Here is a 72,089-nt window from a genome sequence, read left to right on the forward strand (position 1 = left end):
GTGAAATACCTGAATTTTAATTGACAGACTTATCTTTAGTATATAAAATTACTTTAAAAATTGACTGTATTGATACCAGTTTTGTGAAACATCTGCTGCAAACCTTTTGAAAGAATGTATTAATATGCACATTCATTACCAAATAAAAATATCTTCAAATCTGTAGTTAGTTTAATCTTAAACTATTATTATATATAGAAGGATGACTTGAACAGTTCATGGAAGATGAAGTTATAATGTTTATTTTGTTGCACATATGTTTGAAATCTTACAGAAAATCTTCAAAAGTTTCTGGAAATGTATATTATGAACAAATGAATTGATCTCATGTCTTTTGCAAGAAAATATATTTATGATTCCAGGTTTTGAGGTGCTTCCTTTTTTAAAAATTTTTTTTTATTTTTATTGCAAAGTCTGATACACAGAGAGGAGGAAAGTCAGAGAGGAAGATCTTCCATCCGATGATTCACTCCCAAAATGACCGCAACAGCCAGTGCTGCTCTGAAGCCTGGAGCCAGGAACCTCCTCCAGGTCTCCCACATGAGTGCAGGGTCCCAAGGCTTTGGGCTGTCCTAGACTGTTTTCCCAGGCCACAAGGGTTGAAGGGTCCCAAGACTTTGGGCCATTCTCAACTGCTTTTCCAGGCCACTAGCAGGGAGCTGGATAGGAAGTGGGGCTGCAGGGATTAGAACCAGCATCCATGTGGGATCCAGGTGCGTTCAAGGTGAGGACTTTTGCTGCTAGGCCATGGCACTGGGCCCATCTCAGTTAAAATTTGTTTATCATTATTTTATCATTTTCATTTTAAATCTTGCTTTCCAAAAGAAATTAGCGAATGGGTGTAAGTCTACACTGCTCAAATAAATTTTAAATCATGGTATGCTTGTGCATTTTTGTTAAGGTTGAAGGTGATTTTCTTCTTTGATTTGTTTTCTTCTATTTCAATAATCTTAAAATTTTGCTTGAGGACATGTATGAGAATAGAGACTATGTTCTCCACCAAAAAACAGCAGATACTGGTAGAAAATGTAATACTCAAAGTATGTCTCTTTTTTCTTGTATTTTATTAATTTCAGTTGTCAAAAGAGGCCAAGTGGTTATCATCTTTGCAGAAGAAAGGCTTTAAAATGAATGGTTTCCTTCAGTATCACTTCTGACAAATCTCTACCTTGTATTATAGAGATGCCTATGAGTGAGTGTGTGTGTGTGTGTGTGTGTGTGTGTGTGTGTGTGTGTATCGGTGAAATACATGTCTCACAGCTTATTTTGCAAGTGACTACTGCTGTTTCTTCTAAACCATTCACACACAATCTTCCTCAACTCTGAATTGGACTTGTAAATACTTCTCCAATTTGTACCTGTCTCTTTCAATGATTATCTCTGTTCATAATATGCCTGGTCCACAATCAAAGGTGGCAGTACAAATAGAGAAATATCCAGCCCAAAATTGAATCACCTATGCATTGAAAAGCCTTGTATATACTCCAACGTAGTCACTGATAATGAGGTATTTCAGTAAAAAATTTTAAAAATTTATATGCTTTTTAAAAAGTATATTTACTGGATGGGCAGAGCAAAATTTGCATAGTGGAAGCATGAGAAATAATTGAAATATAAAGTTGAATTGAAGCTTGAGCTGAATTTAAGTGTTTAATTTTATTTCAAAGCATATGAACAATAAACCGAATAAGAAGACTCCAGAGGTCTAAACAGTCAAAAAAAAGTTTGTGGAAAAGATGTATGTTAATATTGCTCTGCTCCAGAATACATTTTTTAACAGATTTATTTTATTTTATTTTTATTTGAAAGGCAAAGTTACACAAAGAGAAACAAATACAGAAAGAGGGAGAAAGAGATACAGAGAAAGGAGAGAGAGAGATACAGAAAGAGAAGGGGGAGACAGAGAGAAAGAGAGAACTTGAATCTACCACTTCACCTTCCAGATGCCTGTAACAGCCGGTGTTGTGCTGATGTACAGCCAGAAACCAGGAGTTTCTTCAGCGTCTCCCATGTGAGTGCAGGGGCCCAAGGACTCCATCCTCTGTCGCTTTTCCAGACCATAAGCAGGGATTGGAATTGGAGCAGCCGGGACACAAACCAGTACCCGTGAAAAATTAGCCTCTACTGCCGTTGTTCTGACCCCTGGAATTTACTTTTTAATATTTTAATACTATATAATCTTCACAACATTTGTGAAAACGCATGTTATGAAAAAAACAAATCATTGATTTTATGTTTCAGTACAAGAATAAGCTTATTCCCTAATTTTATTTTCCAAGAACTTATTGAAGTTCTTTATATTATCTATTTTCTGTATATTCTTATAGCTAGCAAGGACCACTGGAGCCATCCAAAAGGGCAGCCATGGCAAGGGTTAAAGATGAAACGGAAATTTCTAGGTGTTTTGTATGACTCTCGCTTCACTTGGATGTGATATTAAATCCTTTCAGTCTCATCAAATTGAAAGACCATCTCTAAGAAAGGCGTAGAAGAGATTCCAAATCAACAATGCTAAACCTCTGCGAAGAAGTACTACCACAAAAATCTCAGAAGCATTGCCCTGTGTCTACATCAAGCCACAGAGTGGACACTGATTTGTGCAAATGCTAGAATTATGAAGGAAAAGATTCAATCTAAATGTATAATAATGTGGTCAAATAAAGAATAAGTGTTTTAATTATTTTTCTTGCTGTACTTTATAAGAAATATTAAATATAAGTGTAAGTTGCTTCTCATATGTTAAAAATTACATTTTTAAGAATTATGATTTTATTTTTAAAGAAGCATAAATTGCATTTTGTATAATCACTTTATGTTACCAAGAGGTTAGACCATATGTTAAGAACAAACAGTAGGGGTGGGTGGTTTGTTTCACTTGGAGCTCTGCTCCACGTGTGATGTATGTTCTTGCTAAGGCACCTGGGGAAGTAGCTGAAGAATCACAGATGTCGGACAGCAAGAGAAGGTTCCTGGCTCCTGGCTCCTGGCTCCTGGCTCCTGGCTCCTGGCTCCTGGCTGCTGGCTCCCCGCTTTTACCTGGCAGACTGCTTCAGCCACTCAGAGAGTCACTAAGCAGATGGGGACTCTCTCCTTTCTCTCACTCTGCCTTTTAAATACATATCTGCATATGTACCCCTGTGTTTCTTAAAATGGCAACATGTTACTGACAAGAAACCTTGATTTCCATGTTTCCCTGAAAAACCAAAACAATGTCACATAGAGAAATGAGTGTCACATGTAGACGTGAAGTAGGGCTGGATTCAAACGTTGCAAAAAATACAACTCTAATTATTTTTACATAAATGTTTTCTGCTTATGTATACATTATCAATGATTTGAAACATTTTGAAATATATGTTTTTTTGTGTTACATATATCCAATTCTATGAACAAAATGGTGCTTTCCACCACACCTTCCCCCTTTCCTCATTGCCACCCTCCCTCTTCATTTTTCACCACTTTTCTTTTAATTTTATAATAACATGCTCTCAAGTTTCTTTATAATCACAGGATGAAATCTGTACTAAATAAAGAATTCAACAAGCAGCAAGTGAATGCATTTGTGTAATATACTTTTATATATTTGTACACATTAATATATGCCTACATTAGTTTTTTTAAGATTTTATTTATTTATTTAGTTAGTTAGTTAGTTAGTTAGTTATATTGTAAAGTAAGATATACTGAGAGGAGGAGCGACAGAGAGAAAGATCTTCCATCCATTGATTCATTCCGCAAGCAGTTGCAACAGCTGGAGCTGAGCCAATCTGATGTCAAGAGCCAGGAGCCTTCTTCAGGTCTCCCTTGCAGGTGCAGGATCCCAAGGTTTGGGACATCCTCAACTGCTTTCCCAGGCCACCTGCAGGGAGCTAGATGGGAAATGGGACCACTGGGATTAGAACCTGCACCTGTATGGGATCCTAGCACATGTAAGGCGAGGACGTTAGCCTCTAGGCTACTGTGCTGGGCCCACCCTAGCTTGTTTATACACTTTAACATATGTATACATGTGTCAGTTGTATACACATAACAAATACATGTGAAGGTACTTTAAAATCTCATAAAAACATTAAGTGATACATCTATTTTAGTGCAAACCATGTTTTGTAGATGTGTGTTTTTTCCCGATGCAAATTTTCTGTGAATCTTTGCAAATATACCCATGTATATGCATACACAGGCACAGTCACAATTCTAACGATTGTATCAACTGTATTGCAAATAAAAGCTCTTACCACAAGAACATTTGTAATTGTTATTGTTTTTTCCTACTATGTGATTGTTACGTACATACCAGTGCCGCTGCCAGAGGCCGCAGCTTTACTCACTATACACAGCACCATGCTTTTGGTTATGTTCATAATATTTCCTATTATGTAATTATGATGATAAAAAATGATCGGTGCTCGCTTGCTTATTGTATGTATATGGAATGCAGAGACAGGGACAGAGTGGGAGAGGGAGAGTTAGCACTGGTGAATTTTCTAGTGGTTCTGTTACAAGTATCTGCAATGGGATGGGCTGAGACAGGATGAAAAGTCCAGGAGTCGGGTCTACTGCATAGGTGGCGGGGAAGACAGTTGAGGCATCACTAACTCCTCCCAGGATATGCTGGAGTCAGGGGCTGTACCCAAATGATAAATAGCAAATCTGTGCTCTCGGATACAGGGCGAGGTTAGTTTAAGCAGTGCCTTAGCTATTTTTTCAGTCCGTCTTCTGATGTTTGTTTTCCATTTACTGCTTATCATTCTGCCTCCTCTTCCTGCTAATAATAACAGCAATAACTAATGTTATTTTACACTATTTAGTGTGATAGATATCATGCAAAACCTGAACTTTTAGATCTTCAACCACCAGGCTATAGATAGAGAAGCTAATTAATGTTAAACCTTAGTGGTGAAAATAAAATAAGATATTGACTCCACACTTAATCAGTGCACACAATTACTTTGCCTATAACTCTCCTGTGAAGTATAGTGTAAAACCTCCCTAAGCATTTGTCTTCTCAATGATGTCACCTTGGGATGGAAAAGATATTCCTCACTGGCTTATTTCCCTTTTAAAATCACTCCCAGGAGAAGCTGCTTAAATTTATTGGTTCAATTATGCCATCTTTCCTTATTTAGAGAGACATAATTTTTCAGAATATCGAAGAGACAAGTAATATTTTCATTTTGTCCTGATTAACTCGATAACTCTTCTCCCATTAGAAATATATTAGTGCATCTATCTTGGGAGTAATCACACACACATTTGCTTCATCTTCAGCATATTCTTAATTATTGTTTTATTTGGGCTTAAAATTATTTCTTAAATAACTGTGCTTGCATCTTTTGCAAGTTGCTCTACCCTTACTTTATGGAAAGGAAAATTATAAATGTATGCACTTAGAGATAACCATTTACTTGATACTGTTATTTATCAGCATACCTCCAAAAGCATTTAGTGGTATGATTTAATGCCTCATGCACTTAGTGTAAGCACAGTGCTTCTCGTGTCTGTTGGAGGAAGTTTCAGGTAGTTACATTTAAAAGGAGGACACCAGTTTTTCCAGTCCTAGGTGAAACTCCAGACTCAGGTAATTCCATGAGAGTACTTGAGTCTATGGTTGAAATCTTTTGTATCAGATTTACAAATTTCCTCTGTTATTTTGACCTTAATATATATATATATTCACTGGTGATTTTGAATTTCATTCAGGAGGATGATGTTTTATTTAGCAGAAGGATTACAAAATTCCTAACACTAAACCATGCATAGCCCTACTTGTTAGGATAAGCATAGTCAGTCTTCACAAATGTCTTTATTTACACAGAAACTTACCCAAGGGCCATGTACTCAGACAAGTGACATGTTCTCCATCAGTTGTTTTCTTTGTTATGTATTTAACCATGATCATCAGCCCAGAGATTGGGGATATGTTCAGAACCATAGTAGCACTGCAGTTTAAAACGATGAGCCAGTTCTGTGAGAAACAACCTCAAGGTTGATTCTTACAGTTGATCCTAAATACCCACAACTGACCTAACACAAGGGAAAACTCAGGTTTATTCCACTTGGGTCAAGTTTGTCGTAACTGTTAACATCCTTTCAGGGATGATTAACCTTTCCCTTTTTTAGTCACTTGAAACCTATGTTATTTAAAATGTGACTACCCATTATTTCAAGTGAAATGTGCTGGGTTAATGACATAAATATACAGCATCATATTTCTGTTTCTTAAAACTAGCCCAGGTTCTTAAGGTTCACAAAATAATAATTCTTTTCAACACACGTTTTTATTTGATAGGCAGAAAGAGAAAAAGAAAGGGAGATAAAGACGATTGCTATCTGCTGGATCAATATCCAAATGACTGGATAGGCCAGGGTAAAAACAGAAGCTAGATAATCCATCCAGGCCTCGTATGTGTGTGGTAGGAACACAAATACTGGAGCTATTATCTGCCACATTTCTGACATGTCAGGAGGAAGCTGTTTGGGATTCTGTGGAATAAGAACTTGATTCTAGATATTCCCAACTGGAATGCAGTGTCCCATGCAGCAGGTTAAGCACTGTGCCTTACCATCTGCCTCAAGTATCATTATTTTTATTATTACTGACTCTTCTTCAGGTGGACTAGCATATTTGTGATTTTCACATTTTTAGAGATAAATATGCATTTATTAATATCTTATAAGTCAATACTTCCTTTTAAGTTTAATGCTGCCTGTCTTTTTGCATATGGTCTTATTATTTTCAAGCTAATGGTGATCAGCATGGTGGTACAGCAGGCTAATCCTCTGCCCAGTGGCACTAGCAATCCATATGAGCACCAGTTGGTGTCCTGGCTGTTCCACTTATGGCTTGGAAAACAGCATGCAATGGTCCAAGTCCTTGAGACCCTGGACCCACATGGAAGACCTGCAGTCTTGAATCAGCTCAACTCTAGCCATGGAGGCCATTTGGGGAACGAATCAGCAGATGACAACCTTCCCTCTCTATCGCTCTTTCTCTTCTTATAAAGAATACAAGTACAAATAAATAAATCTTTAAGCAATGGTAGGTGTAATTAACCTTAAATGTCTGCATTCCCTAAAGACACAAGTCTGTGATTTCCTCTGGTTACCATTACAACAACTGTTCCTCTTAAAACCTACGACATACGAAGCAGTACCACTGCTTTAAGTGGAAGGTTTTCATAACAGTTTTGTGTGGAAGTAGATGTTTAAAAAAAAAAGCCTATTTCAGCATTGAGATCTAGATGTAAAACATTCAGGGAATTACTTATTTGACTAAACAAATGCTTACATAGTTCAGATTTTGAAGTAACTAGTGTCCCACATTTGAGATGATGAGATGAGGCTTCCATGGGTGATGTAACTAGGCTGACTCAAAGAAGAGACTCAATTTCCAACTCAGAGACTCTCAAGCTGACCTCGGTCTTTCTTACAAAGTGAACTAGTTCTTGACTCTTTTTATATCTGTCAAGATGCATGGGCTTGGTGCTGTGGAAATGTAAAATGTATGGCTTTAAAAACCATGGTAATATTGATTAAATATTTAGAAAACAACATATTCATACAATTTCTGGGTTTTAGCAACTGTATCTCTTTCCAAAGGGCTCAAAACCACCTAACAACCAACTTTTATTGCCTTCAAATAAAATAATATCTCCTATTGATATCCTATAGAAAACCCATTGTGCTAATGTCTTCTGACTCCTGGTTCGGTCATGTAAAGCTCCTTTTCAACTCCTCCCTAGATGCATTGCCAATGGTTCTCTGGAAGCTGCCAGCCTCCTTCCGTTCTGCATACCATGGGCTGCATTCTCATAGTTGCTGCAACAATGGAAAGGGAGTGTAAGGCTACAAATGAAGGGAAATTTTCCTTTTTCAATAGAAATGGGTACCAGAAAAGTCTGTGTTGCATAGCTGTTCTCTCCAGTATCTGACTGAGAACAATCAGCATGAAAAGTTGGAAGCAGAGCAGTGTACCTGGTGAGCCTTAGAATAAGATCGCTGCAATACAAAGGCCAAATGTTCCACAATAGAGTGATTATCAATTTCACACAATATGCAAGTTTCAATGAGCTAACATGTATTATTATTTTTCAGAATCCACCAAGGGACTGGGAAACTGATTTGAGATTCATTTATGTTCAGTAAATACAAAGAAGACTCTTTTTTTCTGTCACTCTTGCCATTTCCAAAGAATAAAAGAATGTGGCAGAGATTAACGGTCATGATTAACTCCCTTGTAGGCTGTGGTTTCATGCCCCAGCGGTTATTCTGTCATTATTCTGCATGATATGCCACCAAAGCCACATATGCTTTCTGCCACCAGAGCCACAGGAGATCAAAAGGTCAAGCTACTTTGCAGCCTAACACTCCCTCACTCTGGCATGTGTGCTCATAGAAAGCACCATGGCCATTACATAATTAAAGTGTTAACATGGTATAATGGGTGAAGTCTTGTGTGAGGATTAGCAGACTGGAATCATGAACTGAAACCATCAGGTCTGTTTGAAACGTGATATGCATCTATATGAAAAATGCAAGGGACAACCAGCTTGGGATAATTTAGTAAGAAGTTATATTAAAATCAGCTGTTGCCCCCAGCCCACATACCCTGCCATCTCATTTTAGCTCATTCTGTTTTGTGAATTGTGAATTTTTAATGTCTGTCCATTTCTATTTGTTTCTTCTGTACTGGGAGAAAGAGATATTTTATCAATGTGTCTACACATCTCTCTGTTGGTAAACAGACTCCTAATTGTAAGAGTTTACAGGTCGGAAGAAGATGAATGTGTGTTTTCTACTATTAAAATGGACCTCGGGTTAAGTTCTCAAAACACAAAAAGAATAAAGAATATTTACTCTGCACTGTTTGGAAACACCTGGTGCAGACACACAGTGACGGAATCAGTGATGCATGCGCATCGTGCTTCCTTCTGCAAGGGTGAAGTGGAGTTCATTTTGCAAGAGAAAAGTCAAGGTGAACTCGCTGAGAAGGCTCAGATTCTGAATGTTTGAAGGAAATTGTACAGTAAATTTTTTAAATCATTGAAAATGGCTTATATCTGGCTGCAAATATAATCTAAAAGGCTTTTCCATGAAACTTTAATTCATTTTGGCAGAAGTAAAATAGTGGGAATCACTTTCAATACCATTAGCTGATCTTGGAAATGGAACCACTGTAGAATTGATTAAAGAGATGCCAAGCAGCCATGCACTGTAGAGTGGAACATTTTAAGCCATGAAATGCACCGCATTATAACATTTTAAAATTTATTGTTTCTGGTAGCCATTTAGTAGAGTGTGGATGTACCTATGATTACATATAGGTAAGTACCAACAGGCATATATACATGCACTAAAGACACAGTTGAAGACACCTTTTTAAAAAAAGGTTTATTTCATTTTTTATTTGAATGGTAGAGTTACAGTGAGAAAGGGAGACACACAAAGAGATCTATCTTCCAACCCATTTCACTCCCCAAATTGCCCCAGTGGCCAGCCCTGAGCTGATCCCAACCCAAGAGATGGGAGTCTCTTCCCAGACTCCATACTGACAATCCCTGATGAAGCATACACTGCTTCTGCAGCGAAAGTAATTGGGAGGCCTCTGGGGGTCTCCGGGATTGGGATATAACCTCCTCCTATCCAGAAGACTTCGGCAATCCTCAGCTGCTTGTCTATACGTAAAGACTTGGATGGGAGGTAGAGCATCCAGGACATAAACAGCAGCTCATATGGGATGCTGGTGCCATTCTCAGAAGGTTAGCCTATTGCCCCAATAGCGTTGGCCCCAAGCTGAAGACATTTACCAGGGCTAGATTAGTAGTCAACAGAATACATTACTGTTTGAAAACTAACCACACTAGTTACTACGGGGTCACTTCTGATGTCTCATGAAGTGATCTAATAATGTAGCAGCTAAATGATCATCAGGGTCACCTGCCAGGCATGCAGAAAGCCATAAAATCTATGAGGTAGCTCTTTTCACATTTGTATTGATAAATAAGACTAACACATAAGATTTAAGATATGAATATTTTTTGCTGTTAATTTCTTTTTAATCAAGACATGGCTTTTGATAATAGGCATATATTAGAATCTTGAAGAGGATTTACTGATTTACATTTTATGATTATATTATAAATATTCTTAAAACTTTGGAAGTAGTCTTCATATGCAAGTGGGGATGAAAATCAGTTTGAGGTTGTGACAATGATACAGAAAATCCACCTTGATATGATCAATTTTTGGCTTTATTCTTCAAATTCGGAAGGCTATCTGTGATAATTCTTCCGTGTTTCATTGCTCAGGAAAATGTGCAAATGAGTACTTCATTATATATTCTGTTAAGGTTATTGTTATCTGTCAGTTCAGAATTCGTCACTCATACAACTACATCCATTTTTCATGCTCTTTGGGTAGCTACCTTAAAATTCAAAAGGTTAGTCCATAAGAGGATTACAGCTGTCCTGTCAAAGACATCATTTCAAGCTCTCTTGATAGCAAAAACTGTTCCAAAACTGGTTTAAAGAACAGATATTGTTGAGGTGAGTAACATTACCTTCATTCAAGTTCTCTTTCATATCCTCACCATGGGCATTCTCACCATCACTGTCTGTTTTAATCCAGGCAAGGTGACTGCCTTTCAGGTTGGAAGCCACTGTCATTCATATGCCTTCACTTCCGTGTAGTCCAGCCTGCTCACCACTGCTTTGATTTTACTATTTAATAAAATCAGGTTTATATGTCAATCGCTTATTACATTATAGAACATGCATTCTGAAAATTTTATGAAAAAATATATATTACAGTTTGAGATGCTTAAATACATAATTGAGACAATAATGTGTGCCCATTCCTTGCCTTATGTAAGTTATGCAATTTTCAGATGTAGAAATGGATGTATTTTTTGCTTGTCACTAACAGTGGCTGGTTTCTTTTGTTTGAGGGAGCCATGAATGCAATTCAGGCAAAGGAAAATGGGGTCAGCAAAGCAAGTTTATCAAACTGTGTACCAAGGGGGGGAGAATTGGCCAGTTGGGAAAATTCTTTCTTCCCAGTTTTGGGCTTTTCCTTCTGGAGTGGGAGGAACATGACCTTGGGATGGTGCCATGCCCATTTCTGTCATTTGTGATAGGTTTGGGGAGCTGCATGCTTTGGGACTCTACCCGTGTGGACTCTGCCTAGATTTTACCTTGTAACCCCCCTCTGAATGAAACAGCAGCCTTTATTGAGTGAATGAAAGGCTGAATATTGTCCTTTGATTGGTAACATGAACTTGAGACCTCTTGATTGTGCTATTAGTAGTTAAAAGAATGATGGAGCATGGAAACCCCTTTGCCTGTTTTCTTATAGCGGTGCCGTGCTGTCAAATCCCACTTTTATGAGTGAAGACTGTTTCACTATTACTTTTACTCTTGGGACTCCTCTAAATTCCCAGATCCCTTAGCAATTCCTACTAATCTAAAGGTGTGGCAGAAAAAAAAAAAAAAGCCAGTTGCCTGTAAGGATATGGATCATTTTGTAGGTTTGCTGTTTTATTCCTCCAATTTTTGTGCTAGTTTCTAATGTCAGGAGCATGCTATTTTAATTAAAATGACCTTGTAGTGTGCTTTGCAGTCAGATGTTGTTCATTCTCTTGCTTTATTTTCTTTACACAGAATTATCTTGGCAATGTGGTACTTTTCTTGTGCCATGTCAATTTTAGAATGGATTTGTCTTGTTACTGTGAAGCAAGTCATTGTCATTTTGATAAGGATTACACGGAATTAGTGGATTTCTTTGACTAGCACAACCGTTAGAGTGGTATTCCTGTCCTTAAACATGGAATGCCTTTGTATTTTTGTGTACCCTACAATGTTTTCATCATTTTCTTCTTTTAAGATGTGCTTATTTGAGGAGTTACATCTGGTTCTCTCCCCACAGGGGAACTTTGTGGTTTTCTCCCTAAATGATCACAAAATCTGGGTCACCCTGAAGAAAGACTGACCAGATTCCTTCCTGTTCTTACCCAGGGGGCAGCAGTCCAGGAGCTTGGACCATCTTCCCTGGTCTCCTCTGGAGCATTAGCAGGGAGCTGCATGGGCACAGCTAGGACTCCTTCTGGCACTCCCACGTGGGATGCTGGCATTTCAAAGAGCAGCTTCAGCAGTTAAGGCAGCACAGCGGCAGCCCCTCACCAGTGTTCTGTATCCTTGTAGCAAGCTTTGGGTTCTTTGATGCAAATTTATCCCCGTGCCTTTTTCTTTGTAAGTCTTGTAACAGATCTTGCATCCTTGATTTTCTGTTACGTAAGTACATTATAAGTGTATAAACTGCTACTGTATTTGTTTTACTCATTGTTTTCCATGTTAATATATTAATATAATCAAGTCACTGATAAATGTTATGTGTATGATAGTCTTTCCTTCTTTTCCACTCCTTCATTTCTTTCTATTTGTAATGTTTTTAAGCAGCATATGTTTAATTTGCATCACAGAGGTTGAGTGTTTCACCGAATAAAGAGCCGAGCAGACAAACTAAAAGATTCAAGTTCAGTACAGTTTAACGTGCCCGTCTTACCTGGGACTGTGTTTCATATGTTGATTTTGTATTCTATAAATTTTCTGAATTTATGTATCAATTCTGACAGTCTTTTTTTTTTCAAAATACTTAGGTTTTTTCTAATTTTTAAAATCATGTTACCTGCAAGCATGAATATCTTTAACCCTGCCATGGCCCATTGGATGCCTTGTTGCTTGCTTCATTGCATAGGCTCTTCTGATACTAAATTGAACAAGGGTAGCAAAAGTCAAAATCCCTATTTATTCTAGACCTTTGAATAATCTTATCCAACGTTCTTCTTATTTGGAGTTCTGGTCTTTATTTTGTTGATTTGATTTAGTGTATTGATTTATTTGTTTATGTCAGGCTATCTCCTTACCCCTGAGTCCTAAATCATACTATATGATGTCATTGATATGCTGTTGTTGTGTTCCATCTGCTGTTATTCATTTTTAAATCTGCATTCTGCAAGGATATTGGTCTGTAGTTTTCTTTCTGTGTGTTTCTTTGGATTTCCTATCTAAGCAATAGTATTTACCCATAAAAAGAATGAAATTAAATACTTTACATAAAAATTTAATGAACACCTTGCCCCCCACACATACACACACACACACAGAGAGAGAGAGAGAGAGAGAGAGAGAGAGAAAATGTGAGAGAGAGAGAGAGAGAAACCAAAGAGAAATTTTCTATCTGCTTGTTTGTCCAATGTTTGGAATATCTTGGTTTTGTTCAGATCTAAGCCAAGACAGTAGAGTAGAAATCCCTTGGCTTCTCCTATATTCGTAGAAGCAGCCAAGGTTTTGGTCTGTCTTCTCCCTTCCCAAGCACATTACCAGCAAGCTGCATTGGAAGTGGAATAGAAAGGACTCAACCCAGGGCATAGATGGGGGATGAAATGCCAATGTGACAAGGAGCAGAGCAACCCACTGCACCACAAATCCACCACCTTGTATAGCCTTTGAACTTCTCACAAGACCATGCATGTGTGATTCTGTATAAACAGATGTGTACACATACACAGGTAGCATTTGAAATGAATTTATTTTCACCCATATTAACAATTAACCTCAAAGAAGCATGCTGCTTTTTAATATTAGGGAAAAGCCCAAGTACATTACTCATAAAGAACTGAGCGTACATTAGAGATAAATAAAGAAGGAGCAATGCTTTACAAGTTTAGAGAACTCTGGTCTGCATGATTCGAAATCAGTTAAGTAAACTCGAACTAGTTTTAAAAGAAAATAAGTTAGAAATTTGAGTGTATAAATTAATACACAGTAAAAATAGCAGCTTTTTCACCTATGTGTGTTTCAAGTGCTTTTGGATCTGAGAGAACATATTTTAATCCAATTATTTTCTAGGGAAATAAATGGAGAATTCATTGTGTGTGTTTTTTAAGTGATTTTTTTGTTTAAGCATTAAATAGTAACACATTAAATTTGCTCCTATTAAGTAGGACAATAAGAAGCAGAAATTTATTAATTAAATGGAAATTCAATATGAATCTGGGTGACATTGTTATCACAAAATTTTCTCAATTTTTTTGGGTAGATGGCAAGGTGCATTTCATGCAAGTTCGATACAGTAATCGCTTATAAAACTTCATATAAAGAAGGTGAATTTGTAAGTACAACTCTTCAGATTTACCTCTGTCTGGAAAGTTCACACAGACAACCTTGTTCTTCCCCTGCCATTGCATTTTTGTTCCCACCAATATTCTTTCTTTGTCTTGCAAATATAGTTTTTTTTAACATAGATCTTATGAATTATAAGACCTATTTATTTCCATTAAAAGATTTCATGATGTGAGCAAATACTTTGTGAGTTTTCTGTTTATTGACAGTGAATAATAAATCGTATTTCATTTTCTCATTACCATAATTACAAAATAAAGGACCCACTATGAATTCCAGAGAGTCAGCATGCAGCCTGCTATGCGATGGGAGTGAATGCCTTAGTGGACGCCTACTTTTCTGCCAGTATTCCTCACAGACTTACAGGCTGATTAAAATGTCAACTCAGCTGATGGCAACGAATAAGCAGACATTTGCAAAAGCAATGCACGAGTAAATCTGCTTTCAGGAAACATTTTCCTAGCATTAGTAAAATCTAAAGTTTTTAGCAACACGCCACTTAAAAGTGATTGAGTTGAAATTACAAAGACAGTGATTCCTATCATGCACAAAAATGTACCGCATTAAGTACATTGCTCGGAGGAAGTGTACTGCAATGTGTTCAAATGAGAAATCATCAGACTTGACTCTGTTAAACTGCTGTGGTTCTGGTTTCATGTCTAGCATGAAAACAAGGCAAATTACGACTTCAAAGAGAGTAGTATGTAAGAATTTCGATTCATTGGTTGCATATTAATCACTATTGACTTAAAAGTCATACTCAACATAATTGTTGATATAGCTGTGAGTGGTCTAATTTTTATTCCACGACATGCGTTAAAAAGAGTTAAAAGTATGTGTGTATGAAGTAGAAGCACATTTCTTCTAAATCATGAATTGTGCCTATAATGAAATATGCTTCATGAAAGATTTTATTCTGAGACTTTTTTTTTAAAGATTTATTTTAACTGTAATTATGTAAAGATTGTCAACAACAACACAATAAAATAGATTATATAAAAAAAAGATTTATTTTATTTTCATTACAAAGTCAGATATACTGAGAGGAGGAGAGACAGAGAGGAAGTGGAGCTGCCGGGATCAGAACCAGCGGCCATATGGGGTCAAGGCGAGGACCTTAGCCACTAGGCCACGCTGCCGAGCCCAAGACTTTTTTTTAAAACATCAATTTATTGGTCCTGAAAGGTTGTGGAAATGGAGAATAAGGTACTTTCTTGCCTTTAAGGAAGGATATAACATTTTGTATTCATCTTATGCTGCCTCACATTAATAGTATTCAAAATCCAACTGAAAAGCAACTCTAACTGGTTTTTTTTTTTGCATAATCCATATATTAGCCTCTCTATCATGAATATGCAAGTGTTTCTGCTTTATATATATATTTTTTAAGGGGATCCAGTGCAGTGGCCTAGAAGCTAAAGTCCTTGCCTTGCATGCACCAGGATGCCATATGGGCTCCAGTTCTAATCCTGCCCCACTTCCCATCCAGCTCCCTGCTGTGGCCTGGAAAAGGAGTCAAGGTCAGCCCAAAGCCTTGGGATCCTGGCTTCATATTGGCTCAGTTCTGGCTGTTGTGGTCTCTTGGAAAGTGAATCAATGGACAGAAGATCTTCCTCTCTGTCTCTCTTCCTCTCTGTATATTTGATTTTACAATAAAAATAAATAAATCATTATATTCAGGAGCTGTGGCTAATAATTGAATATAATGCACATTATTGATAGAATAATCAATCATTTGCATTCATGCTTATCTATGTCATTTCAATCATCTCCACATGGATTTGTCAACTTCCTTTGGTAATAACTGAGAGAGAGGCTTAAAAAGACACAGTTCTTGATGATGAATGGTTATGATTGGGAAGATTTTAATGTTAGTATGTTATTCCCCTACCAGTCTCAAGGAAAGGTTCAAGATCAAAGCCAACAGAACTCTCTCTCTGTAGCTTGAAGAGAGCTGTCTTCTTGTTGAGGTTCTCACAGGGTTAGTTACTCTTTGTGCATGTTTCCAGTATAGTTCTCTTTTGTCTAAATTCCCTCTTTTTGAGAGAATGTCAGTGACATTGAGCTAGGATTTACTCTGAAGACTCTATTCTAACTTACTTCACTCTTTAATGGCCTTATTTCTAAATATGAGCATCCTCATCACTTGAGTTTGTTGGATGTGAGGTATCAGTTAACTGTGTTTCAGAGCACAACCATATATTATCATCAATGTTATTTTCAGGCCAAGCTCCACATTTCTGTCAAATGACAAGTCTTATTACACTTAAATGGGAGGTCATCATTTGTACCTCGTAAGACCAAAGGAGTCTACACCAGTACCATGGAGTTTCTGTAATCCTTTAGCATGCTTCAATCTTTTGCTTTTCCAAAATCTAGGACTCATCTCTTGCATACAGTACAAACATTCAGTGCGACCGTGCTTTTCCTTTTAAGAAACACAAACATGTAATTTTGTTGACATTTCAACCTGAAAGAGATATTTGACTCTCTGTACTTTCGCAATTTTCCATCCAATGATTTCCTGTGTGGCCTGTGACCCCTTGGTCAATCTATCACTGTCCCATCCTCTCTCTGGAAAATACTGTCAGTTGTCACTGAGCACATTGGCAAGCTGGTCTGTTAGAGGCAGAAGGAAAGCAAAAACCCATGGCATGAGGAAGCCTGCTGAACCCACACCATTCTATATTTATATTTGCATAATTAATTTAGCTGTCAGCAATCTAGCAACGAGCAAAAAATATCTCCCTCAATACTTCCGTATTCCATTTTTAACTTTTCATTATCAGTCTCTTTATGTTACATCGTTAAAATCGTTGTTTCCATCATCCAGACTGAGCTCCATACCCTCTGCACTTTTTCCTTTTTCTGTATGCTAACACCTAATCAGACACCATATCTTGTTTTTTCCATGCATGTAGGTCTTTTTTTATTATTTTTTCCTTTTGCTTTTTGTTAACGAAAGCCTTGTAAAAATCACTGGATAACTCTTATGTGTTATCTCAGCACATTTAATCATTTTGTTCTCAATTGTTTCTTGGGGAATGCTAATGAATTAAAGGAGGAATACAGGGGAAGGTGTTCATTCTAACAGAGTTCCTCTGCTCTAAATCAGCATGTCTGGGCTCAAGACCCTGAACCGCTTCCAGTATGAACCACCTGTTAGTATGTCAGTGAACATCCCAGGAGAAGGTAGTAATAACTTAAGTAGTGGGGGCCGTGCCACCTACGTGAAAATTCCAGATTGATTTCTCAGCCGTCTGGCCTACCCGGCAAGTAGGAGGCTTCTTTCTGCCTCTCCCCCTTTCAAGTTATAAACAATCAAAAAAGAAAAAGGCCTCAATGACACAAAGCTCATCTCCGTATTGCATTTAAAATTTTTTAAATTTAATTTTTGTTTGTAACAGATTCAATGCAATGTGAGGATACAATTCCTTTTTCACCATCCTCCCTGCTCCATTTTCTGCTCCTGTTAAGTGACATTTTTAATTGATATCACAGTAAAAAGAACTTAATACTTCACTGAATAAGAAGTTTAATGAGTAAAAAGCTAAATGACCCTAGTTTATTAAGAATATAGAGAACTGCCATAAATTGAATTTTAAAAAGACTGCTCAAAAAAAAAAAGACTGCTCACTCATTTACTTCTTAAGTATTCAGAAATAATTAAAATTCTAGAAGCATGACCTTCTTAACTGACTTAAAGGTATAACACAATGTTTTATGAAATATATTTGTGTCAATATACACAGAAATTTCTCTCTTTTTTGCTTTTTTGCTTCTCTCTTTCTCTCTCTTGCTTTTAGTTCTACCTTCTACATATAAGGGAGAATGAGTGGTGTTTGTCGTTCTGGGTCTAGTATATTTCTCGCAACATGATGTCCGCCAATTACATCTATTTCGCTGCAGATTGTAGAATTTAGTTCTTTTTTACAGCTGAATAATGTACCATTGTTCACGACAACTCTGCTTTCTTTACAGAGGCATCTCTTCACTCACTGTGGGCTTTTAACATCAGGGTTGCCTCTTCACTCAGTTATAGAAAAAAGAATAAAAATAACAAACACTATAAAAATATATTTCTACAATATATTCATAATACTGTTTCCTCCATTATTTCGTGCAGATATAAATTTAATTCTCTCCCAATCAACAATGCCTTCACCACTCCTTGAATTCACTTAGAATAATTGCTCCAAGCTAAACAGAGTCACCTTATATATGCCTGCATTTTAAATTTACAGAGTGAGTTTACTATAAAATGCCAAGTTATGCTTCCTATTTTAGAAAATTAAAATGTTTTATTGCCTTATAAACTATAAGACATTTTAAGATCCTTGAAAACAGGAATTATCCTTAAAGTAATTTAGTAATATCAATAGGTATGCAAAGTAGATAAAGGAAAGGAAGACAGCATGTATTAAAAATGCATTAATATTCTAGTTCTATTTAAATTTCTTGCTAAAACTAATCATTGATCAAGATAGTTAAGTAATGTTTAATTGTATATTTTATTATTTGTTTGATTTGGGATACCAATATAACTGCTAACATGATCATTATGCAGATTTATTCCAGTTGTAAGCCCACCTGCCATGTCAAGGAATTCTGGGTTTTGACTTCGTTCTGGATTTCAGCTTCCAGCTGATTTGCACACTGAAAGGTAGCAAAAGATGGCTTAAGTAGTTGGACCATTGCCACCTACATGAGAGCCCTGGATTCAATTCCAGACCCCTGGGTTCAACTCAGCCAAATCCAAGTCATTGTGAACATTTGAGACATGAACGAGTGTATGAGGGGTGTTTGCCTCTTACAAATATAAATAAATAAACAAGCACCAATGTATACAAAGTATCTACTGCAATATCCTGTTTCATCATTTACTGTACCATGATGCTACCTTACTACGATATCATATCATCCTGGAGAAAGGAAGGTATATGTGAGCAAATACATAATTTTTCAATTCTTATGTTTCTCTAGATGTTCCCAACCGAAAAGATAATTGTTAGTTGCAAGAGAAAGGAGCACAGGGTATAGACAGTCTTTTGTTCAGCAATGTGTGTTATCCCTGAGCATGCAGCAAGCATGAGCATGTGTATGCCTAATATAATCACGGTAACTTAACCTTTTTACTTGGAACTTTACAAAACTTGTGTATAAGCATCTTTTCCCATAACTAAAGAATACAAAATGTGCTTTAAGTCCCGTACGTTTTTGTTCAATCTGTACTGTGTAAGAGATCTAATCATTGTATTAGGATCTAGTTGATAAACTTTGTAGAGACAGAGTAATCAATCTTACTTGAAATGGTGTTCCAGGCTTGAGAAACAACAAATAATTCATCAACACCTTTTGGAATAAATGAAGCTGTAAATTCTATTTACTGTCTTCAAAGACTTACAAAATTGTTACGGGAAACTGAAAGGAAAATAAGGTAATATATCAATAGGTATAAATTATTATAATAGTCATATAAGCCTGAGTTTTATGCACTTCACATCAGCTCCTGATTTTGTAAAACTCTATTGAAAAATATTTAAAAGTGAAAAATCAAGATAACCCATATCTGGTTACTCTAAGATTTTCTACTTTGTCTAATAGCTCCATTCTGCTTTCTGAAGAAACCAACCACTTAGAAGCTCTGGCTCTTCATCCCTGTTTCTCAGGAAATGACTGACCACATTTGTAAACTGTGCCCAAGTATACCATCTTTAAAATAACTTTTCTTAATGCCTCTAGTTTTTTTTTAAGATTTATTTTATTTTTATTAGAAAGTCATACATACATACAGAGAAGAGGAGAGACAGAGGAAGATCTTCCATCTGTTGATTCACTCTCCAAGTGACCACAATGGCCGCAGTGGAGCTGATCCAAAGCCAGGAGCCAGGAGTCTCTTCCAGGTCTCCCATGTGGGTACAGGTTCCCAAGGTTTTGGGCTGTCTTTTACTGCTTTCCCAGGCCTCAAGCAGGGAGCTGGATGGGAAGAAGGGCCACTGGGATTAGAAATGGCGTCCATATGGAAGCCTGGCATGTGCAAAGTGAGGAATTTAACTGCTAGGCTACTGTGCTGGGCCACTTAGAGCCTCTATTATGGCTTGTTTGTGATTCTCTTTATATCACCACAAGTCCAAGTACATTATTTGTAAAAATCATTTAATTGTATTTTTTGTTTGATCCATATAGTCACTTTATATATTCAATGTTATCTTAGTTTTCCCACTTTGTTTTAAAAGGATTTATTCAGAATAATTGCGTTCCTGTGCATATGGAAGTCCATAAAATAAATGAGTTACTGTGTTAATGATAACTTGCAAACAGTCAGTTTCTCCAAAGTTAATACCACTTCTCCTTGATGGTCTCCAAAATGGAAAAAAAAAAAGCACAAATTATAATGGAGATGCAATTACAAGTATTTTAAGCCTCTTAAATTAATATTCATTATCACATATGTAATTTTATGATATTAATAATGATATCCCATATGTCAAAAGTTTGAAAATAGTAATCGTGAATTCTGTTGAGTCCATTACATTAAAAACCTACCGGCAAATTAGTGAAAATGAACGAGTCAGTTGTTAAAATCACTCAGTGACTATCAAACAGAATCTTAGTATGTTTAATTAAGTTAATGCCTGTCAATTAGTCAAGCATTTTAAGTGCAGATTGTCTCCTGGCTCTACTGATAATAAAATTGTAAATGTTCATACTTGGCAACATTTAAAGCACGTGGCATCCATTATACAAAGAAACAAATTTAATATTATTTTCTAAGAATTTTTATGTGTTTTGAAAACATTTGCCAACTTCGGAAGGAAGCTGGCTGGTAAACTTTCTTCAAATGGGATGGAAATAGACATTCAAAAAAAAGAGAGAGAACTGGAAATAGATTGCTGGCCATCCCATCTTGGATGTACTGAGTTATCTAACTGAAGCCTAAGGGATTTGATTTGCTCAGAAACAAAGTTGTTAGGGCACCGTTTTGTAACACAATTGGATATTACTCCAGCATCCCATATAGGAGGGCCAGTTCAAGTCCCAGATGATCCACTTCTGATCCATCGACCTGTTAAAACATCTGGGGAATGTAGCATATGGTAATTCATGTGCCTGGGCTCTTGTCACTGTGTGAAAACCTGAGAAGGAGTTCTGACTCTTGCTTTGACATGCACAGTCTGTGTGCTGTAATCATTTGGGGGAGGGTGAAGCAGGAGATAGAATGATTTTCATTCATTCTGCCTCGTTGGCTCTCTCTCCCTTTTCAGTGTTAAATGTGAGATCTTATGATCTCGCTAAACTGTTTAGGTCTAAACCTCAGGAAGAAGCAAACGTCGTGGAGAAGTGACAAACCATTGCCCTAATGTTTTATTGTATGTGTTGCTGACATGAGCACTAGCCTAGTGTTATAGCATGTGTGCTGACAAAACTAGGACTGGCCTAGTGTTTACGCTCTAGCTGGGCCACTCTCATTTTGAAAGCACTGAGTTCTGGGTCCCTTGTCTAGGTCCCGTCCAGTTTCACAGTAATAGACACCCTGGTAGGCAGCAGGTAGCTTGGGCTGTCGTGTTTCTACTACCCTGTTCCCGACCCATCAGAGGAGGTTGATTGAATTCCCAGCTCTTGGCTTGGTCTTGGCCTCTATCTGCTGTTGTAGGCATTTGGGAAAAGTAGGAGAGAGGTCTTCATCTCTCCCTACTCCTCAGATGGACAGATAAGTAGGCAAATAGATATTAAGGGATAACGTCTTTAAGTAAAATTGAATTCCCTTCTCATCAACCTTTATCTCACTAATTGGGAATCAAATGGCTTCATTATTTAAAAACCATCACTATGCTCAAGACCAGTATGATAACAATAAAAACAGATAAACTAGAAACCTCCTTTAAAAATGAGTACCTCTGGGCCCGGCGGCGTGGCCTAGTGGCTAAAGTCCTCACCTTGAAAGCCCCGGGATCCCATATGGGCGCCGGTTCTAATCCCGGCAGCTCCACTTACCATCCAGCTCCCTGCTTGTGGCCTGGGAAAGCAGTTGAGGACGGCCCAATGCATTGGGACACTGCACCCGCGTGGGAGACCTGGAAGAGGTTCCAGGTTCCCGGCTTCGGATCAGCGCACATCGGCCCGTTGCGGCTCACTTGGGGAGTGAATCATCGGACGGAAGATCTTCCTCTCTGTCTCTCCTCCTCTCTGTATATCTGGCTGTAATAAAATGAATAAATCTTTAAAAAAGAAATGAGTACCTCCTCCTATGCTGATTCATTATAGATTGTTTGGTGATCTAAGCTTCTTTTTATATCTGAAATAAAACCAGTGATCTTTACAGTCCTAGGATTCCTCACATTTCACATGTGTTATGAAATCCTTATGTCCCTTATATTGTTTTTTTAAAAAAGATTTATTTTTATTTCTAATGCAAAGTCAGATATATAGAGAGAAGGAGAGACAGAAAGGAAGATCTTTCATCTGTTGATTCACTCCCCAAGTGACCACAACGGCCAGTGCTGTGCCAGTCCCAAGCCAGCAGCAGGAACTTCCTCCAGGTCTCCCACACAGGCACAGGGTCCCAAGGCTTTGGGCCATCCACGACTGCGTTCCCAGGCCACAAGCAGGGAGCTGGATGGGAAGTGGAGCTGCAGGGATTAGAACCTGCGCCCACATGAAATCCTGGTGCATACAAGACAAGGAAGTAGCCTAGAGGCTACTGTGCTGGGCCCATCTCCCCCATATTTGATGACAGGAGATTTCTTGTTGGAGCTTTTTAAAAATACATCAGTGGATAATTTTCTTTATTTTAGCATTCCTCAGTGAATCTTAAAATTTGAGTAAATTATGAATATATATATAGTAAACTAGAAGTTGGATATGACATCAAATAGACAAAATGTGTTACTCAAATCAAATCAGTTTTTCATTATATGTTATATGAAATTATAGAATATTAATATGAAAGTTATGTGCTATATATATCATGATAATATTATGATGAAATATAACATCAACTGGAATTAGCAATGTACTTTACACATCCTTAAATAAATAGCCATGCTAATTTGAAGCACACGAAGGGTCAGATTGGACAGTGCAAGGGACATTTGGAATCTTCCCAGCAGGCCTCTCCGTAGCACTTCCCTGGTTTGTCCTAAAGAACTCTTTAGAGCCAACTGGCGTATTCACGTCCCTTTTCTATTTCAAATTCTCACAAGCTCTTTCCTTAAAAAATTGTATTAGTTCTCTTTGCTGGTGGCTCTTTTAAATTGGATTTAACTATTCATCCTTGTCATTAAGCTTTCCTGAGTGCCCTAAACTTATCGTGATTTGTACTTTAGCTGCGTCGCACTTTGCAATCCCATTATCCTAAAACTCAATCAGGCTCTCACGTGATGATGTGAGTTTCTATAGATTTTAAGCTCCTGGTGAGAAAACAATCTAGTTCATGGAAACTTTTTCAAAAGTCATCTGTATGAAGTACTCAATTTAATTATCACAAAGACGTATGTTAATCATGTTCAGTATCATATAAAAACACATGCAAAACATATCCTTCTGTGTAATGATTTAAATCTGTGATAGCCATATGAATTTCATATGGAGAATCTTTGATTAAAATTGCAGAAATGAATGAGAAATAGAAAGATGAATATATATTTGGACTCTTTTGGGAAATAAATATAATGTATTTTCAATATTTTGTTTCTTCTGACCGCGTGGTGAGTCCTTTGCTTTATCATGAATGGAAATAATCCCAATACATACACATATCTATATGCTAGCATGCTATCAGTATTTAATGTTTATCACATAGTTGGAACTGTATGATTTCTAAGTTTTACTTTATTTTGAATAATTGTAGAAAAGAGAAGAAGAACTGAAATATATAAGAGCTTCCATGATTGGGCTGCTTTTACTCATATATAATACCAACTATTTTAAATACTGTTTTATTGCTGAGATGAATGTTAAAAAGGGTGAAATGACAAACTTGCTAGTGACCCATTTAGAGTTCTAATATTCCTCTGAGTTTGTGTGGCTTGTCTATGAAATTATAGAAGTTATTAAATTATACATTTGCATAATCCACATTTGAGGTAAAAGTTGAGGAAGCTGATAAAGCATTGGTTCTTGGGTTAGCTGATTGATGTGTGTGTGTGAACTCATTTTTTTTCTTTTAAGTTTAGGCTAGTGACCTTTTCCAGCAAAGAGAGAATTTATCCTCATTAAGTTTAATTGTGTAGTTAATGTTTTCATGGAGGTGCCTATTAAGCTTGTTTCTGACAGTTTGAAGATCACTTAAGGTTCTGATCTTGTTGAGGAAAAATATCAACCCGTCAAAATGCCCAATTCTCTGTTATAAATGTACTAACCCCAACTGATTCCCGTGTTCTTTTTGGTATCTTATTGAAAAGTGCTGCACATTGGTTTTAGTCATTTCCCAGTAGGAAAATCTCAAGGATCTCGTTGCCAAATCACATATCCCATTACTCACAAAGTCAAATTCATGACTTTCATAGCATCATATTTGTTTTTAAAGCATTTTTTTAAACAATTGAATATATGAATTTACAGAACATATTCATCTGTCCTCTTTTAAATGTTCACACGGAGCAAGCATGCGTTCAGAGCCTTTCTAGGGGATTAGTCGTTACCCCCTCGTTAATTTGCCTGTTATCATGATCTCATTGGAGGATTGCAGACACTGGCTGGCACTATCGATGGTTTTGAGTTTGTTTTGGTCCTCAACCAACAGGTAATAAGAAGGGAATCACTGAGATAGTTTTTTGTTGCCATTAATATACCTGAACTCTGTCAGTTCATTGGAATTCACTAGAATTTCTATTACTCATATGTGTATAGGCTGAATATTTTGTGTACATTCAACTACAACAAATTTGAAATAAATGAAAAGCAATCCATTGAACAACAGAATATCCTCCTTGAGATCATCCTAGGCAGGACGATGTGAAATAGAGAAACGAATGAGCTCTTCTGTCTGTTGGTTCGTTACCCAAATGTCTGTGTCAGCTGTGAGTAGTCCAAACTAAATCAGAGAGTCAGCACTCATTTTAGGTCTGCACACAGGTAGCAAGGACTCCCAAACTTGAGGGCCCCATTATCAGGAAATTGGAAAGGGGAGTAGATTCAAAACATAAACCCAGGCACTCTGATGCTTAATACAGTCATGCCTAGTAACAGCTTAACCACAGCAACGGACAGCCAATACTATTTCTGAACGATATCAGAAAATATTTTCCTTAATGATAAAACAATTTTTCCTTTTTTCTTCACAAGTTTGTAGAACTTTATAACTAATGCCAATCAGTCCTGTATTATGTAAATATACAATCTAATCTGATTTCATGTATAACTAACTGGCTCAAATTTTGTGTGTGTGTGTTTGTGCACATTTTAAATGTTTGGACTCCTGATGGAACAACTTCTTAAAAAAAAGTTTATGTATTTATTGTTTATTGGAAAGAAAGACAAGATTTAAAGAGAGAAGGAGAGACAGGAAGAAAGATTTTCCATCCTCTGGTTCAGTCTCCAAGTGGTCCCAATGGCCAAAGCTGAGCTAATCCAAATCCAGGAGCCAAGAAATTCATTTGGGTCTGCCATGTGGGTACATGGCCTAAAGGCTTTGGTCTATCCTCTACTGCTTTCCCAGGCCACAAGTCAGGAGCTAGATGGGAAGTGGAGCAGCTGGGATGAGAACTAGAACCTGTATGTGATCCTGGCGATTGTTAGGTGAGGATTTCGCCTTTGAGCCATCACACCTGAGCCTTGAGTAACATTTTCTTCCAGAAATATTCAGCTTCATTTTCTCCTAGTCTTTCCTTAATACAAGCTTAAGGATTATTAGACAACTACAACTCAATCTGTAAATGGTCATTTATGGAAACAAATATTTAGAATTTTATAGTTTTGTAAACATAAAGGATATATTTTAGAAAGAGTTGGTTATTCAACCTTAATAAAATAAAGCTTGTAGAATAGTTCCAATCTATTCAACATCTTAATTTTCCACATACAAACTTAACAATAAAAGTGACATAAGCATACGCTTCTAAGAATTCATAGGTATTTATTCTCAGGGTTTTCCTCACCAGCAGGCCCCATGACTGCTAAAGGTATGAGGCAATCGAGTGGTGTTCTTCAGTGTGAACCACAGCAGAGCCTGGTTGTTTATTGTAAAACTTATATAGACTAAGAAAGGGGAAAGAGGAAGGGCAGAGCCCAACAGTCCTTTCACCCATCAGGGGAACTGTAATTAGCTAGAGTTTATGTCTATTTCTCTAGACCCTCCAGTCAAGTCATAGGTCTAATGCATCACTCATGGCTGCCAGGTAGACCGTGAGTCACATATGCCAGGTAGGCTGACAGGTACTGCAGACTGCACCTGACTTTTAAGAGTTGCTTATCAAGAAAGTCCCAGCACAGCTCATTTAAGGACAGAGAGGAGAGACCAGGGTTCAACCCACTGCCCTTGCTTGTATGATCAGTCAACAGGCCAGGTTGAGGACTCAGTTAGCTGAAACCAGAGTCAGGGGTTCCCCTGGGGACACAATATGCTGTGTGCCTATCACCTCCCACATAGGCCAAGCTGGCAGAGATTCAGGGGTGATCTCCCACATTTTTTATTTAAGTATTTTGCATATTTTAAAGCTATGAATTACCTTATGTAGACAATATTTATTTGCATATTTAAAATATGTAGACATTATTATTACAATAATACAGCCACTCAACAGATTCTTGACAGAGGTAATATTTCTATTTGTTGTGAAATGTAATTCATCCATTTGGAAAAAAAGTGACTAAAGTTACTCAGAGGATTAAAAATATTTGTGTTTATATGGCTATGTTATTATTCCAGGATCATTAAAATTTAATAACATTGACTTTGGACCGTCCTTTTTAGATTAAAACAAAAACATTAAGAACATAAACTATTTCACTGGCTAGCTCCAGTTAAACATCATATATTATTTCATAGTAACATTAATATTTAAATTGTACAAACTAAGAGTTGATCTGCGTGTGCCTTGTAGGCATATTCTATGGTTTGTCAAAATAATTATGGGTTAAAATATTGCCTTATCCAAGGAAATACTTTACATATTTTTTTACATTTTTTCCATGATGCGATTCCATAGACTCAGGGATTTCCACTCCTATCCTTCCCATTCCTACTCTCTCCCCATGTCTGCTGATTTCCCCTGTATTATTACAATAGTATAACCCTTCAGCAATAGTCATAAGTGCATCGTTTTGCAATTTAAGTGTATCCTGACAATGTAGGTGTAGACAATTATAGACTATAGAAAGTCCAGCATTCTGTTGTCAAGAAATAGTTGACAGTTTCATTGGGAATCCATCTCTGATTCAGGAGTTAAGATGCATACTGCACTCTTCACTTCTCCGTATGCTGGTCTCCATTACAGTTACTCTAGATGAATGTATGTCTCTATATGCTTTAGCTATTTCTTATCAGAGAGAGCATTTGCTCTTTGTCCTGGAATTAAAAGCAGATATTTTGACATATGTGGACTTCAGTAGGATTTCATACTAAAGTTGTAAAATTTACTAAGATACATTTTCCAAATTTTCCTAAAATGTCTACCTGAATATGCTCCACACTCATAGCATGCTTGTTGAGGGAGAGATGCATGTCTAAAACATGTCTAGGGTTCATCATCGCTGCGACATGCAATTGTGTAAGTATTCACTTACTTTCCGTGGAAACAGTTTAAAATGTCATATGCTGTATGAATAACTTGTATCCTATGTGACAGTGCAACATCATAAAATAACAATTTATTAAGTTCTAAATACAACATAGATTGTGTTGGTGTTGGTTTAGTAGTGGAGACCTAATGAAAGTAGACATGACAGGTCAGAAAATAGCAAAGAAAAAAATACAAAAAAAAAACTTTTAGAATTTACTATTACTATAGATTTACATACATCTTTCTGAATCTATAGCTTTCTCAGGCTCAGCACCAACTAGATAAAACTAAAGAAATAGTAACATTATTAACATAAATTTTCATAAATATGTTATGTAAAACTGATCATATCGTATATTTGTCCAAAAGATATCAGGGGTATCAACGACTTTGGAAATTTAATTTTTCATACTGAAACTTCTGTTCTAAGACAATTGTATTCAGTGCAGTACTGTAAGAATGCTTTCTCCGAGCGGGAATAAGTCCCCTACTAAGAGTTGTTTAGTTTGCTCTGGTGCTGAGTCCAGGGGATCAGTAAGAGCTGGAATATATCTCATTGTTATGACTGGTAATAGTACACTAGAAAAATAGCTTAACTCGGGCCCTGGGCGATGACCTAGTGGCTAAATCCTTGTCTTGCAGGCACCAGGATTCCTTGTAGGAACTGATTCTTGTCCCGGATGCTCCATTTCCCAACCAGCTCCCTGTTTGTGGCCTAACAAAGCAGTAGAGAATAACCTGGAGTCTCAGGAACCCTGCTCCCGTGTGGGAGACCAGGAAGAAACCCCTGCTCCTGCCTTCAGATAGACGCAGCTCTGGCCATTATGGCCACCTGGGGAGTGGACCAACCGATCGAAATTTTCCTCTGTTTCTCCTTCCCTCTGTAGATTTGACTTTCCAATTACAATGAAACAATCTTTTATAAAAATAGCTGAACCCAGCCAAAGAAAGCAGAGACGCTTTTTGCGCATTGGTGTTGCAACAAGATGAAGGCCTTAATAAGAGGGTTATGATAACCAACAATGATAGCAAGTAGTATGGTCACATGTTTACTCCTGTCCTGAGTGCGCTTAGTTTCAAGGCTGGGTTAGCAGAGTTGAATTTAACAAGGACCAGGGTTTCTGCACACAGTATAGTTAGTGGAATGGACAAGGGATCATTTAAACAACTGAATATAGAAGTCATTTTTGGTTTTCATAAAAGAGAAATTTAAAGCTGATGAGAAAAGTGGAAATATTGCGGGATCAATAAATACACATCCCAGTGGCATGCAGCTTATTAGGGAGAGAGTGCTTGAGGCAGTGAGCTACACGCAAGAAGTCAGGGAGTCAAGCTGACAGAGTGTGATGCATGAAATTGAGAACATGGGGGAGCTGCTTCTACAGGTAAGGACAAGGTCTAGGTCATGATACGGAGCGGAGAGTCTGGGAGGGAAATTAGGAGACGTTTGCAGTAGCTCAAGAACCACAGAAGGCAGATTAGCTGGAATTTTCCTCACTCAGAACATTGAAATCATCAGAAGTACTGACAGCACAGGTAACAGTGAAGCAGCATTCAAAAACTGAGGCGTGGTCTGGGATTTTCAGTACATGAAGTGACAATGAGGGATCCTGAATAAGTACGAAGTAGCAAAGGATTCAAACTTCCGGTATGGATGGAGAATATAAAGGTGGGAGCATGAGAACTAAGGAGCCAATTACCCTCTCTTGGAAGCTGCATGATAAGAGAACTGCAGACAAAGCATAATTCAGATGTCCTGGCCCAGAGGACTCTGCAGCAATAGCCAGAGGCTCTAAGAAATGTCCAAGGATTTACAGGGCATCACTCTGAAGAACGTTCTCAATGGACATATCAAAAAAAGGAGCTGTTGCAGGGTGAGAAAGCTGTATTCAAGTAAGAATATACCTAGTCATATTAACCTCTTGAGAACTGGGAAAAACAAAGCGAATTTTTCACCTAAATATTTTATTTGTAATTTTTGTTTGTTTCTAAATCAGTATACTTTAAATATCAATACATAGAAAAATAAAGAGAATAAATATGCTTGCTTACAAACATTTAAAAATATCAGTGCCTGTGCTCGCTTTGGCAACACATATACTAAAATTGGAATGATGCAGAGATGACTAGCATGGCCCCGAAGACGGCAAGAAAAACGTCAATGTCCATGATGTTTAATAGTATAAAAATGTATTTATAGTTCAAAGAAGATATAAAATGTTAGCGAAAACTTTAAGGGAGTAAGTAGCTTTTGTAAGTATCTATTTTTAGGTTGACTTCTTTGTGACATTTATAAGTTGCTTCCTCAAAATTCCAGTATAATTTTCAGGGCATTTTGAATGACATTTTAAATATATCGTTTTGTAACTTGTGTAGCTAGCTATAAATTTTATTTTATTTTTCTTTGGGCCCCATAAGCATTGGTGCCTACGTGTTGGTTCAACTGGCCAATCCTCTACCTCCGAGTGACACTGCCGCTTATTGGCACTGGTTCATGTCCTGGCTGCTCCGGCTCTCGTCCATCTCCTTGCTTATGGCCTGAGAAAGCAATACTGGATGGCCCAACACCTTGGGACAATGCCCCTATGTGACATACCTGCAGGGGACACCTGGATTTTTATCAGCACAGCTCCAGTCATTATGGCCATTTGAGCAATGAAGTGACAGTTGGAAAACCTTCCTCCATGTCTCTCCTGTCTGCAAATCTGCCTTTCCAATATAAATAAACAATTCTTTAACAAACAAACAAACAAAGCAAGCTTTTATTTGACTGTTTAATTAGCATACTAAGCTCAGTTGTCTCTGAAACTTAATATCTAATCTACTTTTGAGATATTCACTGAGTGTGAAATAAATATTATCTTACAAAATCATGATTTTCGAAGAGCTTTTAGTCATATTCAGAAGAACTGTTAGGAAACGGTTTATAGGATATTATTGGGGGAAAATGGAAAATCTTTTGAGAAATGCTTTGGAAAGATTCAAAATATGTACATGTCTATAAGCTTTCTTGGCTCTACGATATTCCAGGGAAATAGAGGAACATGTTTATCAATAAGAAGAAAAAAACCAACACAAAACCCATGGGGAAGTGAGCACAAGATGCAGAGGTACAGTAGATGCTATCATTGGAATCTACTGAAGAAATGAATTTAAATCTTCTTGGCAATGAGAAGGAACCACAATATCTTTAACCATGAAATAGCATTATCCAAAAGTTAAAAAAAAAAAATAAGGATTGGTAATACTAGAATTGGAGGCTATCACTCTCACTAAAATTTATATTGTCCCTATTTAAGTAAATAATAGCAATTTGCACACAATTATTCAAACCAGAACAGAAATCACTCTCAAGTGCTTCTTTCCCCTGTTATACACACCAATTCAGTCATTTAATTACTCATTTGATGATTCATTTATTTAATCATTAATCTAACCACTATGTGTTTGCTGATAATTTTGAGAACACAGGAAAAGGCATTTAACATTGTGGTCAATGTCGATTTTGTCCTAAGTACTTCTGAACTCTTCTTTTAACCCATCCTGGTTCTCCTTTGATAGAGTGGGTGGATCTCAGTGCCACCGTTTCCTGGAGAGCAGGTCTCCTGCTCTTTGCTGCCCTGCTGTTCATAGCCATCATTCACTGTTGGTGAAACTCCCAAATCTTTGGGTCAAAATATCAGACCTTTGTAAATCAGAAGAAAAAGCATACATTTCATTAGAAACAGGCATTTTTTAACACTTTCATGAAAAAGTAAATTTTTCTTGCATATAAAAAAATCCTACATGTCTTTTAATATTATTTTTTAGATAGGAAAATCATTTTTGCCATTACTGGACCTTGAAATATTAGATTATTCATAGCTGTATATTGTGAAAAAGGTTGATTTGGACTTGAGAAAATATCAAAACTTATTAACGTTCTGCACAGTGGTCACATAATCACAGAATGAAGTGATCGCTCATCAGATTGCATTTTTATTATCTAATCTACACACTTTATATAGTTAAATCCATAAAACATTACCATGTGATATTTTGATACTATCTATTTCATAGGATTCCTCTCCTTTTATTATAGGGAAAGATTACCTTTATCCACAAAGATTTAACAGCATTTGTTAATACATTTACTGATGAGTTTATGAAATTTAGGAAAATAGACTTTATTATTCTGACCACTAAGTGAATGGCAATACCATTAGGGTTTTGATTTCTGAAGGATTAAGCCTGGCTATCTGTCTGTGAGGCACATTCTATTAAAATTTGAAGACCAATATTCATTGATGTTCCTGTGGTAAAAAGAAACTTAAAACAAGCTGATCATCTATACATAGCTGGAATTGGACAAAAACAAAAACACAGCATGTGACTCATATTCCTTACGAAGAGCTTAGCAAAAAGACAATCTACTATTTATTTGTTAAGAAGCAGTAAAATTCAATAGCAGAGTGTAATTGCTACTTAATCCTTTCCCCCATGTATCTATTTAAAACTATGTAAAGTAATCTGTTGGCTATAAACATGCTTTTATATTATTTATATATATATTTCAATATAATTTATATAAAAATATAATTTATACAGCAACGGAGAATTCATGTCAAAAAGCACCTTGTTGCTGTGTGATTTTATTGAACTTCTTGAAATAACAATAGAAATCAGATATTCACATTGTATCCCTGCATTATATAAGTCATGACATAATAAATCTGTTTAGTCTCACTAACTGCATGGGAATGTCCTCCGTATTCTTGATATTCATTAAATCAGTGAAAATGACAAGAGAGCAGCAGTACCTAATTTGGAGTATTTTATAGATGTTGATGGATTTCTAAGCATGAGTAGAAAATAGGAAAGTAGCTAGCCCTTCAGGGTGATCAATATGGGCTCATCTGCAGGTTTCCCAGCAGAGATTTAACATCCTCTTAAGTGTGACTGAAGCCACTGTTTACTTATGTCCTTCTCTGCAGTGCAGGACCACCACTAGAGTTTCAAAATCAGAAGTGCATGATAAAACTGTAAATCCACTCGTTTGTAAACAGTGTCATCTTAAGGTAACAATTGATGCTCTAAATTATTGCTTCAAGTTTTAATTCCTCAAGTACATTGCATGCTGGATTTATTGTCTTACATGATGAATAGATTTGAATCTACATTAATGTAAAATGAGAATGGAATTACAGCATGACTCGAGTACATTAGAAACTTTGAGTTTCCCAATGCTATTATCATCAGCACATCAAATTTGTGTCCATTCAAACAGCATGAATCTAGCGATATTCGTAACTTGAGAGCTTTGCGACTGTTAAATAAACTTAAGTGTGTCATCACAAAAAAGAAATCAGTATCTTAGCTATTGTGAATTGAGCTGCTATAAAGTGGGGATACAAAAGTTTGTTTCATACGCTTAGTTCGTTCCCCATTAGCAAATTCCCAGGAACACAGTGGCTGGATCACACGGTAAATCAGTCCACAGATTTTTCAGGAATCTCCGTATTATCTTCCATAATGCTTTTACTAGTTTATATTTCCAGCCAAAAAAAAAAAAGTTTTCTATTATCTTTTTTTCCCACATCCTCACCAGTATATGTCGTTTTGTTGTTTGGGGATGAGCGCCATTCTAACTGGATTGAGAAAACACCACTGTGGTTTTTAATTGCCCTTCCCTGAGAGTTATTGATCCTGAGCATTTTAACATGTCTCCATGCCATTTCTATCTTACTGAAAAATACTTGTCCATTTCTTTTGCTTGTGTCTGCAAGATTGTCTGTAGGATTCTGTAAGATTCATTGTATTTATTTGAAGGCCTGTTTACAGAAAGGAGGGAAAGAAGAGGGAAAGGACAAAGAGAGGAAAGAGAGAAACTTTAAGTCTGGTATTTTACTCCATAAGTGACTGCAACGTGAGGAGCTGGGCCTGGAAATGCTTCTAGGTCACCCGAAGCCATCCTGGGGAGCAACGTGCCTGTGCCATCTTCCATCGCTTTTCCAGGCACACTGATGCTCATATGTGAATCTTGCATCCCAGGCAACACCTTAATTGGATGCATTACAACACAGGCCTCCAAAAAAATGTCTTATTCCACAGTGCTTGATAAACATGAATTTTCTTTCTTTTAAAAAAATGAAAATAAATTTTAATTAATTAAAATTTGAAATACGCTAATAAACAAAGCAATATATAGTAAATAATCATAATGAAATAAATCACATTACTGATTGGCATGAGTTTAGAAATAACTTTTCAGGCTAAAAATGATGAAGGATGCTTTCTGAATATATTTTAATCCACATGCATTATTGTTCTACTCATTTTGTGAAAAGAATGAGGGTGGGAGAGAAAAGAGAGGAGAGGAAAGGAATAAAAGAATGTTGGGAGTATAATTATGGGCTGATATTTGTATTTACAAAATATATGAAATTTTTGGCATGAATACATAAGTGAAAGGAATTGCTCTATTACTTGATATATAGTTTATTGTATCATTACTCATATTTATGTTACTTTATAAGAAAATGTAACGTAATTTTTCTTTTATAAGCTGTTAGCAAATGTCATTCTTAACATTGCTATTGTTGTTATTCCTTCTTAATTCTTGACAATCTCTGCCCCTGGTAGGGAAACACCAAAATAAGTCACCACGGCATTATGCTATTCCTGTAAACCTGCCTTCTATGTGGTCTGGGTTAGTGCATGCTACTGTAACCTCCACAAAGCATTGCAAAACATAGCCAGTGTCAATGTGTCCTCTATATTCTTCCATGTCATTTGTGCATCTAACACTGACCAATGCATTCACCACTGTATTAGAGTGGCTCTGAAATATTAACCAACATCCCATTTATTTTAAAAGTTTAATTTTGTCTTTCTGTTTTCGCCTTTCTTACACTTGTAATTGTGTGCGACACCTGACTCTTCGTGTCTTTGAATTTGATTCTTTTTTCTACTTTTTTTTTCTCCACTTTCTTCATTCTCTCTACAGTTTCATTCACATACTGGTTTCATTTTTAAGCAAATTCTGATTTTCATATTCTCCTTCTCCATATACATTGTCAATTATTCATTCAGTCTCAGCATTCATCCAAACATTGACAGTCCACAAATGTGTCTTTTCTTGGTTGAAATCATAATGTAGACTTAACCTTGTACATCATAATTTGCAAAACAGATGTTTCACAACCACTCTCAGTGCAAGACTTTCTCATTATCATCATTGTTGGATAAGCTTCTTCTCTGCTTTGTGAATTACTAAGCTTCCATTATGTCTTTGTTGTTTGATTCACAATTACATTCCATTCCCAGTGTCCACATTTAGCTCCTTGTTATCCTTGTTAATCACATTTGAAGCAAAATACAAAATGACTGGGAAAATCAGTTGGCACAAATCCTCAATAAGCAGAGACTTGCAATTTCAAAGTAATATGTAATCATTGCATTATCTTCCCTGCTGATTGTATTGCACAAACTTAGGCTAACATGCGTTCTATCCATTTGGATCAACATTATCACTTACATTCAGTATCACATGCTTACAACCACTTTTTAAGTTTTTATTTGAAAGGCAGATTTTACAGAGAGATAAGGAGATATAAAGAGGGAAAGTATTCCACTTGCTGGTTCACTCTCCAAACAGACAAAAAGTCCAGAGCTGAGCTGATCTGAAGCTAAGGCAACAGCAGATACAAGACATGACCAGAACATAAATGATTCCCAAAGCAAAATAATATTACAAGACTCCTGGCACTGGAGTAATTAAGGTGGTGAGGACATGGCTGCTGCACACCAAAACCCAAGCCTGACAGCACAATTCATCAGATCTCAGGGAGAGCCAACAGTGCCTCCCACAAATTTCCTCTGGTCTCTTTCATTAATTCCTTAAATTCCAGCGAAAACAGGGAGCTAGATGGATGTTTGTGTTTTAAAGTGTATGTGATGGACAGTTTAAAAAGACACATTTTACATTCTTTTTGACAGTGGGAATTTATGTGCTCTGTAAAATTCTATAACAGGGACAAAAATGTCTGTCAAATCTGGCTGCAATATAATGGATGTTTGTATCACTTTAATTTTGGAGTGCCAGAAATATCTAAGAATATATTGGGTAATTGTGCAGTCACATTTTGCCACATTTACTATAGATTCTGTAATATAATAAAAAAAGAAATTTCAAATTGAGTATATCCGTATGTCTTTTTTTCTCTGCAATGAAGATTTCTAGTCACTGATATATTTAAAATTTCAAATGTAATTTCTCCTTTTAAAAATATATTCAGACTAGAACCACATAACTGCACAGTAGCATCTGCCCATGAACACATGTTCAACCCAAATGCCAGACGCCACTATAGAAGCTCATGAACCAATGATAGCCTTATCACCTGTCCCACAAAAGATGCCCCTCTCCTGCCATAGTGTATGTTATATTTTATCACTATTCATTTTTAAACATTACATAGCACAGAGGACAACTCATCAATCAATATTTGAGGAAAGTGTTGTTATATTTAGAAAAAGCTATTAATATTTAACTTAATCTAAAATATAAAATGCAAATAGCTGGGGCAAAGATTGAATATTTTCATATATATGTTCTCCTTGAAATAGAAAAACTGGATGAAAAAAGGTAAGGAACGCTATGATCAAATGATCATGTTTAGCTTATGACAGGAATTAATTTCCTCTGATAAAACAATGAAAGCCCTCATTGGTTAGACATATTACATTCTTAGAAATCATTTCATTTAGTTACCAAATCTTAAACTTGTGCTAGCATCTCTATATGCATTTTTTTAAAATAATTTTTCCCATGACTTCAAATCCATGAGACTGTCCCACAGGCCTTTCTTTCAGTCTTTTTTTTTTAATCTATTTTAATGCATTTTTTTTTTTCAGTTCATGGAGTGAGAGGAGGAGTATGTATTTCCTTTGTTTCCTTTACTAATGTATCTAATCAGGAGTCAAATATTTACTCCCCAGAGTTTCCTCTTTTATGTTCCAATACCTGTTTCTCACATTCTCTTCTTAGAAAGTCCATGTTTCCTCAATACTCTAGGAATCTTTTTTTTATTTCCTTATATTCCCACTGCTCTGAACTTATTGTCTTAGGGTTTTGCTTGCTTTGGACTGTGAGCTACTCTCTTGATATTGCACACTTAGAGTGAGGATCACATGCATTCACACAAGTGCTAGGGCAGCATTTCAAAGCATGCCTAACTCCAGAGGTGTGTGAAGAAGCCGTCATCCAGCCCATAAGCCATCCTTTGAAACAAAATGACCACTTGGATGATGACAAACTTCTATAGCCAGATTGCTTGAAGTCACATACAACGTTTGTTCACTGTAACCCTGGTGGTTGCTCAGTTTGGTTTTGTACATTTTTCTCATCTGCAAAAGCAACATACTGTCACTACAAATGCTTTGATTTTTGCATAGAATTTAATAAGTAAGACAAGCAAAGTTCTGTGTTATGTACAAAGTGTAAAAAATCATTTAATAAAAATCAGCTATCATTTTATAGGAGTCGATTGAAATTGGATTTTGGTAAATCAAGATAATTGAAAATCAGAAGTTTTATGTGACAAACCTAATACTAATTTTTTTTTCTTTTAACACAGTGCAATATCCTTTGTCTAAACTGCAGTTTCTCACCTTAAAGCATTGTTTCATTAAAAAAGGAGCCTATAATTCTGCTGGAATAGTTTACATTGTGATCTCTTTTGTTTTGGTGCCCAGCTAGAACTAGATATCACTGTGTCATTTTTCCAAATTGGAATTCTGCTTGAACAGAAAACTAGACTTGTTTTCAGTCTCTTAATAGAGTCATATTCTACAAAATCTTTAAACAGTACAAATGTATTTAAGTTTGCATAATGTTCAAACACACACACACATAATGCTGCAGAACTCTTCAAAATGTCAAGGCAAATCAATTTTGCAAATGTCAATTCAACACTAGTGAAAAGTCTGCTCTCTCAGGAAGGATCCTCCCTAATCCGTCATAAAAGTTACAGCACCTTCATCTGCTCTGTTTTCTACTAGAGAAACATGTAGCAGCTGCATTCTTTGTTACACATTCAATTTGGTGATGCAAAGCCACCACATTCAATCAGACGTGAAATATTAGGGTATTTATGCCATCCTGCAGGTGTTGAAGGTGAGTCTCCTCAATACTGATGTACGTGTGTCCGCTACATAACTCAGGTAATGCTAGACTTAGGGTTTATTCATAGACTCCGTGTGCACTTTTTTTTTTCCTCTTGAGAGAAGCATTTTGACTTTCAGCTTTTTCTTCCCATTCTTGTTATGGAGGCTTTGAATTTGTGCTAAAATATATGATGACTGACTATAACAACCTCAGCAGATCACATAAATATCATGTTTATTTCCCATAACCTGCAATTGGCAGTATGTAACCTAACATTTTTTAATTCAGTATTTGCAAATTTCAGTATCCTTTATGGATTGGTGATTTGTGTCTCTGCTCTCCCAAAATTATTTGTAAATTCTGCCCTAATCAGCTGCCAACTAAAGCCCACTTTACAGCATGAGTTCATCTCTTCAAATGGCGGCTCTCTTTGATGGAGGGGTTACTCTCGTTTCCAAAGTGCATCTGATGTGCATCTTGTGTCTTGTATCAGGACAGTCCACAAATACCCCAGATTTCTTTATAAGCTAACTAACCTTCTTCAAATAATAGATACTTGTATCAAGAAAGAAAAACATTCAGTATTTACATGGAAAAAGAAATAAAATACAAGAGTTTAAACAACTGGTTTCTTCAGTGAATTCTATTGTATCTGTTTTTCATTTACCCTCTAAGATTTATCAACTGCCCTTCTCTTCACTCTGTCCTTGAAACCTGCTCTCTGTAGATAGAATCAAGAAGAACTGTTGCACTAATTTAGTTTATAGTTCCAAATTGTTAAATGGTGAAAGCAAAAGACCGGAAGCAGGGAAGGGAATGAGGCCGGCATATGTTATCTAACATCTCTCTCAGCAGACTGTAATGCCTAATGGAAAAGACACCCCCTTTCAAAATAGGCACCTGTATGAATGTATAACCAAATCTCTCTCTCTCTCTCTCTCTCTCTCTCTCTCAGCATTCATTTTCTTTCTTGTAGTTACATAGTGTCTATCATATATTCTCACTATATGAAACTACTCTTTTACACACTTTTATAATTTTCTCATGTTTATTTATTTGTGTTATCTGATTCATGTTGATTGAAGACCTTTGAATGTGAAGTAATCACTTGTCATAACCTCTGGTCAAGAATTTTTAATAGAAAAACAATGTACATGGCATTTAATTGTAATATAAGGCATGTGTTTGGATTTTTCTAATTGAGGATTCATTTGTTCTTTTTAAAAGATTTATTTATTTGAAAGGATAACACAGATAGAAATAATGACAGAGCGTGGATCTGAGAGCCAAACAGACAGCTCTTGCAATTGATTCACTGCCCAAATAGCCACAACATTAAAGGATGGGAAAGGCTGAAGCCAGAGGCCAGGAGGGACTCAGTGGATGAGTTAACATCCACTTCTTTTCCCAAGATCAAAACAGGTGTAGACTGGCTGAGTCTCAAACAAGCAATCTGAAGTGGGGTGCTTGAGTTCCAAACATGGCCTTCCCACTTCACGGCTCTGCCCTTCCCAGCTGTTCTTGGGATTATACTTCAATCACTAGCAAACTCTGCTTTATTACTTATGAACACACATTCTATATATTGATGATTCATGAATATTTTTATGACATTTATTTGACAGTTGATGTTAAAAAATCACATTAAGACTAGGTCATTTGAAAGACTCAAATAAATCTAAAAATCCTTCTTCTATTTTTCTGAGTATACCAAATTATGGTATATAGCTCTTGCCATTAGGATGACATTTGAAAGCATAAAATCCTGGAAATTGGAAAAGAACACTGTTGCTCTTAATTGAATGAAAAAGAGGACTATATTTACCTATTGTTTGATATTAAATATGAAAGGATGTATTCCAAATTCAAATCTCTATGGCTATTTTCCAAATAGAAGCTAATGGACTGAGGATTGGAGAATTAAGATGGTGGAATAAACAGATGTAGAATCATTAGTGAGGGTGAAGCAGAGAGGGTAGAGTTCAGGGAATTGGAGAAGGCAGGCCAACAACAGAGGGGCACATAAGGCTGATTGACCAGGGGAACCAGCAGAGACAACAGTGGTGTTGCAGTGATCAGATACACCAGTGGCAGTCAGGGTGTGATAAACCTTGCTACACCAGTGGCCAGAACTCCACTGACAACCGGGTGGGAGGGCGAGTTCCAGCTGGAAGTGGAGTTGGATCAGGCTAAAAAAAATCAAGTGTTAAGGCCAAATATAAGAATTTTGGGGATTCTAGAAGGTGCAGAAAGAGAAACTGGATGTAAAGATGTATTCAATGAAATGGTAAAGGAAAACTTCGCTAATATGAAGAAAGAATTGGAAAACAACATACAGGAGGTGCACAAAACTGCTATTAGAATTGACCAAAAGTGATCTTTAGCGCCACATATGATAATCAGACTCATCAGTCAAATATAACAAAAAGATCCCTAAGTGTGCATGTGAAATCAATGGACATATAGAGGAATCTCAATTATACTTACAGCTGACCTCTCAGAGGAAACTACAGGCCAGAGAGAATGCAGTGCCATATTCCGGAAAAACATACACAGCAAAGCTTTCCTTTGTCTTTGAAAATGATATGAATTTCTCCACAGTAAAAAAACAGTTGAAAGAATACGCCTTTTCCAGATCTGCCTCACAAATGATACTTAAAGATGATTTCTTGGGCCTGGCGGCGTGGCCTAGCAGCTCAAGTCCTCGCCTTGAATGCCCCGGGATCCCATATGGGCGCCAGTTCTAATCCCGGAAGCCCCGCTTCCCGTCCAACCCCCTGCTTGTGGCCTGGGAAAGCAGTTGAGGACGGCTCAATGCTTTGGGATCCTGCACCCGTGTGGGAGACCTGGAGGAAGTTCCTGGCTCCTGGCTCCGATCAGCGCAGTACTGGCCCTTGCGCTCACTTGGGGAGTGAATCATTGGATGGAAGATCTTCCTCTCTGTTTCTCCTCCTCTCTGTATATCTGACTTTGTAATAAAAATAAATAAATCTTTAAAAAACAAGATGATTTCTTGATAGAGAAAAGGATAGCACCCACCTAAACCAAAGGCAAGTGAGGAGAATATCTCAGTTAAATAACAACAGAAGACTTTGTGTCATTGCTAAAATGACAGGATCAAATTAGCACCTATTCATATTAACCCTGAACGTAAATGGCTTAAATTCTTCAATCAAACATCATAGATTAGTGGAATGGATCAAAAAACAAAGCCCATATATCTGTTGCTTACAAAAAACACATCTAACCAACAAATATCATCAGAAACTATAACAGACTGATTTCAATTTTTTTTTAAAATTTTCATTTCTTCAAAACAGCTATTATTTCCCCTCATATTAAATTCTTCACTGACTCACAGGTCATATGGCAAAACCATTTTCTTCAAGAATGCTCATAATTTTCTTTTTCATTTCTTTAATGGCACATTAGTCATTCATTAGCATGTTATTTAGCTTCATGGTGTTGTAAATTTCTATTTTTCTCCCTGTTATTGATTTTGTTTTGTGGCTTTTTATTTAAGGAGATATATAATAATTGTGTAATAGAGATGTGAAGATAGAGTGCAGTACGCATCTCTACTTCCAGATCAAAGATAGACTTCCAATGAAACTGTTCAATATATCATCACAGTAGGATGTGCACTCTGTCATTGTCCATGCCCACAATGTCAAGATACACCAGAATGATGGATTTAGGACTATTTATGAGAAAATATATTGTTGTAACAACATAGGTGGAGGGGATTTGTGGAGAGGTAATGGAAATCCTGGAGCCTAAGGAACTGTATCATAAAATAATTTTTACAAGTGGAAAAGAGGAAGCTAATGAACCTTTGTTAGCCCTTAATGAAAATAATTTGTATTATAATCCAGATTAGTTGTACAATATTTCTAGACAAATGAAGGATCAGTTTTTATGTTTTCTTTATCTTGACTCTAAGAGTCTGATGTAATTTATGGCACATAAGTGTCTTAAATATTTAAACATTAAGTGAAAGTATCAATCTCACGTTTAATCTGATGAATTTGATCATGATAGTGTCATAAAAATTTGCTGATATGATTACCTACAATTAATATCAAATGTCTATTCATCTTAACTTTTCAAACGACATGCATTTGTTGGTTTAAAGCAAATGAGAATATTGAAGTTTAACTCCGAATTCTGCCCCTTGACAACTCAAATGTATTTATTCCTTCCTTCATTCAATTACTTTTCTGGACTGATAGATGGCTAGAGTGAGAATACCCTTTTCTAATTCACTCCCTAGATGCCTGCAACAGTCAGAACTTGAGGAGGTTGAAGCAGGGAGTTGGGAAGTCAATCTGGGTCTCCAATTCAGGGGACAGAAATCCAACCAGTGAGCTATCACACTGCTCGCTAGGACCTTTATACCAGGGGATAAGTGGGGTTAGGACCAGGCACACATGGGAGGCAGCTGAAAACTCTCTGAAATGATAGACCAAATGCCTAACCCAGTAACTCAAATCTACATAAAAGTAATGGAATATGAGATTTCTTAGATTTATCAGACCTGCAGCTTATAGTGATAATCAGATGTGAGGTGTATGTATAAATTGCATTTAGGATTGCCCATTTGATACAAGAAACAGGAATACATGATTTTTACAAATGTAACTGTCTCAAATATTTCTTAAGTCTAACTATGCTTACAAAATGTCTGCCCTTTATATAAAACATATACGTAACCAGAAATCTTGTGCTTGCTTAGGCTACATTTCACATTGCTACATTCGTGTTCAATAAAAATGAAACATTGCAGTACATATTATAACAAATCAATATAAGAAAGAGGATCTGCAACTTAAGCGTGATTGGGTTTTTGTAAATGCAGCCCTGCAATGCAATGTAACTTGCAGTAACACAACATATGCTGATTTAATCTGATAACTTGCAATAAAAATAAAATATAGTTTACAATGTTTTCCTACCAGAAATGTAGCTGTATATCTCTGTGTGTATATATATATATATATGAAATATAACTCTCTCTGTGTGTGTTTGTATATAAAAAAACTGAATTGCAAGCACATATTTAATTTTGCTATCCCAAGTTACTATTTTTCAGTCATTAGTTTAGAAAGGTATAAATGCTCACAGACTTAAATTTTTTCTGTGTATCACCTAGAGCTAATGGAGAACAAATAAATGAAGCAGGCAATTCATATGAGAAAGGGCTAGTTAAAGCTCTTTGTAATGTGCTGCTTCTAATCTGAAATAGGAACAGAGGAATTCTCCAGGAGTGGAACGAAGCAGGGAATGCATTCTAATCAGAATGCTTGGTGTTTAAAAGAAAAGGACAAAGGACGGGGGTGGTGGGGGGGAGCAACTAGGATAGATATTGAAGAAAACAGAAGTGAAGACTGTACCTGAAAGAAAAACAACAAAATGAATGGAAGTTGATGAAGCCAAGCAGAAAACATTTATTGGGCCAATCAAGATGACTCAATGGCTAAATTCTCAAGCCTGAGGACTCCACATGGATTTTGGTTTATGTCACAGCTGCACCGCTTCCCATCAAACTCCCTGCTTCTGGCCTGCGAAAACAGTGGGTAATGGCCCAAAACCTTGAGGTCCTGCACCTATAGGTCATGTGGGGAGACTCAGAAGAAGTTCCTGGCTTCTGGCTTCAGAATGACTCATCTGGGAACATTGTAGCCATTCAGTGAGTGAACCAGCAGATGGAAGATTTTTCTGTTTCTTTTCTCTCTGAATCTGATCTGCCTTTCCAGTAAAATATAGCTATTTTTTAAAAGAAAACAATTGTGTAAATTTCTCCTGTAACTACTGAGAATTTTATAATAAAAGTTTGAAATCTGACTGAAGAGTTCTGATTGAAGAAATCACGATAAATCCAGACACAAGAGAATGGTGAACTGTAGCAGCCCCTTCCCCAATTCTCAAGAATTCATGCCAATTGAATACACACATAATATTGAACACTATATTTCCTATATGTACACATGTATTATAAAGCATACTTTCTACATTTGTATAGGAAGAGATTAACAATAGTGGTAAAAAGTTGAAAACATAAAATAAATGTTGTTTCTAACCTTTGTTTAGTTCTAGAATTTTCCATTTTAACATGTTTAGATCATGCTGAAGACAGAAACTGAAATATCGTAAAACAAGTGTACAGATAAAGGAATCAGGAATTACACTTTTTGAAGAATGGATGTCTAGAAAAATCTAAATTATTCTTCTTAATTTTTTTTAATTTTTAGGGTACTTATTTAAGGGATGGGGCTGACAGGGAGGCTCCATCTGTTCATATGCTCCAAATACTTGCACTGACTCTGGCTGGGCTGGAAAGAAGCTAGGGGTTGGCCGCACAAGTCAGGTCTCTCCTGAGTGGCAGAAATTCCACTCCATGAGCCATCACCATCACTGCTGATTCCAAACATCTGCCTAACTAGGGAGCTGGAAAGCAGCAGCAGAGGTGGAGGTGACGTCCAGCACATTGATCTGGGATTGAGGGATTTTCATCAGCATTTTTACCACATACTGATCATGCTCCTCGAGTGTCATTTCTGCCATGAAGAAAGGCAAGTTACAGTGCAATACAGATGATTAGTTCTCACTTTTGACCACATTTCAAAATGACTTAGAGGGCTTTGGAAATCCCAATATCCCTGTTGCTCCTAAAATCAATTAAAATGGACCCAGTAGAAATAAGACCTTGGCATCAATATAGATAAATCCCCTGAGATGACTATAACATACAGCCGAGCTGGAACACCATTGAGACAAGCAGATATCCGTATTTGCTCTTGTTCTTGTATGCATTCATTCTCTCTGAAACAAAAGGAAATCCAAACAGTGTCTCCAGAATGTAAAATTACCTCACCCTCCTCTAATGTTCGCAGGTGGAATGTTTTTTAATTCAGTTCTATGTAACAGTTCTCTAAAAAATATATGTAAGGGAATGCTGTATCTTTTTCTGCTTTTTTTCTTATAATAAAGTGCATAAACAGCTCAGGGGAAAATGGTATTAAATTTGTTTTAGGAATTCTAGAGAGAGAAAGCAAAACTGTATGCATAATAAATTATGCATATAATGTAGGAAATCAAATTGGGTTATACAGTTGCATCTGAATTAACTAGTGAATGTTTTGCTTTTTTTAAAAAAAATTGTGCTTTTGGGAACTTATAGGAAAAATATCTCCACAGGAAGGAAAATAAATATATCTACAAATATTTCTTCTTATAAAAGCAGTCTATATATAAAAACATAATTTATAAGCTTATTTCATTAACATGCTATCTTTGTCACCCAAAATTTTTCCATATTTTGATAAAGGCGCCTACTGCACTTCCTTGTGAAAACTTGCTGTTTTCAGCTACTGTTAAAGTGTTCTCTTTGTAACTAAGTGTTTCTGGTGTTAGGAATATAATCCAAAAGCTAATTTATCCAAGCCAAGACTGTTAGGAGCATAATTACCAGTGAATAAATTGCTTGCCTATTAAAGGATGTATCATAATTAAATACTTTTGTTAGATATATGATCACAGAAAAAAACTGAATAGGAAGTGAAAAACACAAAAAAGAAAAGAATCAGTTTAGAACAAAGCACCCAATTAAATCTGTGTAGTTTGAAAGTTTAATAAAGAAAAGAAAATCAATATAATGACCCTTGTAATGAAGACTTTCATATGCTTAAATTTGATATTTACAGATGTGATAATTCAATATATGAAATCTATCAGGAAAATGAAACAGAATTCACTTGAATGGATGTCATTACCAAAGCACACCACATCAGCCTTCCTGATTCCTGCCTGAGGCGTATTGACCCAGTCTGCAGAAAAACATGCATCAGCCAATCTCAAGCCCTCACTTGGCATTCCGTGGAGCACCGAGCTTTACAGATTGTTCTCTAGCCTTGTTCACATCACTTTCCTTGTTTTCCTAGGTAGTTAATCCTCTAGTCTGGATCTCTATCAACATCTATTCTTTCTATTATAATAGATTTTTAATTTGTCTCCCTGCCTTTGGCTCACTCCCCTTCAATCCTTCATTATGGGAGTACCAACCATGCCCCTTTCTGGTTTACAACTTTTAGTTACTTCCCAGTGAAGTCTAAGTTTTCTCACAGGGGTACCTGACCATATGGAAAGGGCCACTTGTCTTTGTGTATTCAGTGTGACACCTGAGGTTTCTTGGGCTTCTCTGTGCCACTTACTGTGGTGCTGGAAATAGAATAAACATGTGTTTTCTTCTTACACACAGTTTCTTCAGAATCTCAGCATTGGCCTGTTTTAGAAGATATAATTCACAATGAGCTTGCATATTCTTCCTGGGGAATCCAAGAATGTACAATCGTGATCCCCCTTTATCAGCTGTATATACCAGAGTGTGTTCACAGCATGGAAAAAGGCGAGTGAGGCAACTTCTTGGCCTGGGTAAAAAGTTTTGTTTCTACCTGTGATGAAAGCAGCATTGCTTAGACCCAATGCTGCTATCTAATATCAACTCACCATTTTCTCCTGAATACACAAGCAAGGAGCCACAGAAAGCCTTAGCTAGTAAGCAGTATGAAGTGCCAGGCCCTGAAAAATGCTCAACAGCAATTCCCCTTTTTCTATCATACTTTTTCCGCATTTAGTATAAAAAACAGCAAACAAAATGTGTTCTTATATCTGAGATTTATTTTATAATGTAAATTACCTTTGAACTGTGTTTCCAAACTATTTTATAAGTATTAACATTAAAATGTATTTAGCTTATAGATTACCTGTAAGATAATGTGTTTCTTTTGTAATCTTTGTTATATGATTTCTGTCTTGTGCATTCTAAACAATAAAGTAATATGGTAGGGACTCAATTCTGTTTATTTGGAAAGACTGTAAATGAAATGCTTCACATATAGATAGAGGGCCTGGATGAGAATCTGTGCCACATTGAAGATGCTTCTCGGAGTGCCTGCATTCCATATTGGATTACCTGCACCAAGTCCTGGCCCTGCCATCGATTCCGGTTCCTGTGAACACAAATCCCGGGAGGCAACACGTGCCGGCTCAAGTAACTGAGTCCCTGTAGTTCATAGGGTAGAGTTGGGCTGAGTTTCCAGTTCAGTGCTTTGGTCTTAGCTCAGCTTTGGCTGCTATGGACATTTAGGGAATACACCAACAATGGGAAGTCTCTCTTTCCGCTTCTCTCTTGCCCTCCTCCCTCTCTCCTCTCTCAACTCTCCAAAACTGATATTAATTTGAAGTAGATTACTAATTGTAAACACTTAGCCTATTGACAAGAGAGCCCTGCGCTTCCTGGTACCTGTGTGCGATACTGCTGGACACAGTTAAATACAGCATCTATAGTGTAAGGAAAAACTGCCTTTGGCCTTTGCATATTTACCAGCTGTAGTTCAAGGAGACTAAAGATAGTTTTATTTCATACAGATTGAGCCAACTGTCTGCCAAAATCTACTACATTCATTGTATGCAATCTTCTCTTCGAAAGAGCACTAATTAACACATTTAATTTGATGTTTTAATGTTTAAGGCCCCTTCTTGAGCATGTCCAGAAAAAGTTTTAGGTTAAACCTTCCCAAAGTTTTCGAAGCAGAATCAGTCTATCTGATTCATAGTTGGGTACAGAAATTAAGCTTGGAGAAAGTTCCAATTTGTTCAAGGAGATGCAACATGGCAACAGCGACCTGAGACTTGCACAAAGTCAGAACTGAGGAACTCACAACCACAAAACCGAGCTAAGCACCACACAGCCAACAACCGAGCTGAGCACCACACAGCCAACAACCGAGTTAAGCACCACATAGCCAACAGCTGAGCATGTATTTCTTCCTCACAGTGAAAAACAACAAAACTCCAAAGGAAAAGCAAAATTATGGACTGTAAAGTACAAATGCTGATCTTCTGTAAACAAAATACAGTCACACGTGTACTCAGACAGATTCTGGGATTTACAGATGTTCATGGATAAAATGAACTAGGAAATAATGTAAAATTTTCATGAACTTTTTTCACAAATAGACTCATAGATATATATACACAGATGCGCATACGAATTTCTTCCACAGTAAATGCGGTGAGGGAACATATTTTTTCTGGCTTATTTGTTAAATGAAAATGAAAGTGTTTCTCCATTAGAAAACTCTAGAATGAAAATAGATCATAAATTAGTTGGATGAACTCATCAAAACTGTTACAAGTGGCTGATCTATGGAGATGGTGCTAGGAGCTTACCTTAGGCAGGTCATTGGCTGGATCGCCCATCCTCTTCATCTGTCACATTGTAATAATCTATTTTTGTCACTGATTTTTATTCAGGTTGTTACTTAATGTATGCATTTAATAGGTCAGATAAATTCTTCCTGTTTCACACACTCTTTGCTTACTGATTGTGCATAATTTGCATACATAATGCCATTTGATTTTTTTAATAGACTATTAGATTACTTCCTATATCAACTGAAATTTTATTCTGAGTCTCAACCCTCTTGTCTTTTCTCTATGAAAGAATTGAATATTTTTAGACAGAGAATGCACTTAGCAATCCTGTTTAACATGGAAAAATGTTAATGAAAATTAATACCATGATAATGGCATTATTTTTTGAAACACATTTCATTGTACATATTTTAATATGTTTTAGGTGTTCTGTTATACTCTTTGAAACATATTTCCCCAGGGATTCCAAATGATTGCTAATTATGTTCATAGTAAAATATTGCTATTTGCATTGCCTTTATCTGTGGAGTTCAAAACCAGCACATAGTTGGGCCCAATGCGGTAGCCTAGTGACTAAAGGTCACACCTTGCACATGCCAGGATCCCATATGGATGCCAGTTCTAATCCCTCTCAGCAGCCATGCTTCGCATCCAGCTCCCTGCTTGTGGCCTGGGAAAGCAGTTGAGGACAGCCCAAGGCTTTGGGACCCTGCACCTGCGTGGAAGACCTGAACGAAGTTCCTGGCTTCAGATCGGCACACTATTGGCTGTAGCTGTCACTTGGGGAGTGAATCATCAGACAGAAGATCTGATGGTGGTGATGGAGAAACCCTGTAATCCTAACCTCCACTGAAGTAGGAAGTTGAAAACTGTCTTTCTAGTCTTTAACAAGTATTAGAATAATTTTCACTTTACAATGAAAAGTAACATTGAAATCAAAGTTGTCCTGGTTCATGCCCAAGTCCTGAAGTCTGCTTGGAATCGTCCAATATACTATCCCTTGCACCCCTCTTCTTTTTCATTTTCTTTTTCTAATCTGCAGTGTTTAACTAATCAGATAAGAACAGTTGTGAGAATAGCATGCAAAACAAGGAAATAGACATTCAATGCAGTCCTAATGTTTAGTCTTTGTAACAGCTATTTCTCTAAACCAAAAGTCATTTTCTCTAATGCTTCTAATTCTAGGCTATGTTTACAAGGCTGGAGTGGTGGAAAGAACCAGTTATGAACGAACAAAATGCTATTGTATTTAAATGAGTGTGTGAACATATAAGAAAATAATAGTATTGATTTTTTATTGAGAATTATAGATGGCCAAGAGAGCTAAACATCTGTGGGTCTGCCTGCAAATGGTCATTATGTTTAAATGAATGACATGCATTGCAATCACCTCCCACATTCTGTTGATGTATTTGTCAACAAGTAAGTGGAATGATTTAAATTTATACTTGACTGCCAGACTACAACTGTGTCTTTCTTTTTCCTTCATAGCAAAGAAAGTCTTAGTGAATGCTCACTGCCCCCCCAAAAAAGTGACTTTTAAAAATGTGAATAATGTAGCAGAGAGTGACCTAAACATCAGAATTGGATAACTGAACTAACTATAGGCTATATTCATTTGTCTTTATTTAATTTAAAGCTGGAGGGAAGAGAGGGAGAAAAGAAGAAATAGAGAAGCAGAAGAGAGCCAGCATTAACTCCAAACTCCCATCTGGTCACTGGTTCGTGTCCCGGTTGATCCACTTCATATCCAGCTCTCTGCTTATTGTCTGGGAAAGCAGCAATGATGTTCCAAGTCCTTGGGACCATGAACCCATGTGGGAGACCAGAAGAAGGTCCTGGCTCAAAGCACTGGACCAGCTCAGTTCCTGGCTGCCCGTCTTTGGGGAGTGAATAGTGGATGGAAGGCCTCTCTAGGTCTCTCCTTCTCTCTATATATAAAGTCTGCCTTTCCAAATAAAAATAAACATTTTCTTAAAAGCATAGAATGATAGAGAGGAAATACTATTTATGATCTAAGATAATAAGAAAAATTAAAGATGAGTTATCCTGAAATTTTGCTGTTTGGGGAAACAAAAGAATATGCAAATGTGTGCCTATGCAATTGCTTGGACCAATCATTCTCTTCTGAAAAGCATTGGATAAAATTCTGGTCTTTCCTGATTCCATACTCTGAGAATTATGAGTCAAATTAAAATGTGAGGGTGACCTAGGAATTATGCAGTGATAATTCCTAGGCTTTTTTATAAAAAGCCTTCACTTGGCGAATGCAAAGACTCAATCACAAGTTTCAAAAATGTATTTAATATGGTTGAAAGGCATGGGTAAAGAAAAAGAATGATCTTCCATCTACTGGTTAACTGCTCAAAGACCTGTCAATAACCAGGACTGAGCCAGATGGAAACATAGCCCTGGAAACATAGTGGGTGTGTGGCAGAGACCCAAGGATGAGAGTAGGCAATTGACTGCCTCTTCCCATGGTGCATTGTGTAAATTGAGCTGGGGCTCAATTTTGGTATTCCCTTATATAATAAAAGTGAACCAAGTAGGGTCTCAGCCACTGTACCCAACTTCCCACCTTAATAATCAAAATTTATAGTTTAAATAATCATTGTATAATGTTAAGTATATTTTAGTAGTACAAGACATTGTTTTGTTTCTGTTTTTTATGTAAGAGCCTGCAAAATATTTTAAAATAGCCCTTTACTCCCTTAGTTGTTTCATCACTGTTATTTGCAAATGATACTCCAAGGGACTTCAAAAAGCACATGAAAAAAGCACATAATGAAAAACAGTTTGGATTTCAACATTTTTTACACCAAAATATACTCATCTTTTATTCATTTTCCACACACCTTTGAAGGCCTATATACATTCGCTCTAACCAAAATTTCAATAGTAACTCGTGAATGAGCTGCGGAGTTGTTTGTTCTCTGTGTTTTCTGTTTTCTCCATTAAGCCAGGATATTTGTCCCTGTCAGTCAGCCAGTTCATCCATTGCTGATGTTTTTCTTTGGCAAAGTCATTCTTTCTGCTACAAATTGCACTATGCTATGCACAACAGACTTCCTCCTGTGGGACTCCTTTCTGGCCACAGTCAATAACTACTAGACCAATTCAACTTTGTGAGGCAGCAAGTGTTTTTTGCTTAGCTTGGTCTTACTTACTTTACTTTTTCTCTTATTCAATACTTTATGGGAAATAATCCTTTCAGATGAGGTGGCTATAATTTCATGACACAATCTTTCCTTTTTACATCTCTAATCCTCCCAAGGACATCTGCCATTGGATTATACCATTTTATGGGACACTGAATACAGAATAAGAACATAGAAACTAATAATGCCATATTTATTTTTTAATGTTCATTTATTTACCTGAAAGAGAAAATTTTCACTCATAGGTTTATTTCCCAAAGGCCCAGGACAGTCCAGTCTGGACTAAATCCATGCCAGGACCCAGAAACTCCAATTCTGTTTCTCATGCAGGTGTCAAGGACAGAATTCAGGAGCTTCTTTCTGGTCTCCCACATGGGTGCAGGGTTCCAAGACTTTGGACTGTCTTAGACTGCTTTCCCAGGCCGCAAGAGGGAGCTGGATGGAAACTGGAGCAGCCAGGATACAAATGTCTTCATTAGACAGAGTCCTCTGCATGCCACAGGAAAAGGCCAGGCTTGTGAAATCATGTGAATGCAGTCACACCAGACTTCTAGTTTAAGCCACACGAGCTGAAGTGTTCCTATGGCATCCTGAGCTGGCTTGCTTAGTGACATTCCTTTACGAAGTTTTCAACCAAAACTTACTGTAAATGTTGAAGGTCACTTAGATTCTAAGTATAGAAAGTGTGTCCATTTGCTCCCAGGGAAACCCATTACCAGCTACTCTTATTTCCTATCTGATTGCCACATTAACTCTGCTACAGAGACTTGTAATGAGACTTAGCCATGGAAAAGAAAAATTAGTAGTTTATGGAAAAGCAGTGCTAGTCATTGAGACTAATACCCTGACTAATTACCTGTGAAGCCCGCCATGCCTTTCGCCCTTTGAGTATGATTTAGCAAACACACTGGCGCTCTTACATGCACAATGAAACCAGAACGTATCCTTGAAAAGTGCAGTGACACACCGATATTTTTTACGCTGTGTCTAGGCTTTACTTAGCCTTTGTTATGTAATGGTTACAAGATTACAAGAGTTTCAGTTAATCTTTCAAAGCACTTATTTTCATTAAAAAAGAAATGATACAGCTGCCGATTACTTTGGAAAACTTTTATGAGGATGGCATGAAACAAGCTACGGGCAATTTCTCACAGTGCCTATTATACAACTGTGTGATACTTTCCTCTATGTACTTCTTTAACACTACATTTCATTTCACATGTTTAAAACATTGGGTTTTTTTTGTAAATACAGACATATTAGACTGACCAGATTGCAGTTGAGTGTAGTGTGGCTATGAAGAGGGCTGTGAGAAGGGCAGCGCTGAAGAAAAAGAGAGAGGGCACGAGGGCTCCACGCTGAGGCACAAACAGGAGCTGTGAAAGCCTGAACACGAAAGGGAGAAGATCATCCACTGGCTACAGCTATCTGTGACTACAGAGTCTGATGGGAAGACCCAGGAACTAGTCTGTGGAGGCTCCTTTTTAAAATGCCTGTTACAGAAGTGGCCGAGGGTTCCTGACGCTTTGGTTATCAAAACAGTAACAGGGAGATATGCTCCTACTTACTTCCTGTAATAGATTATCCAAGGCGAATTTTTAGAGTGTGTATTTTCCTATAAAATAGAAGGAATGAAATATGTAACATGAGAACTATCAAATGACAATCTCTTCAGATAGATTTCATTTGTAAGTATTAACCTATTAGAAACAAATACAGAAAACTATTGTTTCCTCAAAAACATTTGGGGCCTACTGGCCAAATCCTCGCCTTGCATGAGCGGGGATCCTATGTGGGTGCTTGTTCGTGCCCCGGCTGCTCCACATCTCATTCAGCTCCCTGATTGTGGCCTGGGAAGGCAGTAGAGAATGCACTAAAGTCTTGAAACCCTGCACCTGCATGGGAGACTGGGAAGAAGCTCCTGGTTCCTGGCGTTGGATCGGCTCAGCTCTGGCCCATGTGGTTGTAAGAGCTTTTCTCTGTTTCTCCCTCTCTCTGTAAATCTGCTTTCAAATAAATAAATAAATCTTTAAAATAAATGTTTATTGTAGCATTTAAACTGCAGTGGTTCTTAATACTTTCCTAAACACAAAGACTTGCCATGTGTTCTTAGGAGAATTACTGTTATAAGAAAATTTTAGAAGTTTCAAATTAGAAACACAGAAAGAAAATTAACTCTCACCATGACTGCCTTAGTAGTTAAATCCCTAGAGGATCTTCATTTATATTTTGTGTGTTCATTCTGTTTTTCAATTTCATACTCACTTCTTGCTGCCATCTGTTTAGTTTTAGTTTTTAATTCCCTAAACAAAAAAGCAAATATTATTTCATCCAATTATATTAGAAAGGAAATAGTGTCTTACTTTTTCTTAAGTATGTGTTATGAATTACATAAGGGTTTTAGAGAACTGGTTTTTATAATCAAGAAGTGTCCATGGCACATAAATGTTACACTGGTACCCAAGAACACAGAATGACAAAGACCTTTATGTTCTACTGATTAAAAATCTTTGACATAATAGTCACACGGAGGCTTTAGGACCTAACATCTCAGAGATCCATTACCACAGCTTGTCCAGTTTAATAATCTGACTTTCAGTTTATTCTTCTGTAATTGGAGATAACACACACAAACAAGATTTTGACAACAGTATGGTCAACTTATGGAAGCTGTTTAGTATGTCTGATAAATACAAAATTCCAATCAACAGGAACCTTACAAATGGCATAATTGAAAGCCGTCTCTCCACATAGTGGACAGCACCTACACATATTGATCACATTGTAACACAAGGCACCTGATTGTCAATCAGTTTATTGAAAATAGGCTAGGCAGGTTTTTTTTTTTTTTTTACTGAATCAACCAGAAATACGGATAGAATGTCGCAGCATCAACCAGAATCGGATAGAATGTTGCAGCATATGTAATTGTGCCCTTAGTACTGATTACTTTCCAGTTGAACTTGCTCATGTTTGCAGCAATAGGTTTTTTTTTTCCCCAAATCTGGAGGGAAATGAAAATCAATTTACACAAATTTTGAGTTATTTCTGAAAATTTTATGTAGACATCTAGAAAATAAGGGGTTCTTCTGGAATAGATATAATTACTACCCAATGCTTTGGCTGAATAATGCATGCTGTACTTATTACAATCATTTTGAGTGTTAACTCCAATTCACTATTTCATTTTGTTTGTACTAATAAATAAAATGTACACATTTTTGTAGGAGATAGTGTAATGTTTCAGCATCTACACATGGACTAATCTCATCAAGCAAATCAATTTTTACTTTCCTCTTTTTTTTTCTTGGAGCCTATGAGCTCTTGTTTCTATATTTCATATATAATGCGCTGTTGTGGAGTGTAGCCATCCTACTAGCCTGGGGAACACTTGAACTTACTTCTTCTAAATGCCTGTGCTTAATAGTTACTATTTGAATTACCTTTACACTTGTGCATTCTTTAAAGCATCTATTAATCACTCACTATTCTAAGATTTGCTTCCTAATTAAAGAGAACAAATGCTATTTGTCTTGCTGTATGTAGTTTATTTCTCTTAACACAATGTTCTCCATTCTCTTTCATTCTGTTGGGAATATCAGATACTCCATTCTTTTTATGGCTGAACAATATTTCTTTGCATATATATTTATCCATGTATTCATTGATGAATTCCTAGATTGATTTTATATCTTGACCACACAGTGTTACACTGATCATGGAAACTCAGTTATCTTTTTCATATAATAATTCCATTTCCTGTGGGCTGACTGGGTCATGTGGTAACCGCCAGAGTGTTCCCCATAGTGACTGGAACAATTCCTACTAATAGTGTCAGGCTGATTTTTTTTTTGGTCGGAGACTTGTTCTTTATTTTTTTTCTCATTTTATTTATAGAAACTGAACAATTTGCACATATTTCACAATACAGACTTAGCCTCACAGTGATAATTCCTACCCCACCATCCTTCCTGCACTTGCTCCCAAACTATCTCTCTTTTCTTTACATTTTGATTTTTTAAAACTTATATTCTTTCAGTTCATTTCCCAATCACAGAGGCTTAACAGTCCATTAAGTGGAGAATTCAACAGATAGAAAATAGAAACAAATAAGCAAAACACTTCCTCAGAGTGTAGTCAAGTGTTGCAAAAATATAATCAAATATGAAAATGTTAATTTTGCTCATGTAGGTTACATTTTTGTATCCTGTATATTAATTATTACAAATCAGACACAGTAAATGATATTCGTGTTTTGTGGATTGGTTTTTTTATTAAGTAGAGTGATTTCCAGTTGTATTCATTTTGTACACGGGCAGGATTTCTTTTTTTTTTTTTTTTTATTTTCATGGCTGAGTAGATTCCATGTGTTTATGTTTCATGTTTTCTTTATCCAGTCATCAGTTGAAGGACATCTGGATTCGTTTCTTATATCTGCTGTTGTGACTTCAACTGCTATAAACAGGCAGGTACAGATAATTCTTTAATATGCTGGTGAATGTGCTGATTGAATTTGGGTAAGTTCTCTGGAGTGGGTGTCTGTTTTATATGACTCCTATGTTTTCAGATTGAGAACTCTCCATGCTGTCTTCCAAATGGCTGTACTAGTTTACGTTCTCACCAGTAGTCAGTTGGGCATCTTTTTACCCACATCCTTACGAGCATTTATAGTGTCTGATTGCCTTATTTAAACCATTCCAGCAGGGTGAGGTGAGATCTCAATGTGGTTTTCATTTGTTAGTGGCTACTGTTCTTGACCATTTTTGCAAGTACTGCTGGCAATTCGAGTTTCATCCTTTGAAAATTCCTGATCATGTCCTCTGCTCATTTCTTCTTTGTTTTCCAGTTTATTATTATTATTTCCATTTCCTATGACTTTCTATTGGATATATTTTTGTTGGGTAATTAAACGGATCAAATTATTGGTGTGAGTGCAAATGTTCCTGTGATATTTTATGGAGATAGATTGTGTCCTGGGTTAGTGATTTGAAAGAAAAAGACTGCTATTAACCCATTTTCTCTGTTCACCATTTTGCTCAAACAATGCTTCAAAAAATGTGGTATCATACTTGATCCAGCTGCTTCACTTCTTGCATTCAATGCCCCTGGGTAGGACAGGTGCTCAGAAGCAGAGGTGTGACACCTGAGAAAGGCAGGTGTCCACAGCAGCTGTATGAGCCAGGTACTGCGGAGAAACCCATCGCAGAGTCTCTCGGGAAAAACCTTGGATAGAAACATGCTAGAAACAGGAAGCAGCTCTATCAGCAAAGAGGAAAAGAGTATTTGTATTATTTTACACTTCCCTCCAGAACATCAATATTTTATAAGCCTGTCCCTTGGGAACTGATAGAAGTTTCTATCTCCAGTAAGTAAAAATATGTAAGCTCTCTTTGAAGAATTGCCTGGTACGATCTAGATGGTGTGAGAATTACTAATGCTTGCACTTTTCAAGGAAACTATTTCACACTATTTCTTGCTTTACTTTTTCCTGATTTGGAGAAAAAAATGCCAATGCAAGCCAGCAAAAGAAATGCCAAATAATAAAGATTGATCCATTACGCTTAACTATGTTCTTTACGGAAGTGCATTGAATGAAAAAGTTCACCAGTATTCCAATTAGAAAAAAGCAAAAACGTCAATGAATTGAGACTTCAGTGTTCTATTTACTTGCTTTAAAAATGTGTTTGAAAGAACATCGGACAAAAGGGACAAAAGGACAGAGAAATGGAGAGGGAGGGGGAGAGGAGGAAGAGGAAGGGAGAGAAGGAGGGAGTGATGGGGAAGAGAGAGAGGGACAAAGTTACCTGATAATTATCTCCATTCCACTGATTTAATTCAGTCATCATTTATGTGAAAATCTTTCTACTCAAGATAGATCACTTATATTAAAAGTATCTTTTTGCTTAAGATATATTTTGTTGCCACAGTTAAATACAAAGCTGTTACTTTTATGTTAAAAAAATCACATCACTCATTCAAAACATTCCATCTTCCACTACAAGCTACATTTCAATGCTGCCAACTTAAACTACCTGTCAGTTGATATTGTCTATGCACCATTCTAAGCATGCCTAGTATTGTCTCATATTATTATAATCCCAGCAAGTCAAGGAAATAGCAATATGAGACGACAATCATTTTCAGGATCAGGAAGGCAAGGCTTAGAAGGCTGAACAGCATCATTAGATGACAGATGTGGGAGCGCAGATTTTACACAAGAACCGACATGTCAATCAGCTGATCTAATTGTTCCAAGGTTCTCTCTGTACGAGAGGATTAGACTTATTTTTAAAGCAGCCTTTGCCTGTACTGCTGAGAAACAGTGGGAATTTTTGCCTTTGTTTTTCTTCTTTTTTCTAGTTATAGCTGTTGGAATCCCTACCTAATGGAGTGTTAAAGCTGCAATTGAGAGGGGAACTGAAAGTATGCCATTGTAAAAATTTTAAAAGTAATAACAAATAAAAAAAACAAAGAAGGAAAGCAGGTGCTTGGGGTGCACAGTCAGGAGGCTGGAAAATGCCACTACACTCCTGGAACTATATTGTGAGGCTTGTGAAATTTGATGACTTTAGAAGAATAAAATCATCTTTAAAATTGTTTTGGAGTGATAGCTCGCTGGCTGGATCCTCATCCTGCATGCGCTGTGGGGATCCCATATTGGTGCTGGTTCTTGTCTGGCTGCTCCGCTTCCCATCCAGCTCCATGCTTGTGACCTGGGACAGCCGTAGAAGATGGCCCAAAGCCTTGGAAAGCTACCCCACATGGGACACCTGGAAAAAGCTCCTGGCTTCTGGTTTCATTTAGGGAATGAATCAGCGGGTGGAAGGTCTTTCTGTCTGTCCTTCTCTCTGTCAATCTGCCTTTTCAATAAAAATAAATCTTTACAAAAGTATTTTGGAATTTTTCCAGTTAAAAATGAAACATTTTCAGGAAATTTTCATGGAGTCCTTTAAGATAAAAGTGACTGAGATTCTATCAAATATTAGAGCAAATATGCACAGCTTTGATTTTTTAGGAATGTCTCTTGAAATTACTTGATTATCTAATTTGGCCTCAGAATAACTTACAATCATGGCAGCTTTGACTTTCATGTCTTTAAGTTATAGAGATACTATTCATATATATGTTGTGGTATGGAATGAATAACTTGTCATAAAATTGATTAAAACATTAAAAGCTCAAAAACAGCATTTTAAAAATAGTTATACCTTTCCAATCATAATATATACTTACAAGTTAAACAAGAACTTAAAATGCAACAATGCCATGGATAAAAAGCTAAGAGGATTAAAAATTCAACAGTCAAAATTTCTCAAAATTTAAGTTATTTTGTGTGATATGATAAAATATCTTTTTCTGGTAATAATAGTAGCATTACTAGTAACTCTCAAGCACTGAATAACATCAACTACAGTTCCATAGTACTAATGAGAATCATCTCCTTTCACCCTGACAGAGCAAGCATTATACTATTAAAAAGGGCAGGAGTTAAATTTGAAAGCTGTATAACTTGGCCAAGGTAACACAGAGAGTGGGGGAGTTGGAATTGGAGCCAGTGCAGTATGTGTCTGAGCAAAGTTCATCTCTCACATGATGTATGGCCTAACATTTTCCTAAACTTATTATATCACACACTCCTATTTTATGAAGTACACACACACACACACGAACTACTATAATTATGACAGGATCTAATTTGGATTCCTATCTTCTTGGCATAAAGTCTATCTGCAACAAAATGTGTTATGTAAATGAATGCGCTTGCAAATAGCAATAGAAAACCATCTGTTTACTGAGCCATGTAAAAATGAAACAATAAAAATAATAAAGATAAATGAACTACTTGTTTTAAAGTATAACCTATCAGTAGTTACAACAAAATCTCAATTTAAAATGAAATACTATGTCAGTTGTTTTCATTCAATGTGACATGTCATGATGAGAAAGGGATGGCAATGCAGGACCTTGGCATCCTCACCAGGAATTCCTGGGTTCAATTTCTCACTGCATTCCTGAGATGGGCTTCCTGTAGCAGGTGATGGCTCAAATCCCAGGGGACAAAGCTACCCATGCATCAGGTCCAGATTAGATTCTTGGCTTCTAGCATCCTGTAAAGACACATGTTCAAGTTCCGGGTCCTGTTTTCCGTTGATGGCCTGGGAAGACCGTAGGGGATGGCAGAAAGAGAAAAAAAAAAAAAAAAACAAATCCTGGCTTCTGACTATCCCTTGGCCTAACTCTAGCTGTGGAAATTTGTGAAATTATCCAGCAGATGGGAGATCTGTCTCTTCTTCCTCGTCTTGGGGTGGAGGAGGGCAGAGTAGTGGTACTCCTAATGGTTTGCTCAGAGAATACCTTTCAAAGCAGTGCCTTATTTTAGGAGGCTCCACCTTCCCAGAAACATGACTTACTCAAATGGACTCTGATTTTTTCTGATTTGCAAAGACTTGTTGGAGGGAATTGGTGCTCTGTTAAATAATTTCTTCTCCTAGCACTGAAGAGATTGACATGAAAGCCTGTGTTTCTTGACCTCCAGGTGTATAGTGTGGAAAATTTTTCTCAAAACGTGATTATCACTGGAATTTTAAAATTCATTTTGAATTTTTTATTCAAAAGGTTTAATTTTCATTTTGAATTTAAGTACTAGGCACATTTTACATTCAAATATCTATGGAATGGAAAACATTCAAAAGATATAACATTACCACACAAATGTTTCCTACTGGATTTTTACATTTAAAGGGATTATTTTTGATCACGGAAATCAGAAAAGCTACGTTTATACATAAAAGCTTACAAATAAACCTAGAATTTATCGATAATCTCATGATAGGATTCAATATATGAACAGTATATGTTTGAACATGAGTATGTGAAAGCATCTATAATTTATGTAGCATTATCACATGCCCAAGATTTAGCTTTTTACATATAGTACAATACTTGAGCTTTACTCTGATTTAATGGAACAAATTCACATTTCAATTTCATTTTTAGCGCAGGATGCTCTGAGTTCCTCAGTGTCAATACATAAGTCTGCCACTTTGAAAATTTCAGTGTCTATGACTAATAGACAATACTATTGTTTATATTATTGATGATGGACTTTTAATACTTTTACATAAAATACATTTTCAAAACCTTTTTCTTTGCTTTTTGAATATATTTTTTTTAAACCCACAAGTTTAGGGCAATGATATTACTATGATTGACACTATTGATTGGTACCAAAAGCTCATCTCATCAATGGATGGATTTTATTTAGTTAGTTTTTTCTGACAGCAGAAGCAAGGAATCGTTGGCTGCAGCTTTCTCTGCACTCCTCACACCCTCCGTCTGATAAGTTTACGAAGCAGGAAAATATCTACATGATCTGTTACCCTCAGTGTTTTAAAGACGCTGGTCATGGGATTTCAGTTATTGGCTGGCACACATAACCTAAAACAACATGTAACCATGTCATGTTAAGACAAAAAGTCAGACATATTATTATGAAATTAGTTTAAGGATAAATTCTAAGGATTTCAGTGTTCCCTAAAAACACCAATAATAATTTTGTACAACCAATGATGTGTCATATGAATAAAGCTTTTTTTTCTGACTACTGCTTTTAAGTAGTCCCATAAGAGTTATCATAGGTCTGAATTAATATTAATACATACTGCATTAGAAAAAGAACAGGTTTATCCACTGCTTTTTTCCTGGTGCACCCAGCTTTGTGAGATCCATTCCTGTGTTGGCAGATCATGTAGGGGAGTAACAACCATGATGGGCTCAGGTGGGTATGGTACAGTGTGCCAGGTGTTGAGGTGGGATGCCTCTCAGTGACTAAGGACTACGCAGGAAGCTCCATTAGAATTCGAGGGCTAATTTTTTCAGAGACATCTTTTTCGGAAGAAGGGTAGGCAGGCTGAGTATCTGCTTCTTGGGTCCCTATTATGACAAGCTTGTAAAATATGCTGCTTAACGGCTTCAGAGGGCAATCAGAAGGTGACTTGGCCTGCTTGGCTGCTGCTGAGGGCCTCAGCAGGCAAAGATGCTCCCAAAAGCTGCTGAGCTCCTTTCCTGCGTCATTAAATGAGTGAATGTGGGGTCGTAAGGTGTCTTCATATACTGCAGTCTACATCACCATGTCAAAAGGTGAGTTTGAGACCCAACTTTCCCATTTGCAGTAGAAGACGGCCCAAAACTTTTAGTCCTGCCACCAATGTAAGAAACCTAGTTGGAATTATTGGCTCCAATTCCGTGCATCCACTTGGAGTGAACTATTAGATGGAAAATCTTTCTATTTCTACTTTTCCCTCTCTGTCACTATGCCTTTCAAACATATTTTTTCTTTTAATTAATTATTTTACTGTATTATTCCATGGTAGAGTTCCATAGGCTCTGGTATTTCCCTTTCCCCCTTCACAAATCCCCCCTCGATTTCCTGCATATCATTACAATGGTATAGTCCTTCACAATCAATCATAAGTCTATTATTCTGCTATTCAAATGTATCCTGAGCATGTAGGCATGGACAATGGCAGAGAGTCCAGCGTCTTATGGTCAGGAATCATTCAGCAGTTCCATTAGGAGTCCATCTTTGATTTGTAAGTACAGATGCACACTGCATTATATCTTCACATGTGGATATGATAGTCTCTACTACACAATTACTATACATCCCTTTGAATGAAAAGCCACAAAACAAAATCAACAACAGGAGGAAAAATAGAAAATTTACATGAAATCAAATAACATACTACTGAATGACAAAAGAGTTGCTGAAGAAATGAAAAAGGAAATCAAAGACCTTCCTGATTCAAAGGATGCTACTGTGTGTCCCATGAGTCAGTAATTTTTTTAAAAGTGTGAGGCAGTTTGTGGCTTAATTGTTTAAGCTGCAACACTGGCATCCATATGGGTATCAGTTTGAGACCTGGCTATTCCACTTCCAATCTAGCTTCCTACTAATTTGTCTGGGAAAGCAATGGAAGAAGACTCAAGTGCTTCAGCCCATGCCACCCATGTGAGACCCAGGGGAAAGTTATGGGTGTTGCCTTCAGCCTGGGCCAGTGTTGGCCATTGCAGCTGTTTCGCTGAGTCTCTCTCCTATCTTTCTGTTTTTCCATTTCTATAGCTATTCTTCAAATAAATATATAGTGTGCATCTTTAGTGAAAGAAGGAGAAATATTGCTCCATGTATCTGGAGTAAGTGAAGGAAGACTCCCCATGCCTCTTGCTTTGCGTTTGTTTGCTATGGAAAGCCCATCTTGGTTCAGTGCTGACCTTGCAGATGGCTGGTGGATACAGTGGATGCATTCAGGATGTATCTCTGTGCTCTCGGGTCCCTCTGCCACCTTACCACCAGAACCCAGTGCTCTGTCTGTGGGTCTTCATCTCTGACTACTAGGTTCTGTGTTAGTTTTATTCCTTATCAAGCAAACTTCCGTTAACTCTGCTTTACATGTGACATTTAGAGAGATTGGATGACTTTTCAATAACAATGCTAAGTACTATCAAATTTGTGTCTTTCTGTCATGACACAATTATTTCTCCAATGGAATTTAATTTACTGAAATTGGGAAATCTACACATGTTCATGTATCTATTTATTAATTCTAACTCTATCTTAGGTAACCCATTCCTACTCTTTCCACTGGGAATTTGTTCTAATTTTGCCTTTATCAATATTTCCAACTCTGCTCTCCTTCACATTTCTTTTCATTATGTGAACTTATAAATTTCATATTTTATCATCCTTTTTGTGTTCTTTGATAAGAAACTGTATCATATTCACTAAAAACAATTAACAACAGAAGGGCAAAGAGGAACTCTTTAATATTCATTTATTTAATTCTCAATTTTCTGTTTCCTTGATCTTTGCAATAGTTCTTCAAGCACAAAGTTCATATCAGATGGATGTATTGTTAAAGGGAAACAGGGATGTTGTGATCAGGAACTCTCGTGTGGATTGTTTAATTGCTTTTTATGCTGGCTGCCATGCTTTTACCTTCTGAGGATCTGCTAATCTGCTTGCTATACAAAGTGAGGCTCTCGGTTATGTTCTTCGCTTCTGTCACAGAACAATATTGAGCCTGTGCTTTCATGTTCATGAACGTGGCCATTTTATTGACAGAGTTTCTGGATAATGTATTTATGAAAATTAAGCTAAATGTATTCAGCACTATATTAGTCATATCCAAAAATCTACAGACATTCTAAGAAAGAATGAAATGTTAATACTGTTATGAAATCATTCTTTGTAAGATGTTTCTTGAACATTACTAACATACAATATTAAAGAAAGCATAGGAAATAATATGCTAAAAAGTATAATACAATGACTGTATTTCATTAAAAATATTGTAAAATCAAGAACAAATCTCAAAATTACTTTTAGAAAACATACTGAGTTTAAAGGCAGAATTACAGAAAAAGAAGGACAGAAAGAGAAAAATCTTTCATGCACTGGCTTACTCCCTATGTGGCCACACTTTTGGAGAGAGCTTCGTCTGAAGCAAGAAGCTTGGAACTCCACCCCAGCCTCCCACATGGGCTAAAGGAGACAACACATTTGGGTCATTTCTTCTTGTTTTTCTAGGTGTATTTGCAGGGAACTGGCTTATAAATGAAGCAGCTGGAACTCAACCCAATGCTCATATAGAATGCTGCCATTACAGCTGGGGGCTTAATCTGAGGTTCTGTAATTCTAGATGATGGAGTCAGGACTTGAATAAATGCCTGTCTCCATCATCTACGGGGAATATGCTCTCCTTGATGATATATGACACTTCTAGTTTAAGCATCATCATCTGTAAAAAGGGAGAAATGATACTATTTCCTCATGTATGCAGAAAATAATTCATTTTGATGAAATGTCAACCAAAGTATATTATATATATATATATATATATTATATATATATATGATTTCCAGTTCAATAAAAAAATTGTAAATTGGATGCACATGAATACTATTATAATTAAAATACCTACTGCATAACTTCAATTGCAGTTACATGTGCAATGTCTGAATGTCTTAATTTAGGCTATGACAAAGAGTCAATAAGGATCAGATAGAAAGGGAGAAAGTGAAAATTAAGAGCATTTTTCCAGTTAACTAAAATATCACATTTGGTCTTTCATATATTACTAGTCATATCAGATGGTTGTCAGCAAGTCAAAAATTTGCAAAACCCCGTGAGCCACAGGATTTTCCCAACCGTATCAGCAAGAGAGTCGAAACATCAGTTGTTGTGTTGCTTATTCTGCAAAGCCCAAGATCCTACTTAGCACCAGGATTCTCCAAAGCCTGGTGGCTTAGCCGAAAGGGGTCCCAGGATCTATGTGCCGACACAGTGATTGCTGTGAAAGTACTGGAAATTATTCTACCTCAGCCTTATGGGACAGAGTGGCGGGAAGTGAAGCTCAGAACTCTTAAATCAGAATTAGTCTCAGGCAGTCTCAGTGTTTTCCAAAAGGACTCTGGCATATGCTTTGTCAAGTTTCTGTATCATATACTAAGCCATAGGCATTCTCCGGCTTAATGTAAGTGTTAGTAGAATATAACTTAAGACTTTTGATGTTTTCTGTATTTCTTAAGTAAAATGCATAGAATAATTTACTATAGCAAATTTTAAACTACCTATATAAAAGCATAATACCATTTAGCTTAGTCAAAAAGATAAAAGATGTAAATTTTAATATAAGGTATATTTAGCTTGTTAAGATACTCTATACAACATAAAAATGTTGGTTAATATGTGAGGAAATTAAAACTCATGTGTCTGGGGGCGATTTGTTTTAGCCTCTATAGGAAACTACAGAAATACTTCAGAAGTTTAAAGTAGTGCTATTATATATACAATTCTACCTCTGGGTATACTTCTAAAATAACACAAATCACAATTTAAAAGAGATAACTTCTTTCCCGTCCTCACTGCAACATTATTGAAAATATCCAAGTTATAGAAACACCTAATTGTGTATCAATATATAAATGGATAAATAAAATGTAGCTACAATTAATCCTCAAGCTATGATGGGATTATTTCCTGATACACACTTCATAAAAGGAAATTTTCATAAAAGATGTTTTCACTATATGTAACACATCAAATATCCAAACATAAACAAATCATATACTTAGAGTACCAGTTATCTGTCCTTGTGACCAAATGCTCACTGGCAGTTGTGGCTCACCGCCACTTCCGGATATCAGGAAAGAGAATACCGCAGATCTCCCGTCTGAAGAAAGACTCAAATTAACAGTATGGAGCCTGTTTCCTTCGTACCATTGTTAAAATCTAAACATCCTAAATGGAATGATTGTAAGAATTAAACTGCCTATACATACAATGGAGTATGATTCATTCACCTTTAAAAAGAAAAGCACAGGAGATACAACCTCATAAAACAACATAGGTGAATCATGACAGCATGTTAGGTGAGAACAGCCGCTTACAGAGGGACAAACACTGTGTAATCTCACTTGTATGGGTTTTAAAATTGTCAGACACCTGGAACTAGGAAATCTCAGGAAGAAGGGGGCATGATGAGTCATCCTAGGGATGAAAACTTGCAGTTCAACAGGATGAATGTGTTCCAGATTTCTGTGCAGCATTCTGTCTACAATACCCAAGACTTACAAATTTGTTTCAAGTGTAAGTCATGCATGGTGTGTTTGTCACAATGAAATTCTTCCACTTAAAAAAATACTAGTTGCTAAGTATCTTATATCAATTTCTCATATTATTTGCAATATAATTATTTTCCACTTTAAAATTTAAAGCTGTAACTTATAGGTTGGTTCTACCAGGTAGTGAAACCATAGAAATATTAGTAACAGTCCTCTTCCTATTATTAAATCAACATCATTGCTTTATCTAAGCATGCAAAATCATTACTTTTTCTCCAACACAGTTACATCTTTTTGTTGTTTTATTCACTATATTTGCCAGTATGTCTGTGTTATTACAAATTAAATTACATAACTATGTGCCTTGCCAACTTATTTTCAATAACGTGTCACTCTGCATTGGATTCTAGGAAGAAATACATCCCCAATAGCATTTCAATACAACAGAAAATTAAAGATACATGCAGGAAAGCATGATAATACAATAACAAATTACACAAAGCATTTTGTGCCAGCTGATCAGCTTGCAACTATTTGCATATACTAAAGGCAGCTGGAAAATTCACACAAAACAAAACACAGATATGAGCTATTCTACATTTCAGTAGTTCCAAAGAATCTCTTCAGCAATTTCCAAGTGAATTAGGATTTCTGTCAGCTTTTGAAAGCTCTGAAAAACATCGCTAGAAAAAAAAGGATTTCTTTGATGTTACTCAGCATGTTTCCAAAACATATGGACAGTTACAAATTATGCCTAAGCTTTAATTTTTAAAGTAATTCAATGACTGCTGTTCAGACATAATTTTGTCTTGAACATTGGATACCCTAAAAGGACTCAGCAGAGCTAACTCAGAACATTAAAGCACAAAGCAACACTCTAAATATAAAATGACTGATATTACAACAGAACACTTAAATCCCAAGGTTACCTTAAAATGTTCTCTCTAATATAGAATAAGACAAAATCAATCAAAATGTTGCAAAAGAAATGTCCTGCATGTGCCAAAATAGTTAACCGAAGAATTTTAGAGAGAACTTATAAAAACATATCTAGAATTACCATTAACATAACCTTACCTCTTTTAAATTTGCACTGGATAGTACTGTCAGCCTACAACAACATTATTTTGGAAATATTTACTTATTTTATTTGGAAGTAAAGTTGCAGAGAAAAGGAGAGGCAGAAAGAGAGACAGACCTTCCATTTCCTGGTTCACATCTCAAATGACCTCAATGGTCAGAGCATAGCTGATTAGAAGCCAGGAGCCAGGAGTTTCCTCTAGGTCTCCTATGTGCAGGAAGGTGCCAAGGACTTGAGCCATCCTCTGATGCTATCTGACGCCGTGAACGGGGAGCTGACTCAGAAATAGAGTAATTGTGCTGCTACCACAGGTGAATCAACAGCTTGCTATCCCACAGTGCTACTCCAGAACTGTGACTGCAATATCCCTGTTTGGATGCAAGCTTATGAACAGTCATAGTGGTGTTGACAGGAAGGCAATTTAATGATTTGTTGCAAAATGGAAAAGGGAGCCTGATCATTAGTGTATTCATAGAATTTGAGATAACAATCCTTCAGAGTGTAGTCATAAGTACAGTATGCACTGTCAAGCATACAAGACTGGCATTTAATTTGCTAAACATAGAACAGGACAGGCATTGTTTTTTTTTTTTTAAAGATTTATTCATTTTATTACAGCCAGATATACACAGAGGAGAGCAGAGGAGAGACAGAGAGGAAGATCTTCCATCTGATGATTCACTCCCCAAGTGAGCCGCAACGGGCCTATGCGCGCCGATCAGAAGCCGGGAACCTGGAACCTCTTCCGGGTCTCCCACGCAGGTGCAGGGTCCCAGTGCATTGGGCCGACCTCAACTGCTTTCCCAGGCCACAAGCAGGGAGCTGGATGGGAAGTGGAGCTGCTGGGATTAGAACCGGCACCCATATGGGATCCCGGGGCTTTCAAGGCGAGGACTTTAGCCGCTAGGCCACGCCGCCGGGCCCAGGACAGGCATTGTTACACAATGAACAACACTGCGTGATTTCCTCATCTCTGGTGGGTTTGAACACTAACTGCTCTGCCTCTGACCCACTGTCTTGACAACGCACCTGGGGAGCCTGAGAATGATGGTTCAGTTGCCCAGATCACTTCCAACGTTGTGATATTTCTTCTCTCCTTGGAAAACAGAAATGGAGTTTCTGATTGCCGGATTGGATAAGGCCCAGGACTGGCTGTCGGGGCAATTTTGGAAGTGAGCTGTGGATGGAACATGGAGTTTTCTCTCTGTCCCTACCTCCCACCTTCCCTCCCTCACTTTATCTCTTTCCTTCACGTTCCCTCCCTCCCTTTTTGTCTACCTACTTTTAAAATAAATGAAACAATTTACACAAATCTGCTTTTTACACTTTTTTCCTATTCTACTTTTGTCTCCATAACTCGTTAGCATGTTTGGCATCTCTTACATAGGTGTCTACCATGATTACTACTGTTTACTGTGAAAGCTGGTGTCTTCAATATATTGACCGATTATTTATCTCGTGGTCTTTTCATCATTGCCAGCATAAAAAATGTCAATATTCACATAAATGAACATTAAAGAAGATCCCAATTGTAACTTCTTTGATGATGAATTCTCTGAGCAGTTCGGCACTGTCTGTTATTTGGCTAATTACTCTTCTGGGCTTTAAACATTCCAGGGGTTGTGAAGGTAAAAGAGATAAAAATAAGTTGAGTAGAGGGTATGTTGGAAGAAGATGACGTGACAAACACCAAAAACTGTGTAACATAATAAAGAACATGACGAAATGCAGCAGCTTCATTTTCAGTTAATCAGTTACCGTGTGTTTAGCGTGCTTACGATTAACACACCACGGTTTCCGTCTGAGACTACTTCACAATTAGGATAAAAGAAGAAGCTATTTCATAATAACTGAAATTCAGCGCTATGCACTGTGGCTAAGAATGTAAAGTGACATAAAATAAAACTTTGTGATGCATGAGAGATAAAAAGTTATAGATGATAATTTTTAATCTTCATTGCAAAATCATAAAAAGAAACTATCTTAATATATGTGGGATTGGTCATGTACCCCAGGAAAAAAATGTATTATTATTATTACAGGCAATAGAAGGACCTTAAGCTTAGGGTGCCTAATATCTCCCTGAAGTCACAAAACTGCAGGTTCTGGAAAATAAATTTGGACCCAGATTTATGTGACTTCAGAACCTCAGTACTTACCTGCAGTGCAAAACGAGTTCAAAGATTAATTTCTAACACACTTTCAAGCCATCCATCAAAATGCTATTAAACTGACAAATACATTTCTAAGAGATGCAACATTTCATATCCAGCTATTTCCTTTGTGCTGTTTTACCCTCATTTTGTGGAGACATCCACTTTGTGCCTCTGGCTATCGATCATTACAAGCCACGGTCTTTTTCTTGAGAGAAAACAATAAAAGCACTTGTGATACTTTATGGAATTCAGATATTGGAACATCTTACAATGGCAACGTCACATTACCTCGGCTTTTTCAGTATCTGTTGAAGAGGCCAGTTTAGCTGCAGTGATTAGGGTCCCAACCTAGGGTTGGCCAGTACCCTTCCTGCTCTTTCCTTTCCTCACGCTGTTTCTTCAGTATTGGAGACAGTTTCATATTGATATTTTTCATATTACCTTCAGTAAATGAAATGACTAATCTGTCTTTAATATTTTATTTAGTAATTTTCACTGGCAACATTCTGAATCTGGTCTTTAAAATGTGGGGCTGGGCCCGGTGGCGTGGCCTAGTGGCTAAAGTCCTCGCTTTGAATGCCCGGGATCCCATACGGGCACCGGTTCTGGTCCCAGCAGCTCCACTTCCCATCCAGCTCCCTGCTTGTGGCCTGGGAAAGCAGTCGAGGACGGCCCAATGCATTGGGACCCTGCACCCGCGTGGGAGACCTGGAAGAGGTTCCTGGTTCCCGGTTTCGGATCGGAGCACACCGGCTGTTGTGGTCACTTGGGGAGTGAATCATCGGACGGAAGATCTTCCTCTCTGTCTCTCCCCCTCTCTGTAGATCTGACTTTGTAATAATACAAATAAATCTTTAAAAAATAATTATAAAATAAAATGTGGGACTGACATGGTGGCTTCATAGGCTTATCTTCCTCCTGCTAGCACTGGCATTCCATATGAATGCAAGTTGGAGCCCTGGCTTTTCCACTTCTGATCCAGCTCTCTGCTGATACTCTGGGAAAGCGGCAGATGACGGCCTAGGTCCTGAGGCCCTCACACCCTTGTGGGAGACTTGGAAGACACTCCTGGCTCCTGGCTTCAGAGTACTTCAGCACTGGCTAAGCGACCATTTGGGGAGTGAACTAGTGGATAGACGATCCTATTTATCAGGGCTCGGTAACTCAAGCCAAGTTTCCCACAGGAATGGCAGGTCCCAGGTACCTGAGCCATTGTCTAACCCTTCCCAGAATACGCAGTAGTAGAAACTTGGATCTGAAGCAAAGTAGCTTGGACTTCAAGAAAGTACTACAACAAAGAATAAAGACATCCCAAATAATGACTTAATTGCTGCACAAGATACCTGACATGTGTAATAACCACTTTTGCAAAATACAAACATAGTCTTTTTCCTCGGGGAATGACATTTTAAGTATAATTCATCAATGATTTGAGCTAAGATCTGAAGGATACAATATGTGTCCATTTAAGACATCTGGAAAAGCTAATTTTTCTTATGAAAGAGGAAGAAAAAATAGACTTTTGTGACAGAATCTAACAGTACCACTCAATTTCCTGAAATAAAGATATGTTAACTTTCAGAGAAGTGCATCTCAAACAACTTTTATCATCATCTAATTAAAGCCATTAGATTCAGCCACTCCATGTTTACTTAGCTCACATTTGACAAAGCCAAAGTACATGTTTCTATTTACAAGTCTTTTCCATGCTCATGTAAAATATTCGCAAAGTTTTATCTCAATTGCATCTCAGACATTTTGGAAATCTGAAAAGGAAACACATCTGTTGAAACAAACTCGCCGCGTGTTTTTACTCTGTGCCACTTTGCACTCGCATTGAGCTATTTGTAATGGTCCTGTTCATTTGAAATCCAATGTGAATACAGAGACAGTCCGGAAGTCTTACAGCAGCATGGCAGCCATGAGCCGCAAGAAAACACTGTAAAAGAGGAAATCCAAATAACACCATCCTGAAAACAAAGGAAGGCGAGAGAAGAAAGGAGGGTGGGGAGTATGGGCTGGTTCTGCAAGTGAAGGAATGGACTTCTCAGATGATACTTCTGAGTGATTTTTTCCCCTTTTTCACTAATAGATTTATGAGATTGTAAGTTCAGGTGTATGCTGAACGAATCGCAGTATTAAATCACAGTGTGTAGATACACAGCATATATTGAATTAATACATGAATGCAGACATTTCACAAGGTGTTTAGGAATGTAGACCTGGAGGTTAATGTCTGGTCTGATGTTACACAAAAGGACATTTCTCAGCACAGGAATGTCTGGCTCCTGGTGCAGTACATAGCCTGTAGCTAATTGCAGAATACTTCTCATGGGGGCTTGAATCCTGTGAAATATTAGGATATACAGAGCAGTTGGAAAGAAAGAAGAGGACACAAAAAAGAAAAATTTTAAATTAATGATCCTAATTTATATCCAGCAAGGAGGGAATTACGGCCCATAGATCAACCAAGCAAGCACATTTTTTTGTCTTCGAATAAATGAATTAATAGTCAAACTTCAGGAATTGATATGAAAGTCTTTAATGAATGCAAGGAAATTCATACAGAATATTCATGTGTGCATCAATGAAATACGTTAGGGAACTCTTGACAAGACACTGTATTTTTGTTGTCTCTGTGGTGTCGCATTAGTAATTGTTTTACTTTCTAAGTTGTCGTGGTCCAGGAGAATAAGGAAGTATCAAAATCTCTTGGCTTCCCGATAGCAGTTGTCTTATTATTTGTTTCATCTCAGCCCTGCTTTCCGAGTATTCTCTGACCACTCCTCCCAATCCCCCAGCAAGTCAATAA

The 72,089-nt window shown here is 37.0% G+C and overlaps 1 pseudogene; it reads left to right on the forward strand.

Annotated features, from left to right (window-relative positions):
- The first annotated feature begins 29,974 nt into the window (after window positions 1-29,974).
- On the forward strand, window positions 29,975-30,073 carry LOC118758246 (U6 spliceosomal RNA; annotated as a pseudogene).
- Window positions 30,074-72,089: the final 42,016 nt, after the last annotated feature.

Source organism: Ochotona princeps, chromosome 23 (assembly GCF_030435755.1).
Source record: "Ochotona princeps isolate mOchPri1 chromosome 23, mOchPri1.hap1, whole genome shotgun sequence".
In the NCBI taxonomy this organism is placed as follows: Eukaryota; Metazoa; Chordata; class Mammalia; order Lagomorpha; family Ochotonidae; genus Ochotona; species Ochotona princeps.